This window comes from Haemaphysalis longicornis, unplaced genomic scaffold (assembly GCF_048455015.1).
Source record: "Haemaphysalis longicornis isolate Haplotype H1 unplaced genomic scaffold, Haemaphysalis longicornis Haplotype H1 scaffold_23, whole genome shotgun sequence".
Classification (NCBI taxonomy): Eukaryota; Metazoa; Arthropoda; class Arachnida; order Ixodida; family Ixodidae; genus Haemaphysalis; species Haemaphysalis longicornis.
The window spans coordinates 6305221-6377119 of NW_027526306.1; the positions used below are offsets into that span (position 1 = coordinate 6305221).

The 71899-nt window shown below is 45.4% G+C and overlaps 2 protein-coding genes across 2 annotated transcripts; both read right to left on the reverse strand.

Annotated features, from left to right (window-relative positions):
* Window positions 1-6495: 6495 nt before the first annotated feature.
* On the reverse strand, window positions 6496-31952 carry LOC144172552 (uncharacterized). The gene is made up of 5 exons (XM_077701227.1): window positions 31794-31952; window positions 25915-26260; window positions 19746-19966; window positions 13765-14287; window positions 6496-6813 (listed from the first exon to the last, which is right to left on the reverse strand). Exons 1-5 carry the CDS (start codon window positions 31846-31848, stop codon window positions 6549-6551), a joined length of 1410 nt encoding a protein of 469 aa, XP_077557353.1. The 5' UTR covers window positions 31849-31952; the 3' UTR covers window positions 6496-6548.
* A 20192-nt stretch (window positions 31953-52144) lies between these two features.
* On the reverse strand, window positions 52145-67650 carry LOC144172553 (uncharacterized). The gene is made up of 5 exons (XM_077701228.1): window positions 67479-67650; window positions 63388-63733; window positions 60552-60790; window positions 57101-57620; window positions 52145-53053 (listed from the first exon to the last, which is right to left on the reverse strand). The coding sequence occupies exons 1-5, from the start codon at window positions 67573-67575 to the stop codon at window positions 52813-52815; spliced, it is 1443 nt and encodes a 480-aa protein (XP_077557354.1). The 5' UTR covers window positions 67576-67650; the 3' UTR covers window positions 52145-52812.
* Between the last annotated feature and the right edge of the window lie 4249 nt (window positions 67651-71899).

Consider the following 71899-nt stretch of genomic DNA (forward strand, 5'->3'; position numbering starts at 1 on the left):
CTTTTCCATGTTGAGGTGGGCGAGAAGAACCGCACATGTCAGGCCTGGTCGGTACTCGGCCAAGTTCTGCAACGCCTCTGCCCAGGAGACAGAAGAACGTAGCGGGAGACGGGGCCTCGTGCACCAGATTCAAAGTGACCATCTACAGATCTGGAAGGATTGACGTGGATGACGATCGTACTCCCCCTGAACAAAGAGGTCATGCCCAAGCAAGAGGGCACCAACGTTCATGACTATAAGGCAAAATTATCGGCCGGCTTACAAAAAATCGCTATGATAATATAAATCTCAAAGGGAAAGTATCTATGCGGCTACAATGCTAAAAGAGAATATATTTCAATGTTTGGGTGAAAATATGCAGAAAATACCGCAGCTCAAACTGCTTCCTGTTGGATAATCAGCCAGGGCGAGCATACATGCGTGCGCGAAATTCCGCCTTTAGAACCTCAAATGAAACAAGAGCTTTACCTGCAGCAGCGACCTTTGGACTGGAAGCGGAGCCTCAAGATGCGAGCGCCGCAGTCTTCACCACAGACACCATAATGCAAAATCGTCATTGAATTCATTCTCTTGGAATTAACTGCTCGAGGCACGTTGCTTTTAAGAGAAACTGTGAAGTACATGTTTCAATGTCGTGTATGGCCCCGAAATGCCGTGATAACCGAATTGGCGCGGGAAGGGCAGAATGTGGCTGGTCGAGATAATTATGTGCGAATGAAATTTTTAAGGGAAACACAAAATGCTTGTTCATGTTCAAGAAGCGTCACTTTTATGTAGCAGAGATAATTGAGGCTTCTGTCTACATATACGTCAAGGTGGCCTATTCAGTGTATTTTAAAAATATCGTTTCATCAGCAAAGCCGTTTAGAGTCAGCTTTCTCCGTCCGTCGTACCAAAAAACCTCGAAGTCTCGAACAAAAATATGCTTATGGAGGTCCCTGCATGAGACCTTTCAGCTTTACGCCACGAAACCGGCAACCTAACTAGTGGGACACCCCAAAGGCCCCAGGGGCATGGTTTTAAAACCGGCGCGGTACAATACCATGAGCAGCCATTTGAAAAAAAAACGCTTTCCTGGTCGACCTCACACCTGGGTCCCTCGGTTTACGTAACGGGCGTCTATTCGATTGAGCAATCATCGCATTCCCGGACCAAACCATTTCATTTGGGCTCGGATTGCGGGCGTTGGTATTGGACTTGGCCGCGAGAACTAGCGCGCTCTGACGCGGCTCACTTTGGGAGACAGGTGTGAAAGCCTCCGGGCGGAAAGACCCGGGCCAGCCAGTCGCGCAGAACTTTCAGAGGCAAGTTCCAAAATAAATCTGAGCTGCAACAGCCGGGTCTTGGACGAGTAAAGAGGGGCGGCAACCTGTGCTCTTTCTCCAAAAACCTTGCACCACTAGCTCAAGCTGCGCCAATTTTTAAACAACAAAGTGGCTTAGTAAAATGTATTTTTTATGCCACATTTAAAAATACCAACAAAATGCCGAGCCAGCCTACGTGAGCACGTGCATCGTGGCGACCTCCAGGCAGTTCAAAAGACCAAGAAAATGCAAAGCGCTGGTGTGGGCGTGCCTCCCTACCACCGGCCAGCGTCCCGTGCGCACGTTTGTCAAGCCAAGCATACTTACTTAGCGGGCATTGTCCAAAATTGCGGCGGCCGCCCGGCAGTTAAAAAACTAAGGAAATGCCTAGCGCTCATTTAAGCCTGCCTCATGGCGACCGCTCAAGGTCCCGGGGGCATATTTGTCCAGCCAAGCATACCCACTTATGAAGATTGCCCAGGATTGCGGCGATCGCCCATCCGTTAAAAAACCCAAGATAGTGCAGGGCGCTCTTGTGGGCGCACTTCGCAGTGACCGCCCAGTGTCTCCGGCGTACGTTTGTCAAGCAGAGCATAACCACTTAGGGAGATTACCTAAGGTTGGCCGAAACAAACAGAACTCCAGCTTTCGCCGTAATCGTGATAACACTTGCTCGGAGCGAGAAAGACACGTCACACCGTGCGGCCATCCAAGGTGATGTCCAATGATTATCAATTTCAAAAAAGTGATAGAAGCTCACATTCACAGCAACAATAATGGAGTATAGGTGGTTGTGGCAGCGAAGGAGAAGCAAATCGGCCTCAGTCGTGGACTTGAACAGTCGTGATGGTCGTGAAGGTTGCGTACAGCTTCCCTACTTTCAAGTGTTGCACGTAGGTGAGCTACCTAAACATGAAATTGTTCGGGTGTCTCTTTGTCCAACGAGTCAGCGAGCCGGGCAAACAAGTCATTTATGTCGGCAAGCCTTCCCAGGCCACTAAATGTGGTAACATGGGTACCTTACACATATACTATTATCGTTTTTGCGCATGCTTATTATTGCTATAAAGTTTTACAGGAGTACTGACACCAAATTTTGACGCCTAAAAGTGACATAATTGGCTTCATTAGTTTGTACAGATGCCTCACACAAATTTTTACAGCGATCCGAGGCCGGAATCACATCTAAAACCGATTTTGATTGTCCCGGCCGCGAGCTTCCACAAATCGGCAGCACTAGCGAAATCGCTTTCGGCGTGACGAAACATCGGCCGGCGTATCTGGCCGGTTCAGGGTGATGTCATATAGTCGTTTTCGGAACCGGAAACGATATCCTGCGCTGCTGTTGTCGGTGGTATTTGTTTGGGCACGAGATGTACGGGTGTAGCTTTGTGAGCAATGCTTGTAAACTTTGCGCACTTTGCCTGTTCGACGTCTTTGATCTTCAGTTCGTGGCCGGCGCATGGTGTTCCCTTGCACTGGTGCCGAAAACCGTGTGGTGCCGGCACCGCGCAGTGCGTGATATCGACGCGCATCGCGGCGACGCGGCGGTGTGCATCGCCGAGCTCGCCCAAGTTGTGCTATGGCAAGCTCGCGGAATGCGAAGTACTGCTCGTGGAAGCCTGTCCGAGAAAATAGACGACGACGCCAAGATGCATTATTTTCCAGGCGATGACATTCCGCGCTAAACGTGGACTGAGTTCGTGCGCGGCGGAGGCCGCAAGAACTGTCGCCCAAGCCAGCATGTCGGCGTTGCTAGGGTCAGCTTGGGTGTTGGGAACTTCAGGCTTAGTATCGTGGCGAATATTTGATCGCCGGTATCTGTACAACCGCGAATGACCATCCCTTACTCAACTCTTCACCACACTATCATCACCTTTTTCACATACTAAGCTTTATTTTGGCGATAATTGCCGTTTCAGCGATCGGTGACCAAGACATCTGCTGTGGCCTGTTTTGATTCTTGCGCGCAGGTGGCGCCATGTTTCGGCCGCTCGCCGCACCGCGGTGCCGGCAGCATGGCCTCCGCGATCGGCTACCGGCGGCCACGCCGGCAGTGCTGCGTCGGAGCGCCGAACCTCCGCTTCCGGCCAGCGTAGGCTTACCATCGCGGCAAATGTCTGAACGCCTCTTTTAAATTTAGCGCTGATAACAACCCCTAGCCCAATTTTTCACCACACTAACATCTACTTTCTGGCATGTGGAACTTCTTTTTCGCGATCACATTGATTATAAGAGCGGCGACAAGCTGTTGCTATCAGGGTCTGCGCCGGTTCGAGCCGCAGTGATATTAAAAAACAGGACGACGTCGAAGACATCGCCGGCCTAATCACCTGGCCAAATAAAGTTGCTCTGTCCGTCGGGTGGCAGCGACTCATCCGAGTCTGACGATTCAGACGACATTTCGACTGCTCTGGCGAGTGCGGACTATGTGCAATCGTAGCAGACGATGCAGCGAACGTCCCTGACGTCACGGGTGAGACCGTGACGTCAGACTGGCCCGCTTGCAGGCTGGCCTTCATGGAGGAAAGAAAAGGTTAGGAGAGGCCCTGACGTCACATTTGTGAAGCCGAGTCCCGCCATGACTTGAGCCCACTGAGCCCACCACTCTATCCCATCATTCTTTGCTGTCTCCTGTTTGATTTCACTAACATGGCGTCGCCCTGCCCCCCCCCCCCGCTTTGAAGCGAAAACAGATTCGTCGCTAATTCCTCAGTGCGATGTCATGTTCGAAGCTGTCGATTTCGCCTTCAATTTGCCCATTCTAACCCTCACACGAAGTTTCAATCGAAAAACGCCCTTCGTTTTTGAGATAGAAGGACGATTTTTCAGCTCTTAAGCCTGGCAAAGAGCGTTTGTCGTCGTCATAGCAACAGGCTCGTGGGATGGCGAAAGCAGACGACGAGAGCATTGTTTGGGGTCGTACAGCACTGCGGTCTTTGCGCGCTACGTCTCAGCGGCGATAAATTTCACTTCACTTCACAACGGAGAAACACAAAGTGAGCAAAGAACGAACTGTGGCTCTCGCCAACGCTGAGCAAAGGGGATTTTCCCGGCAGGTCGCCGGCGGCGGCAGCAGCTCGCTCCGCCAATCTCGACGCGACGTAAGCGCCGCTGCGGCCGGGGTACGAGTTCAGGCCGCCTCCGACAGCGGAGTTTTCAAACTGGCCTAATCTAAAAACGTTTGTCGTAGCGACTGCGCTGGTTTGCAAGCGTAGTGAGGCAGCCACATACTAAGCGCCTTAAAAATTTGCCCGTTCTATTCGCCCGAATTTGGCCGCCGCAGTTGTAAACAAGTAAGCAACATTGTCTATGGGCTCAAGAGAAATCACGTGACTTCCTCCACACTTTTCGCAATGCATTGGGGTGCTAGAGGCCTCTCCTGAGTATTCTTTCCTCCATGCTGGCCTTCGAACGGCCAATTTCCCGCGCGGCGACCGAATTTGAAACTGGTTGCAATAAACGTGCTATACTTAATTCTGTGTTGGCGCCTGAGGGCTTTCTGTTCAATTTTCGTAATTACTGAGCCATTCTTTACAGCATAAAAACTGAAAGCGAGAAATTTAGTATCAGTACTCCTTTAAGGGAAGTTTCCACAGAATGGGTCATCTATTTTGCGAAACCCACAAAACCATCTCATTTTTTTAAACCCAATAATGATCCTGTTGTCCGTGCAGGGTGGCCATTGAGTTACACTGCTTACTTATTCTGAACCTTTAGCGTTTCTAGCTTGAGGTGCACAAGTAAAGATAATGCCCGCTCGGCTACTACACCTTGTGCGAATGGTGTTATGCGATTGCAGAAGTAGCAGACCGTGGTTGTACGCTTTCCTTCGCTGAAAGTTTTAAACTTTGTAACTACACAAAATTACAGCGGAGCTGTCTTGCGAATGGTTCTCACCAAAATTGAGTGCTTTTATCAGGTCGCGAGACAAAAAATGACACTCGCTCACTCCCTCCTTAGCTGTGCATGATGCTATTTTGCTCTGAGTTATTGTAGGTAACTGAAAAAGTCCTGCTTAAATTTATCGCTAAAGATGTCTGTTATTACGTTGAGATTACTTTTCACACTTAGTTGAGTGACAGTAAAATCGTAAACGTTAGGGAATTCCTTTCTGCTGCTGATTTACATGGCGGTCTAGAGAGTTAGCATGTTGGAGAAAACGCATGTTACTCTTGTTTTGAATAAAATGACCCAAAACACATTATGTGGCAACTAGCCTTTGAGACAATACTATTATTGGGCCGAGTTTTGTTTACGTGGCGTTATTAGTTCACATCGAAGTTGTAAACGTGCAGAATTCCCGTCTACTGTCAGTGTATGCATTGTCGTCTAGAGCGGGATAGTAGTTACAGTAAACGACTGTTATTCTTTATTTAAAGAAACAGTCCTCAAACAAGCTATATGAGAATAATACAGAAATAGTTTTGAGTCAGGTATATGCAGGTGTCTTTATTCGACAAATATAGTAAATTATCATACATTACCCAGTTTTGTTGACCAGCAAAACCGCCTGGCTGGTTTTCAATCTTCAGAGTAGTGATAGGCCTATGAATTTGTTTGGTTACTTTCTTGGCAGTACCTGAGATTGCTGCTTTTATTAGCAAGTGTTTAAGACAATATTAGGCGACGTGGCTAATAAAATTCCCAATTGATTGGATTTGTGGTGGACATTTATTATCTATAGCCGTGTTCCAATCTCCTCGGCAAATAAATAGACTGAGAAGATAATGACGCTTTCAAAGCATGAAAAAGGCATTTTGAATGCCTGGATGTCAGCTTCGCACTACGCTTCTTTACGAACGTCAGAAAAAATGCACAACGTTTCAGTCATTTTAACGATTTCTGATCAAGTCAGGATGGAGATATGACCGCTGGTCGCTCTGGAATCCTGGTGAAAACTACGCAAACTTGGCATAATTACTCAGCGAACCGATACTGCGCAGCAGAGAAAAACCAGCTGGCTGCAAAAGCATCCACGCTTTTCGAGCGCAATATTAGAGGACGCGCTTGTGTGTAAACTTTATCGCGCTTTTTTGTAGCCTAATTCATGCTCGTAAGCTTCCCAGAGTTTTGTGATTACTCTGGACAAACCCATTTAAAATGCTTTCACAAATACCTAAAAAAGCTGCCTGCAGCGCTAGACTTGAGTGGTGTTGTTTCGAAAACATTCACATCTGCCTCAGAGGACTTCAGCGTTTCGGCGCCGTACGAACTGCGTTCTTTATTTCTAGTCGCTTATCATTAGGGCAACATCCATCGTTGAGTTCCGTACCTATACGGTACAGGTGGATCTGCGATAAACAGGGCAATGTTGTCGACAACTTGCTGGACGTATTTTCTCGATGCATTCTTCAGCTGCTCAAGCTCATTATCTTCCAACGCGCGCTCCGGGGCTGCTCCAAAAAAATTCACAACAGATCCGACGGTTCCTAAAGGTTTCGCCGTTACGTTCACTGGGGCGGTGAAGTCGAGCTCGTAGTAGGTGATCTCAAGCCTGTTGTACCTCCTAAAAAGAAAAAAAACACGTTTTAGGTCGATGCAAGTTTTTAAAATGTCAGCAAAAATACAAGGTTTTAAGATTTGCAAAAACAGTCTGATGTTATAAGTCCGTACGGATTTCACTCGTTCACACGTTGTGGATACAAAGCAGCAGATATTTTCATCAGTTGCCTGACGAAGCCCGGTATGAAGTTACTGAGTAGGCACCATTTCACAAATACAGCGTGAGAAACAGGCGGCCTAAGAGCAAGCGAATGAGAACACACCACTTGCAGTAAAGTTTACACACGCTCTCCTCTACCTGCTTTGGCGCCTTCATGCAAGTTGTGACAACAGTCGTTTATTTCTGCAATTACATCCAATGGCCCGTGGAGAGCAAAATGCGCCTTACGATGTCTGTAGCAGCGACACAAATCCTGAAATGGCAGACGGCACAGGGAGGAAAATGTAAGCGAGTAGAAAAAAACTGCTCAAAAAATGTAACTCGGGATAAGAATCTAATTGAGAGCCTCCGTAATGTGCTTAACCCTTGCATCTTTGGCAAAAAAAAGTTCGCCTCCATAGATGTACTTCGTAAAGGTGGAGATAACGAATGGCCCGGGATCTTCGACTTTGAAAAACATCGACAACTGGCGTACACAGTTCGAAGCACAATGCGTTTGTTGTTGCTGAGCCTGTCCTTGCAGTCACAATTAGGGTAGCCACAAATTAAGGCTCACTAAAACCCTAACGGAATGTCTACATAGCAGTATTCTCCACTGGCATGGACGACACACGTCGGACGCTTACGGCCGTTCCACCAACTACCATTACGCTGTCTACAATACTCGTATTCACTCTCAAAGGGACTGAAAAACTACAACTACAGCTCTAATCAGAAGCTCACGGTCTATTATTCAATTCTCCTTTGATGGCGTCGTCAACATCACCTACCAAGGCTGTTGAAAGCTCCCTTAGTGGGATTATCCAGACACGATGACCATAGCCGTCAGAGGATGACGACAAATTGGCCAGTTTCCATTTACTGATAATAGTTTTGAATAAAATGGATGCATAAACAATACTTTCGGTGCAGCACTGGAGATGGGTTAGTTACTGAAGACTGGAGTGTTTCAAAAAAGGCAGTTCGTTGGAGTTAAGACATGGTTTCTTCCAGTTGCGTGTAAATAATAAAAAACCTCAAGACATCTCCACTAATGTAAAACATGTGGAGGGGCGAAGCATGCAGCGTGTAAGCGAATTCTTGGCGACCTGGTGTTTTTGCCGACAGAGATTAAATCGTTGGAGGTAGAGGTATATAGCTTTGCTGTTGAAGTCTCGCGTCTTTAAGCACGACGGATTCTAGCGCAAGGCGTAAACAATTGCCCCGGAGTTTTCTTAGTACGCGCTACAAAGCGTTTCAGAGCGAAGCGTAAGCTATTGTCTCGGTGCGTTTCAGTACGCGTTACAAAGCGTATTAGCGCCAGGCATAAACGAGTGTCCCGGCTTTTTTCTAGCGCGCGTTACTTTCTAGCGTGAAGCGTAAACCATTGTCCCAGGGTTTTATTACCTTGACTACATGAGGCGACGGTTTCTACGACTGCAGGAGACGCCAGCAGCCTAAGCCACTAAGGGGCTTCGCCCCTAAATGATTTTATTTTGTTCCCCTGCTGCGTGCAAACACCGCTAATGGTGTATCTATTTCTCCTACCCAAAACACTCTTCCCTGTCACCTCTCCCTACTATTAATACTACCTACCTCATGGTGTGGGCCTGTCAAAACACGCCGTGTCTCAACCCAAATTCCAACCTTCCACCCGAACAGTGGGAGGGCCTTCTAATCAGCTGCCCCCACGCCGGACAGATCTTTCTACTTCCCCGGGAAAGGATTTGAGCCAAGGCCCAAGGCTACCTGAACTAATTCGAACCCACCCCATCAAGTGCCGGCTCAACGACCACTGTTTCCTCTATTAAATATTGATGCTCTCTTTTATGGTGCCTGAAAATACGCCTGAAACTACATGATAACGCAGCCTCTCAAAAGACCAGTCTGCGGCATTCAGTAGGAGCCATATTTGGGTTCCTAGCTTCTAGAAAGTACTTAAGCGCATCAGAACTTTTCGCACCAATGTCTACTAAACTTGTCGAAGTGAGCGGTTCGGCAAAATACTCTTAGGCGGCGGGTACAGCACTAGTTACCGGAATCATTTTGGCCAGAGTTGTTCAATATATATCAGTTACGAAACTCCGGTTTAAAATTCAGGTGGCGATGGCCCCCGTCCTCTGTTGAAGCTGTGGTTAAGTGTTGTCGGCTCAGAATATTGGGGACAAAAAAATAGACTCTGCAAAACTACTACATCTTCACAACATTTTTATAGCATACAGCCTGCTATTTAAATTAAAAGCTGTAAATTAGGTTAAATTAGCTGATGATTTCGTGTTTGTTCATTTTTATGACCTAAAGCAGGACCCTCCATCCGTTGAGTACTACTTCAAAGAAGACAGGCTAGTCAACTTGCCTCGTGTTTGCCACTGTTTGCCCTAGCGGAGGGGGCTGAACCACGTACCGGCATTTCATCCATGGGGTGAATGGGGATTTTCGTAACTGGTATGTATTGCGTAAATGTGGTTTTGTCTGGTTTTCGTTACAGCGGTTTGGACCCAACACGACAATCTAGGAGTTTGTGCTCGCGCGTCTGGGAGTGTCGAAGCGCATTTTTGTGTGCTGGCATGCTTCGCAGTTTTGAACCGCTATATGCAGTAGAATACAGGCTCGCTGCAGCGCTGGCCTGTATGCTAATTAATTTTTTATATCGCTTTATCTTGGTTTCCACGTTCGTCAGGCGTCTTGTCAAAGATTTGCAGAGTTTCTTAAGTAAATAAATGAACCTAGCGACTTCTCGGCATACTACTACAAAAAGAACAAGACTGGCGGCAATTCGTAAAAAAATTAAGCAAATGCGCATACTTTTTCAGAATAAGTGGTTTAAAGAAGCGCGTTGTTTTATATTCGAGCAATGGTAAACTCATCTGCAAAGTGTTTTTTAGGAGTCACCGTTTAAATGAACAGCTTGTTTCTTGTTAAATATCTTGTTGGGATAAATGCGAACAGGTTAAAGGGAGACAGAAACTGCTAGACGCAGCTTTAAAAGGCAGAAACTCTGTCGAGAAACTTTGGAGTTACGGGGTTGTCTAAGACGTTATACTCATTTTATGACAGTGATCGTAAATATGTTGGGGTGCGCTGCAGAAAAATGGCGGCCGATATATTTAAACATCTCCATTGCAGGTAGTGTTCACCTACCTTTTTACCCTGCAATTTTCTACACCAATTCTCTTTCGTCTCCCGAAACTTGTCAGGTCACCAACTTACATCCACGTTCGCGCAGTTGGTACTCAAGGTAAAAATTATCGACAAGCCAATTTTTTTTTGTTATAGGTTGATGGTAGGGCTCACAAAACGTGCTCGTCTTAGATTGTTGAGTTCGACCATCACCTGAACGCACCCGTTGCTGAAAGATTGTACCGATGACGCAAAATTCACTTCCTAATTTGGCTGATCAATGCAGTTCTAATTTTGCATGCCAACAAAAGTGAACATGAAAGCGAAATTTAAAAGTGAGCGTAACTTAAAGGGACACTGAAGTGATATGTAAACATTGCGGGATTACTTGCGCAAATTGTAGTCCGGAGTCCCCAGACCATGTTTCGACCACCCTGGGCGCGTTTACGCGATTTTATTTAGTAGAAAAATTAATTCGAAAATTCTGTCCTCCTCTCTTTACGCTCGCCCATTTTCTGCGGCGTTTTCGTGTGACGTCGAGAGGAGCCGAGCTCGCAATTGGCTGCGCTAATGAACGGCTCCCCTGCCTTCAGACAGTCAGTCGGCCCAGCGTTTCGTCCGCCAGCCGCCGACGGGTGGTCGCAATTCGTTCGCTAACTTGAAACGAAGCCAGGACACGTTTGTGAATGGTAGAATCTGCCTTTCTTTACTTGGTTAGTTTGTACAGTGTATCTAGCTCCAAGTCAAGGTCGCTTTACACAAACGCTGCACAAGCGCACATGCGACGCTTCGCTGACTGGTACGCCAGTAGGAAAATATAAGGCCTCTTGAAGGCGGGAGAAGAGTCAGCGAAGTCAATATAGGTACTAAGGAAATAAAATCAACTGATATTTTTACCGTACAGCCTAAAACTAGGGTGCGGGAAGCACTTTTTTGCGCTGGGCGAACAAGCACAGCGGTCAGCAGCACGACTACGCATCTGCGAACGCTTTTCCGTCTACGAAATGCAATTGCTAGACGTGAGCTATTGTGGAAACTCGGGCGACGCCTACTGCACGAGCGCAATACAACAAATAGTCACCTAAGCTGCTTTAAATGCCAAAAGTAAATAAAAGTGTAAACTGGTTGTACAATATATACCCTATATTACCAATGCCAGCGGAGCCCGCTCCGTGGCCGAGTTGTTTGGGGCGCTAGATATGCCACCGCAAGTATTTTGCAAGTCAGCAGTTCGAATCCCCGCGGGTACGTGCTTTTTTTTTGTAACTCAACTTTTTTGTTTTCCGCCGATGTTTTCTATATTGAGTTCACCTTTTTGGGGGCCGCAACGTGCATGGCTACACGAACTAGTTCACAAAACGCACAGGCTGGCACTGGCGCGCTAGCGAGTTCTCGTTGGCGTGCTGTTGCCATAAGCACCGACTGCTTGCAGGCAGTGGGCACAGGCCAGAATGAACAGACCCTTGGCCTGGTGCGAACACGCTTTTTACGATACAGGCATGAGGGAGGCAAGCTCCAAATATGGGGGAAAAGCGCATGACATTTGGGCGCCTGCGGGTACGCGGAGGGCGTTCATGCACTGCGTAGGTTTCGGCTAGTGAATGCTACGATTCCAAGCCGTCCTAGGAGGCTTATCCTTATGCATTTTTACAGCTGACAACATTTCAGAAGCGCGGTACGATGATTACTGAGCTATTGAGAATGCCCATCCAACAACGCCAACGGTTGTGTTTTACAGAACCGAAACCGAAACTTGTTTGGTTGCTCACCTTGGGCATCGTCCAATCACGGTGCCCGCTCCTCCTAACGTCACAGCTTTAGTTGGTGCGGCCGCCGCAAACAGCGCATGGTAGTTTTTCTTCTTTCGCGCTTTGTAAAATAATTACCGATTTGTCAATCGTAAAAACCATGAAAAGTGTGCTAATTTGAGCCAGTCTACACAGTGCAAGCAAAAACGGGAGCTTGACAAATTCACTTCAGTGTCCCTTTAGACACAAGCTTATATAATAACAAAACCACGACGACGAAACACAAATTTAGGTACTCAAAAGATGTAGTATGTCAAAATAACCATTTGCCAATTTTATGGACATTTCTAAGAATTGTAGCTGATATTAAAGCAATACCTATGAAAAAGTGGCAAGTCTCAAGCCACTTTCTTGTTTAAGAGACTTGTTTGTTTCGCAGCAGTGGAATTAATTAATTGACTCGCAATATGGCTGTACGATTTCCGTGGTGCTTCCAAGTCCATGTTATCGTACATTTTGAATGGTAATTGCCATTGCCGAACGGCCAAGTGTGTTTTTAGTATTTTCCCTATTCCGCCACTGCTGAGGTCGGTTACCTAAAAATATAAATGTTTTAAATACTTATAACAATCATTGTGGTGAAAACAACTTCCCTTGGACAAAAGGGGGCTTTGTAGGAAGGTCTAGTTTAAAAAAAAAAGTTGCATGTTCTCTTTGAGATTCCCTCAGATACACATCGTGTGGGTATCGTGCCGGTGATCGTTTCGGTATGTTTCTCGTGGCAGCACCCTGCGTTATGCACAAGTTTAGTTTCCACGAGTAAATATGAACAGCTCGAAAAAGGCCAAGAAAGAAAAACTTCACCAAAATAAGGAAAGGTCTTTATCGTACGGAATAAAAAAATGTATTTGGGCTGCTCAAAAGTGGAAACTATTTTACTTGCGACGCGTTTACATGCCTTTGCATATTCTTATCTTCGCTTATTAAACTATATTGAAGGTCGGCCGTGCTTTCACTGGAAGGATAGTGCGCTTAGGCAGCAGTTCAGTGACAAATTGTTTATCGGCTGCTCCACCTAGTTATGGCCGAGCGAATGTAAAGTGGCGTCGGAGACGATCTCTGAGTCTTCTTTATTTACTGTTACCGCCTTTCTCTCCTGGGAAAAGACGGTAACCGAGAATTCCGCCTAAGCTATCGGCAATATAAGGAGGCGGAACTCCCAGTAAGACTTTTACGCTCCCGTGTAGCATGCAATACTTCTTGCCTTCTAATTAGGCAATTGTGAGCAAACTTCACTGCGAGAAATGCCAGTCTCCGGACCTCCATTTTATCCTTCCAGGATCATTTCCCTTCATCGAAGCTGGCAATGCTACGGCGCCCGTAATGTGTATTTTCGGAAAACGATAACCGTATAAACAAAACCATTTTATCAGAAAACAAATTAGCTTCATGCGCAGGGGCACATTCACATCTATTCGATGACATATCTTCCGGGATTTTTGGGGCAATAAGTAAAGATGTAATACTGGGTGTGGACATACTCTCATTAATTCTCAGATTACTTCAGTGGCGTATTGACAATCAAATGTGTTTTATTGATCTAAGACGATGTTATGCAAAACGTTATTTTACGCGACCTTGTTTAGTACGACAATTATGCCATAAATGTCATTTAGTAGCGAGGAGTGTTTCCGAAGCTCATAATCTTGCAGCCTAGTACGAGCTTAGGGTGCCGGATTTCTGGTTTCGGCGTTACGTTGGCAAACAAGTTGTGTGCAACAGAAAAGGCTGATCACTCTGTAAGCATCAGCGTATTGAAAAGAACATAGCTGATCGTATTAATGCTCATAGAACTGCTACCCGACAGATCCAAGGCTATTAATGAAGCCCACACGCAGCAGAGGTGCTAGCACTTTCTTCCATCTGTCCTCACGACATCAGTACTTACTCTGTGATCTCCAAGACCGCTTGAACAGCAGGTATGCGCAGCTCAAAAGTGAAGTCAGTAGTAACCGTGAACCATGAGCCGCTCGTTACTGTTCCCGTTCCCTGCACGAACAGGTCGTTAAATCTGAGATCAAAGTGAGCGCTCAGGCCACATTCGCCGAGCTGGACCACGTTGTTGCCTCTCGTGGCGACGTTCGACAAGCCTGTAACGTTGCCTCCAGACACCGACACGGAGCCGAAGGAGCAGTTGAAGGCTTCCAGGTTCCCAGGCAGCGGAGCAGGCTCGAAGCCCGTTGAAACGACGAGTGTGCTGAGGCATCCGTCGAATACCCATTGCTCGCGTTCTGCAGAACGGGGCGCCCGCGTCCTTCTCCATGAGGACGGCAACCATTCTTCACTGTCCTCCTGAGAACTTTCGGAGGCACCACCGTGGTCCCGGCTTGGGAAGTTCCGGCCACGTAGCACACCCAAGTAATCCGACGCGCCGTTGAGTGCTTTTTTCCAAGTACGAATGGGATCTGTGCCTAAACAAAAGAGCACAATGTGAGCGATATGAAAAAGCGGCCATAAAGCCGTAGGTCCTGTTATTATAGTATGTTACCTATGGCTACTTCGAGTGAAACACTGTTCCGCGTGCACGTAGCTAGAGTCGTCGTCAAAAATGGGTAGGCCGCGGTTACTGTGGCTGGGCAGGCGCGAGGCCAAGCAGGGGCGCTGCGGTTGTCGCTGCAGGCTGGTAAAGGCTGATAATGAAGCGAGGGGAACAATTGCTCTCGCTTTCATTGTGTGGTTGGTGCGACAAGTGCGGTGCCAGGTGTCTGCGCTGAAGCGAAGTGTCTGCTGTGAGAAACAGGCCGCGCGATGCAGTTATCGCACCAGCTATATGAAAGCAGGAGCGAAAGTTTTCCTCGCTCTCTTTAGCCGCGTATGAAGCCGGCCGCGGCAACCGGAACACCCCTGCTTCGCAGCCCGCCTGCTGCGGCCACGTTCACCGTGGCCTACGAAATTTTGGCAAAGGCTGAACAACAGTAATACTCTTTTAAACCTATAAACTAGAACTTTTATTGTTTTCCCGGTTTATACTTGAAAAATACGCAGAGTCTGCCGGTTTAGAAACAAGCAATGAAATATTCGTTAATTACAGTTGCCTCCCTTTTTTTGTTCAGTGAAAAAAAAATGCCAAATTTCAAACAGACGTATTGTATGGTTTGCAATTGAAAATCCTTTTTATGGTTGTATAGCTATTTGGCCCAATTAGCTATAGCCGTTTTTGTGACCGTCTTTAGCTTTTCTTACCAACATTTCTATGGGTGCCTTTAGCTTCTCCAATGGTTGTATCTGTGGTATAGTTACAGCAGTTCCTACAGCTGGGCTTAGGTTTTTTTATCGACATTCCTATGAGTGTATTTTGCTAGAAGATGTATTATGGCTGCATGTAGCTATTCTTATCGACATGTCAATAGGTGCTTTTAGCTTTGTTTACGTTGGTATTATTGATTTAGCCATAGCTGTTCTGCTGCCTGTCTTTAGTTCTTCGGATCCTCACGTCTATGGGTGGTTTAAGCTTCATTTATCAGTGGATTAGCTATAGCCGCTTCTACGGCATTTTTTCACTATTCGTATACCTATGGCTGTCTTTACCTTCTTCTAAATCCTATCAGCGGATCTCTATAGGAGTCTTTAGATATTATATGCATGGTGAATATGCTTTCAAGGCATTTCATTTCGTCGCCTTAAGACAGTTCATAGGCCCGCCACGGTGGCTCAGTGGCTAAAGCGTTGTGCTGCTGAGCACGAGGACGAGGGTTACATTCCGGGCTGCGGCGGCCGCTTTTTGATGGAGGCGAAGGGGAAAAGCGCCCGTGCGTACGAGATTTTGGCGGACGATAAAGATCCCCAGGTGGTCAAAATTAATACGGAGCCCTCCACTACGGCTGGCCTCATCGCCTGCGTTGCGTCGGGGCGTTAAACCCTACAATCAATCAATCGATAAGGACAGCTCATCGCCCGTAACCGTGTCATCTTATGGATATCTTAGCTCCTCATCTGGAGCGCCTTTGGTTACGTGCCTAGCTGCAGTCTGCGATAAATGTTTTGTTAATACTTTTCAAAGGAAAAAAGAGGACAAGGTGACGCATGGAAACAATCCGGTAAAGCTTCAAAGGCACCTGGCTGGCGCGCATTTGTGTGACACAAAGCGCAAAATACATTTGTGTGTGTCCTGTCTTTATGGTCAATTTTTTACAAAACTGTTCTCGAAATATGTGCTATATAGTATGTGATTCCCTTGTTTTTGTTGGATATTGCTTTAGGGTGGTTCACAACAGGCTTAAATAGAAGCCTTCATAAAAATAAAACACAGAGGATTATTAATCCATTTTTTATGCATGGAAACTCTCTACGCCACTTCGCTGACAGTCTACGTACAGTCTGTGGTTCAACATTGGTCGCTCTTCACCTCTCTGCTTGACCCTACATCATGACTAATCTATAATCGGGGTGGTATATATGCGGCTCCAATACCTCTGGCAAACATCGCAAGCTCCGTGTAGGAAAATTCTTTCCAGTCTGTTGAGAAGCGAAATGTGGTTTTCACAGCAGTGCCCGCCTTTTCCTCGTACCAGAGAGCGAAGTGCCACAGAAGATTTTTCCGAGCTTACGTGACTGACTCGGTATGCATTTGCAAACTTTGACAACCCACCGTGTCGATCGTTGCAACCTAAATTTGAATTTTGATCAGTAGCTACATTCAATTGCACTCTTAGATGCGACGCTCAGAGCATCTCTTGTCGGCGGCCCTGTCCTTCCTGCGTGCGTCCGTTGTTGTCCTCCTTCCTGCATGCGTCCGTTGTTGTCCGAAGCCTTTCCACTCTCCCCCTCTCCTCTCCGACAGCGAACACTCTCTTGCGAGGGGCATTGGATTGGATTCGATTGGCTTGGCTTGGCTTGGCTTGGCTTGACTTGGATTGGATTGGATTGGATTTGGATTTGATTGGATTAAAGTGGATTGTGTTGGATTGTGTTGCGTCATAGCCGCGGCACACGCACTGGCGCCGGCGCGTGCCCAGGTGAGAGCGAACACACTCTCTCAAATCTGCGGGTGTGCGGCCCAGCGCGCTCTCACTCCGCCGGTGGGCGGCGCTACGCGCAATGCTGCGCATTTGCAGTACTCTCTCTCTCCGCGGTCTCCTCTCATTCGAGCGCGCTGCGCATATAACCGGTGTGCCGCTCTCCGGTGGCCTTTCGGTCGAGGGTTGCTCTCCGTTGCGCTTGAACCCCCCTCAGCGTCGCATCACACCAGGGTTCCCGCGAGAGGAGGTGGGCGTAATTTTTTTAAATATGTTCGCCATAATCAGCGACCAATGATATCGAACAAATGCTTTTCTATATTTGGCTCATCAATATCATCATCCCATACATCTAGTTCAATCGTGAGTATAACGTTTGGTGTCATAGCTGGTTTTAAAACCTACAGAAAAATCTTTTATGGATGTGCGATTTGTAGCTTCAGGGATAAGCACATTTGTGTAACCTGCTAGACGCTCCAAGCCACATTTACCTCTGTAGCGAGCTACAAAGCTTTCATGGCTTGGGGTCTGTAGCTTCTGCGCCAAGGACTTTTCTAAAGCCGCATAAATGCTACCTAATGGTCACACGTTTAAAGGTAAACGCTCACATATTGCTGCATAGTCAGCTGCAGGAGCTTGTTTACCAGCATCTCTTTAGCTTCAGGGCATATACTTTTTGTACATCTGGCACAAGAGAACTGCATGGTTTCACGTCTAGTGATTTACAGCTAGAAAACAGTATATAGCTCGCCGGGAGAGCTTTTGTCGCGGTAAGTTTATAAAAGTGAGTAGCCCGCTAAGGTAGCCTGAAGAGCTCTGGCTCTATAACCTAAACACAGCAGAGTGTTCTATAGCTGTCTAAAGAGATCTGTACGGTTAACAGCCTTTACCATGTTACACATAAAAAATTTGGTAGTTTGTCATAGCCTATTTAGCACCGTTTTATGGGTGGCCACAGGGACCCATAGGCGGCGATACCTAACCATAAATTGTTTCATAGGTGTCAAAGACATTTTTTAGAGGGATGACAACTCTCCCCACAGCCGAAGGACCCAACCAAGGGAAGCGTGGTCATCGGGGCTGTCACACAAAGCGTGAAAAAAATGCCCCGGCAGTGTTGGGAGGCCAGGGTACTGAGTACGGCCGAAGGCTGGTTTTCTCCTGTAGGCGATTGCGAAAAAAATTTCTCACTGCAGGACGGTAGGAAAAGCTTACAGTCAAACACACCTACGAAGGCATAGGGAAAGTAGTTGGTCATGTCTTTGCGTTAAAAAGGATAAATTGTTTTATGTTTGATGAATGATGAAAAGTCGAGGAAAACCTTGTCCCACGGTGGGACACCAACCAACGACTATCCTAATGAGAATCGAATTTCGTACATTAGGCTATGTGAGAAGCTGTGCTCCCCAGCTTTTTCTTGTGACTTTGTGTGAATAGTGCCGCCATTATGCGGACGTTTCCAGGTATTCACTCCCCAGAAAAAAAAGGGCTCCATTGTAGTATACACACAAAACTTTCTTACACCCTTTTTGGCCGAAAAGGGTGTAAGAATCTTGTCCCATGGCGGACACCTTTAGAAGGTGTTTTGGGGAAAAAAGGGTGTACGGATGAAAAAGGGCTGTTCGTGTAAACACCCTAAAAAGGGTGTAAGGTAGCTCCACACCCTAAAATAAGGGTGTGGCCAGGGCAGCAGCTACGCCTGGCAATGTGAATCGGCGGAGCGCGCAGCATTCGATTCAAAGAGTCAATACGCACAAGTTCCACATGGGACACAAATAAATTGAGCAAGAAAACCAACGGGATGCAAGCGGTACAGGGAGTGCATACCTACGTATTAATACATGTGCTCTTCTTTTATATCCAGCAGAGGAAAGCCCCCCGATCGTGTCGGTGGGCTTGTAGCAAGAAAACATATTTTAGCGATTATTGTGGAGCTATAGATTTTACTAAGAGAATATACAAATCAACAGGCGGATCGCCAAACGTTTTAACCACGAGGTAGTTTTTATGTTCCATACCTTTTGGAATTTCATTAAATACCAAACAAATCTTTCCCGCCACCTGAACACCATTCAAAAAGGGTGTTCATTAGTTCAACACCCTTTTTCCGAGAAACATATAAAGCTACAAATTAGGGTGTTTGCTACTAAGAAAAAGAGCGTAGAGAAAAAGGGTGTGAATAAAGGGGTGTAAGAAAAGATCGCCAACTAAGAAAGAATGTGAAGCGACCTCCAACATTGGAGGCATTTTGTACGTGTTTACACGGGTGGACTAAGCATTTTCTACAAGCGGGGGTATTTTGTACCTCACGATGTTTAAAGCATTATGAATGGGCATATTGTATTACCAGGGAAGCTGTTAAGCTTCATCTGGTGTCGGTGGCGTTAGCAAAAATTGACGTGCAAGACAAAAATGTACGTTACCAACATTTTGTAATTATCAGTGCAACCTGAGGTTTTCACATTCTTGAAAATTTTGTGAAAACAGCCGTAAACTTTGCCACTCATGTTGCATTATTTGACCCAGATTACGGCTGGTGACCGCGCTGGGATGAGCGAAATTGAAATTGAACAAAAGTACCCGAAGATGGGTGAGAAAGGTCCTGCTAAATATTGTCAGTAAATATGTCTGTATATAAGCGCAATACTGAGGGCTCGAAGAATAAATACATAATGAATAGCTAGTCACGTGTTCTTTATCACCGAAAGCAACACCAAGCAGCAATGGGCGAAATTTTTAAATTACAATGAAAAAAAAACGTGTTTTTGCATCCTGTTTCTTAAGTTTGCATCATATTGGCTTCCTTCAATAATATCAAACTACATGTTGTCTCTGACAGACGAATTGTTTTTAAAACATGCGCCAGCCTGTTAAATGGTTAGTTGTATTAACGTCACCGTTATATTTTTCGCACCCGCTTCATTCTGAGCAGCGTAGACCTTGACGGCTCCTAGTGTTTTCTCTGCCAGCTTGCGCAGCTCACGGGCCAAAATCTCGCCGATCTTCTCTTGAATGGAAGGTTTAATCAGGTCAGTAATAAAACCATAGCTCCCGATGTTGGTTCCGCCCAGTCGTAGACGGATGTTCGACATGTGCACTCCGTGCACTTGAAGTTGAACACGATTTGGGAAGAGTCTGAAACAGTAAAATTAGTTCATTTATTCATTCACAAAACGTCACCAGGGTGAAACCCAAATGCCATATTCCCCGATGCTTTTAATCAATGTCGAATAACTTGAGAACCAACTGAAAGACTACTACACGCCGCGCTGTGTTTACCATTGGTTGCCTTGTATTTTTGTTCCAAATATCGTGTATTTTCTGAGGTTTCTAGAATGAATTTTTTTGTTTACATCCATCTGCTATATTTTGCATAATATTTTTCGCAATGCTGAAATCACCGTTTAGTAAAAGTTTTTTACACTTTTTTTATACGACTGGTTTGCGAATTTGTGCCGGCTTTTTGTTATGGTGATCGTTTCCCCGATTTTTTGTTCCTGTATTTACTGATGTACTTGCTTTGTGCCACTATTCTCAAAAAGGCCGAATGGCCAATGAGGCTGTGGGAAATTAAATGAATATTTATTTTGGTATTTATTTATTTATTTATTTATTTATTTATTTATTTATTTATTTATTTATTTATTTATTTAAAAATAAATAAATAAATGGACTTTTTTAACGAAGCTTCTATGGCTACTATCCGGTATTGAACGGGGTCCGCGCGCGCATGCGGCTATAAAGAACCTAGGAAAGCCACCATAGAAAGATCAAGCCTATAGCCAAAGCAGAGCAATATCTCCGCTCCGGCCCGAACTTAACCTTTTCCAAAAATTGAAAGGGAAAGGAACAACAACAAGAACAAGTGCCCATCGCGAAAGTAAACGCATATTGCCGCTGGCGTAGGAGCTATGTGTATCCTTAGAAGCCGAGTTTATAAATCTCATACCTTGGATTTGCCTTCGGAGTGTATTATTTATCTCTAGAGTCAAATGAACAATGTGTGCGTGCATTTGTCTGCCGTAGAATGAACGCAGTCAACGCTCAAGAGAAGTAAAATTTCCTTGTAGCTTTCTCCGAAACTCTGTTTCTTGTATATATCGCGTGCTTTTGAGCTTCGCTGATGATCCAGTTTCGTCAGGCCGGAATCGCGAGTCATTTTTCGGTGTTAAATACAACATGCAAGCAGTAATTCTATCCTGTGTGAATGCATTATGCAAGCCGACTAGCGTGAATAAAAATCCGCGTTAGCCTATGTTATTAGTAATGAGAAAGTACATAATAATAGTGCAACAATGAAAAAAATCTTGCATGAAAAGAGAAAAAATAAATCTTATTTCGTGATAGCGCTAACAAACCTAAGCCTTAGCAAACTCTATAGCAGGTTTCTCATTAATGATAAATAAAATTATCTCTCCTGCGACGAGTGTTTTTTTATTACGCATGTCTGTTCCCACTGGGAGTTAATCATCTTTGGTTGGCATTTGTCTCTGCCGTAGTTAGGTGCCTGCCCGTTTGTGTGTTTGGGCCTCCGTAAAAATATCCATCATTTGCGGATCGTTTAGGTCAAAGATATTTAGCATGAATAGGTTGAGATGTTTTTTTTAATCCATTTATTACACCATATGTTATACTACGGATAACATCTTAGTACGTGGTACAGGGTTCCGCGCAAACAGCGAGCAATGCTTAGTAGGTATACGAAACAAAGATGTGTTTGGAAACATATAGCCACATACTTCTTTCTGTCCGAGGACAGGGTTGGAGGAATTTGCAGTCTAGTACATATTTGTAACTTCTTCATTACATCGTCTTGCTGGATGCAGCATTATTATGAGAAATATTGAGACCAGTGTTTAATTAATTTCCTGCGTTAGCATAGGTATAACCAACGTCTCGATTCCAAGCATTGCTCATGTCTTCGAATGTGTCTCAACTACAGTAAACTCTCGACAAACAGAACTTCAAGGGACAAAAAAAAACATATTCCATTTAACAGAAGTCCCGTTTACTGATAGAGTGATGTGCAATAGTGCAAATTTATGTGCCTACACACTCTTAGTACGATTTCATGGAACTTTGAGCACTAGAATGTGATGTAGCTGATAGCTTTTTAGAAAGTAAGAAACCTACAAGAGGTTTAGGCACCCAGCGTACACATTGGCAACAATTACTGACTGCACTAAATATGCTTCCAGTTTTTTTTTTCTTTTAGTCCGCGCAAGTGCAACTTCAGGGTCGTTTTTTCATGATACTTAAGCTTTAGATTACATTTCAGATCCTCACTCCTTCGAAAACATATTCTTAGATACTGCACAGCAGACTGTGTTCCTTGAAGTTTGGTATGTTTTACGGTAGCTATCCCTTCAGGTTCATATGATGGCTTCTCCTTTTCGTCCACCTCTTCATTCCAGACGCTTCCTTTGGGGCCCGAATCGCGAGGTTCCGAAGGCATCCCGTAGCTTCTCCTTCCTGTGCGGGATACTCGTTAAGCTGTTTTTGAGATCCCGGTCTTCGTCGCGAACGCCGTCTTGGTGTTAGAGCTGCTTTGGAAGTCAAGAATGACGTGCATTTTATTTGTAACGTAAGCGCATGGTGGGCACGCTTCTCTGCCGCCATTGAAACAACTGAGGCTACAGGCCTCAATTTTGAGAGTGATGACGGGGCACAGAATTTAGAAGACGGCAACGTGGGAATGGAGCCCGAATAGCTCCATGATGGCACGAACGAAGTGGCAGGAGCTAAGCACTGTAATCTCGAAGACATGATTAGAGACCGAGCGAGGAGAACAAGAACTGCGATGTTGCATTCGTCGCCTTAACGCGGCTGTCTACTAACGAGACGAGGTTTGCGAAGTCTACGAGGAGAAAAAGAAAACGAAATGGCCGGAATTGGAAAACGCTGATGCTCATGGCAATAGGTATGACAATTAGTTCCAACTTCGATTCTGTTGACATGGAGAGGTGTTTGCCAAAAGTTTGTTTACGCTTTCTGAACACAAAACCAACCAACTTGCAGGCTAATGCTCCATTTCAGCGGCAATTCAGTTTGAGCGACTTCTGTTTATCGGGATTCTACTGTATGTGTGAATAAACGCTAAACCTCGGTAAACGCACACTTTCACTCGCATGCTTGATACCCCAGCTTTTAAAGGGATTTACACAACAGTCTTATTGGTGATGTACATGCCTACACTTGAATAACATGAAGTTCTATTGGGGAAAGATCGTACGTATTGAATTTATAGTGTTATTTGTAATTTTTGAAGATAAGAGGCCTTTTTAAACTGTAATTTACTTGCGACCGAGCCGGCGACGCAATCCAAGAGTGCGAACGAGATGGCTCTTAAGAGATGTACATCCCAATGTCCACCAAGTATGTTGCGTGGAGGCAGCAGAAATGTAACAAACCAGGGTTCAAGAGATGCGACGAGTTTAGAAGCCCGCCATGAGAGAGGCTGCGTGAGCCACGCCCCCTATACAGCTTACCCTTTGTAAGGGGTTGGGTCCACAGTACTGCGCTCCACTGCTGTTTTTGTCACCCTCTCGTGACAACACCTTCTTTGAGTTGAGGACCGCATAACAAAACAACCAGGCTGACACAGCTTTCCGCACGATTCTAATCGCTTTGTTTCATCACCATGAAAGCGAACTGCCGATTACCACCTCCTCCGCCAAATGCTTCGACAGGTGCTTTTAGACATTAACACATGCCACTCTGTTTTTTTTTTCTGCACACTGCGACGTGCTAGTTCGGAAGTTTAGGTCCCCGAAGTCCCGAAGAAGTAAATATGATAAGCTTTGTTTAGTGGTTCTCGCAAAATTTAAACATGGAGTCGGGGACATACGATGCGTTTCAAAACACCAACACGGTGTCCCACTTGTTCCCCGTCCTATATTTTGACCTATTTTTTTCAGAGTGTTTAAGCAGAACCCCCTAACGTAAATTTAGACCTTTAGAACTATTGGCTATGTACAGTCAGTAAAACGCTTGTCTATAACAGCGATTTCGACTTCAACGAGCTACATTCGAAAACTGCAAAAACATAATCGTTCCAAACATGTCGGAGGCAAAAGCTAAGGGCTAAGACTTCAGAATTCCGCAGTAGTTTTATTCAAATCCCGCTCCGGCGGGGCAGGATAGGGCTGAGAGTACGAACGCTGTGTTATAGACAAGCCTTTTACCGGCTGTACACTACTTTCTGAGTATCTGTCAGCAATCTGCTTCGAAACATTGCAACCTGAGATTACGCTTTTGGCAAAACTGCTGCGATGCAAGCGCATAACCTTCACATGTGTTTCTCTAATCTGGTACTCGCATGTTAAAGAAGAAACAAAATGCACTGAGGGAAGTTAAGTACTTGTGCAAGAAGAGAAAATTAAAATCGGGAAAATGTGTTATTACTGTAGACCTAACACTGGTGCCGTATGAGAGGGCAAACTTCACAGCCTTATGTGCGCCAGAAAATAGCGCCTGTTTCGAGTAATTCTCCGAATTTGATATAAAATGGCACTAGTCTGTAGGAGGATCAAAAAGCTGTTGACTTTTAATATAAACTGCACTGAGCTTCTAATTACAAAAAAGTTGAACAAAATCATGACATTTAAAGTGTATCTCGTGTGTATATTTCCAAATGTTAGTGATACGTAGACTATATTCGAAAACAGATTTCCAAGGACAGGATTGGCCAAACATATTCTATCAGAGGCCACCTTCACTGAGTACTCGAAGGAAACGGAGTTACTGGCGCCACGAAGCAATGAACGACAGTGTAACAGGACCTTGAAGAGATCATTGTACCTTTTCTGCATATTAGCGGACTTTAATAAGCTGAAATGTCACTGTAACATGGCATGCCTGCAATCATTATCCTGACACAGAAAGTTATGGTTTGTCTGGCAGTCATAAGCGTTTGTTGTTCGCGTGATACAAACAAATCCCAAGCTCGTTGTGTTAATAGAGATGAATTAGACTGAATACGTTTTACGCCTATGCAAAGCACCGAAAGAGTAACCAGTGGCAAGTTTCATACGTTGAATTCACTGCCATAAAATATAAATCATAATTTTAGCATCGAACGCCCATACCTCGGTATACGTGTCAGCGAAAAAAAGCACTTTTAAATAATACTTCCTTTATCAAAAAAGGTGTGATTGTCACCACTACCAAGAAAAAAACTTTCCAAGAATTGTGACCGTAACTAACAAGAACATGACTGAATTTTGCGAAGCACCCCGCTTCATACGTAGTGTAGAAATCAAAATTGTTAACGCATAGAATTGCCATCTAACCGCGGTGCGATGAAAGCGCTGTTTGTGGAATTCTCAGAACGGCCGCTGGTAGACTTTTGTGGAAATGCCGGGATGTTACTTTCAACGTCCTTCGCATTCTTTGAGGCGCATAAGTAACGCAATTGTGCGTCCTGCTAACGGTGTGGTAGAATTTGTTTAATACGGGTTTCTGTGGCATGGCTTTACAGCGAGTAAAATTCATTCGTACGTTGTCACAACTATTCAGGCGAACAAGTTTTGGAAATAAATGTTAAAATACTGAAACGTGATACGCTTGGGCCATCACTGTGAGATCCTAAAGTAAATAGTAATTTATCTGAAAATACCGTACACTGGCAATATCGAACTACCACCCCTTCAACAGCCGTCAACATCACCTTCTGTTCTCCACCATCGCCATTATTCGCCTTGTTGGCATTGGTTACAGGCCGAGCCACGAGCACAGAATAAATCATGCGCCTAGTGCTGCAAGACGCCTTGTGCATTTCTTTGTTCTCTGGCGTGCGCAGTAAAACTTTTTTTAACGGTTTGGCTTGCCTATGAAATACAGTGAGCTTAAAAGGAGGTGGTTATCACTTTCCACTAGAAGCATTCCTATTTGGGGTAATTTTCAAAGCAGAATGTTGGCACTCAAAGTTAACTGTAGGGCAAATGCTCGCTCTGAATGTCTATGAAAAAACGACAAGCTGGTGTAGTGAGTAAAATAATAAACACATTCGTCGCATGGTCTTTTGAACCATTAGAGTTCCATTCATTAAAGAATTAAAGCAAAGGCAACAGCGAGACACTTACTCTTCAGCAGTGAAGGATGCTTGGAAGGTAGGCACCCGAGCACCCACGCGCATTGCCTTTCTCAGTAACACCGACCTCAGGCGACCCACGAAATTTGCTTCCAGAGGTCCTCCTTTGATATGGAAGGTTATTCGACTGCCAGACATGCCAGCGCGAAGCACACTTTGCCCGGTCCTTCGCATGGTCTGAAGTCCAGTCAGTCTGCCTCCAGTTAAGGTTACGCTTGTTCCAAACAGGCCTTCAAGCCTCCGGTTCATTTCAGGCAGTGGAATTTGTGAGAATTGTTCTGACAGAAGCACTTTTTCAAGACCTCTGTCAAAGATTGAGCCTACATTGGAGCAAAATTCTGAAAAGAAAAAAATCAATAATAGCGGGTGAGATATTTTTCGAGGCCGCTAGACCATGCCTTCTAAAAGGTGGAGTGAAGTACAAATCTTTCTAGTAAAGAATTATAGAACTCCTAGTGCAGAAACCGAAGACATTGCCCAAGTTATTTATTGAAATAATGCGGTACAAAAGCATGCTTTTAAACAAATAACTACAACAGTGCAAGCCAATGCGTAATTCCCTGAACGTCTTGTATGAGCTCACAAAGCTCTCCAACAAGAAGAAAATTGATGTTTATAAGGAGAAAAACGGGAGAAAGCACTTGAAAGAACAAGAGTATAAATTTATTTTCCGATATTTTTTTAGTCCTTCTGAAACCGGAAATCGATTTAGTAACGTTACAATGCAAAAAGTGTAAATGCAAAGTTCTGAATTATGTTAAAGGCGCACTGACGCCAATTTTCAGCGTTAATATTATTGCACAGTTCGCTTCCTTCACTCAACAGAATACCCTGGCTGAAATATGAGCGGCCTGCGACACGAAGAACATAGTTCGATTGGATCTCATTTACCGCGCCAACGGAGCAGCGCGCGGAGCGGCACTTAGCAAATGAACATCAGCGTGACATCACCCTGTGAAGCCAAAAGAAGTGACGCGACCGCGCTCGTCAAAACCTTGTGACGGCACTTCACGCGCGCGGCCCCACGAGCGGCGAGCGGGAGCAGCACCCTCTCAAGCAGGCGCCGGTGATGTCCGCACAAACCGGTGAGGTCAGGCCGGGATTCTGTCATATGCGCCGTTCGATATGAAAGCGCGGGAACTTGAAACAAATGATTTTCAGGCCGTTGAATGTAATGAACTATCGGGCGCTGAAGTATTTGAGGTGCTGTTTCAGGTTCACCACACCATTAAGCATCGATAAAAACAATAAAAGTGTAACATAAAATTTTCGTGTCAGTGCTCCTTTAATGGCGTTCCATGATAAGAAGTTCTGAAATGTTAAACTTAATTTGGCAAATTTGCCCGTATCTCAGAGCAACCAAAATTACTGCATGTCTGTCTAGTTTATAGATTTGGAAATAATAAAAGTTCAATAGCTAATTCACACAGAATTCTCTCGAATGGTGAAACTTTAGGATCCTAGCGCCGATACAAACAACATATATTCTGCTGCAGAAATAGTTGCGAAACACTTTTGGCGGCACCGCTCCCCAAATAATAGGTGTGTTTGCTTAATGTTACCACAAACTAAATGTTTGGGGGTTCTAGCTAGATAAAGAGGGAGTAAATATGGGTTGACAGCAATTTTAAATACAGCCCTAACCAGGCCAATGTGATTCTAAGAAATAACAGCGCCTTACAACCACTTGCCTCACTTTATGTCATACATAACTTCACGCCCGATAAGGATTCCCTGAAACAATTGACCGCCCAAATAAAAGTCAGATAATCTTAGTTTAAATGCTCATGTCTCTATGCTCAAAAAAATTTCAGCCCATGGAGATGATTCTCAAATTTACGAAGAGATGAACAGCTGAGAATACTCAAAGTAGAGAAGGAAAGGTTGGGCGCAGAAAGTATTGACGGCAGCCGAATAATTTATGCAGAATGTATCTAAGGTTCCTCGGAAATGAAAACAAATATTATGGTATTTATGTCAGAAAAGTTCCAAAACAACAACGTCAGCCGTAGTTTTGTAGTTAATGCCAGACCACCATTTCGTAACTTTGGATTGATAGTCCTTGAATATTGTAAGGTGGGAGATTACTTACCATGAGCTGAGAGGCTTTATGCGCTTCTCCTTGACTGTGTTTTTTCAATGGGTGAAAGAATAGGATTTTAAATTGTGCGCGTGAGCGTGCAAGGCTCGGCAATGCATTCTGTATCTTTTTCGTTGTAAGTTAGCGCCGCGCAGAGCATTTTTAACAAAGAAATGAACCGAAACGTGGGCATTCTAGGCTTATAAAACAAATTTCTTATTTTACCTTAAGCCATGACATTAGAAATGGGCTTTATTCTGCGGTTTGTGCACATTAGAAACAATTGTTCGTAAAACGCAGCCACGAAGCCTGGAGGTTTAAAAAAATAGACAAAAACGGGCAAAGGTGTCGGGGATAAATCCTCGAGCACGTTTTGAAGGTGGACCCTACAGTAAAAACGTACGGAGGCACCGACATTAAAAAGAGACCCGGAAGTCTGATACGAGAAAAAGAGAAAACCTGTTACCAGCTTCACGACCACGTTAGTAGGCTCGAAATCGCCCACGTAATTTTGCCTACATTCCTAAATTCTCTTTTGGGTCTACACCGACGATAACGTTGATTGCCGAAGTTTACGGTGTGGTGCCATTAACTTTGTAAGTGTAAAAATAGCTATCTAAGTGTAGTTTGCAAACTACTGGCCGCGAGTGATAACGGTAGAACACGTTGAAACAAAGGGTACCTGACACTAGGTTGCAGCCGCCTATACGCTTATGCGGGCTGGTTTTTGGATTTGCGTATCTACAGTGAAAAAAGTGTGATAAATATTGTTCTTATTATATGGTATTGCTCGTGTTTTGAGTGCGCTATCTAAAGACCGTCATTTGGAAACAAATCTATGCAAAGAAAGTTCAAAAAAGGGCTAATTATGCTTCAAACCTTTAGAAATGTTTTAAATTATAGTTGCTCGCTGAAAATATTACGAAATAAAGAAATTTTGCTGGATTTAAAACCTAAACTGGGTTCCTTCTTCCGATGTAAACAACAGATTCACGAGACGCCGGCAAGGTGCCTTTATTTATCTGCCGGCTTGTATTCTGCCGCTGATTACGTAGCATTGTCTATGCAGCAAGGAGTAGAAAGTTCTACAAATGATACGGTAAATAGGTTTTCGCTATTTCACCGCTGCACACCTTTATAACACATTCTTGTTTTGAAAAAAGTTACAGTACAGAAAGCATTGCGAAACTTCCACCGCTGAACTGATAAGAACACCGGGTGGAAAAATAACCAGCGATGAGGTACCGCCACTAAAAATCTCAGGGAATTCTCGCAGGGGATTTCCCGCCTGGAGAACCGGAATTGACTCCCCAGGGACCCGTCCCCTGTTGGCAAGCGCACTAGGGTCTCCGGGATGGCAGTTCCTAAGGTAACACCCTTTGCCGTGGGGGGTAAGTAAAAAGAGCAGACAGGTGGAGACTCTCTTGTTGTGCCGAAGCCCGCACAATCGCTATGATATTTCGCTCTCACGCAGAGCGAATTCAGGTGAGCGCAGCAACACCAAAATAGCGGGTGGCTGCCGCGATACTTGCAGGGAAAGAGACGTACAGAAACCCGTCTGGCAGAGCAAAAATTTGTGATTAAAATGATTAGTTTACGTATTTCTGATTAAATCGGACAAAAATCATTTTAGTGCTCTCGGCACCACAGACATGGTCACCATCGGCATGTAACCCCAGCTCTGCAGTTTTTATAAATACCTCGCAATAAGCATGTGCTGGGGATGTAAGAGACCAAACCCTTCCTGTGTCAGTCATGGCAGTAGCATCGCTAGCCAGGTGCGAAGCGCGATACAAACTCGAAACCTATAGCACCTTATTGTGTCGCGTTTGCAGTGGCTTTTCAAATTATTTTTCGCTAAATTAGAATTAGCACCTACTTAAAAATGTCTGTTCTGACTACTCCTTCCTTCCTGTGTCAGTCGTGGCAGTAGCATCACGCCTGAACTGAAGCATGATTATACTGTTTCCTTGGCATTTTGATAACTTCAAGGGCAGAAATCGGGCATCCCAAAGTCACTTACAATTACGGCTGACCATGAGGTTGTGTTTCTGAGGAGTTGCCGTTGAAGGAAGAGGCTAATGGCCGGCCTTGAGGGATACTTTACCAACCCATCGTAACACCACTTAAATTTCTCGAATGAACCTCTTAACACCTACATCTGTGCTGGGTCAATTATTTGGCCACTAGGCCATAACGACCATTTGTCACAGGGCTGATTCACCAAACGCAACATGTGATATTCCTTTTTTACAATTTTCGTCAACGTAAAAGGAGGCCAGCCTTCGACTACTTTCGGCATACCATACAACTTTAAATCAAGCCCAAACATAAACAACTTTGTGAAAAAGCTTTCGTGTTCCAATTCGTTAAATTTATCGTGTACCATTGTTTGAGCATCAAAAGCTTTCCAATTGTTTGCTTTGCGTTAGCGAGAACGTTTCAACTTGCAGTAAAGCTGCTACGGAACTTCAACCAGTGCGACCACAGCCTTGGATAAGTTTTCCATAGTTTAGGATTATATTATTCGCTCGTACAAATTTCTGTCCTAGCTGATGTGAACCGAGAATAAACAAGCATTAGGTGCGTTGCATACTTGCTTTAGTTAAACATACATAAGTACCCGCCGCGGTGCTCAGTGGCTCAGGCGTTGTTCTGCACAGCCCAAAGACCCGGTTTAGAATCCAACTGCGTCGGACGCTTTTTTGACGGAGGCGAAAACTTAAAATGACCATGCGTTCAATATTTCCGTACACGTTAAAGTTAGCTACGTTGTTAAAACTAAGCCAGAGCCCTCCACTACGGCGCGCCTTATCACCTATGTAGCGTCGTAACGGTAAACCTCATAAACAATCACTCACTCAATCAATCAAGACTTGCTAAGCAATAACTAAAAGTGAGTACTTCTTGCGTGAGCGGGAAAGGTTTGTGTCGTACACCAAGGGGAGCCATTCCTTTGTAAATATGTACTACTTCTGCGCCTATATCATATACTATGTTGTTTCGGTTTCACCACAACTTTATATACGCTTTTGGTTTGTTACTTGAATACGTTGTTTTCTGTCTGTTGCTGTGTATATATCCAAACAAACGGGAAATTGTAACAAGCTCTCGCCTCCGAACGACATAGTTTCTGTTTCTGCAGTCAAGTTGTACGTACCCTCGTTTTGAATAATTTGAATGTTGTTAAAAATTTAGTATTTCAAAATATCAACAATGCTAGCCAGGTGCGAAGCTCGATACAAACTCGAAACCTATGGCATCCTATTGTATTGTGCCAGGTTTGCAGTGGCTTTTTAAATTATTTTTTTGCTGAATTCGAATTGGCACCTACTTGAAAATGTCTGTTCTGACTTCTCGTAAGGTGGAGTCTTTTGAGCTTAGTCTTTTCTAATAGTGTTCAGAACCCTTAGCTGTGGCGACGCTTCACGAGTATTTATTTTGAGCTTTAGAAGATAATTATTCAAATTGTTAAAGCCTACCAAATTGCAGCCAACATCTAGTTTTATAGTCGTCTAAGCGTAAATTGTTTTGTTTTATGTCGCATTCGAGATGTGAATAGGTTCTAGCAGTCATTGTCGATAGAAACAATGATAGTTTTGGGTTCTATGTTGTAGCACAAGGCTAAAGTGCGTTTCTCCTTTCCTTCACCCTAAATAATTATATGCATGCTATTACGCCTTATTTTAAACAATCGTGCGCCTAATTTTTGTTTATTGATGCAATGATTTGAACAAGTGAAATGACGGTAGCAATTTTCAAATCAAACTTGAATATTGTGGTGAACTTACCCGCTGTTGAGACACGCAGAACGACGCCGAACACAAAGTAAATCTTGTACGTCATGATGAACCATACGAAATGTGCCACAACTAGTATTTAAAGAACGTTCGGTGGTCTTTCCCGAGAGCTCCGCCAGCGACGGCCGTATATATATGATCTAGGGAACCGCCGTGCACAAGAGGAATACACCGTTATCACGGGGTGAAACTGACGCTCCTTGATAGTGTGTAAACTCTCGTCGAGGGCCCACTCCACCCTCCAGAGCCTCTGCTGACCGCATCATATAACATGAAAGCGCCGTGTGTAGCAGTCACTGTTGCTCTTGGGCGGTGTAATCTCCGCAGAGGAAGTGGCGAAAAGGACGCGTGCTTTTCGCGGTTTTGAAGGCCGGAGTCGACTTCGAAACTACAACTGGGCACAAAGAAAGCTGCGCTATTTAACGGGGTGAAGGTGTTGCTACCGCGAGGTCATGGTGGGCTCTCCACTGATTGTTAGTTATTCACGTATTATCAAGGTTATAGATCTATATTTACTATTTACACACCTCCTAAGTACCTATGACACTTGTCAGTTAAAGACGGAGTACGTATGGCGCAGACGGATGTAGTGTTGTGGTTTAGTTGTTCACATCTTTGTTGGCGTAACTAAGAACTGAACCCGGAATCACCCGTAGTTTCCTGGGACGGATTGCGAGGATGAGTATGTTGTATGTGTGCAGTAGCAGATCGAACAGTAGATGTAGCCAAGCTTGCAAAATCTAGGTCTAATTTTACTGTCATCTGACAGCGCGGGCTGCCTTAGAACAGGCTACTTGTAACACGCTGCTCTTCGTGTCCTTTGTCAGCGTACTCTGTCCCAGAATTGGTGGCCGACAGACGGGGTCCACCTAATATTGCAACTGAGGTTGCCTACTACGTCCCGAAGTACAAAAATGTTGGCCTGACGCAAGCTCCGTAGTGCTGGTCAACGTCGGATGATCTTTCCACTGGCTGCGGAAAAGCTGTATAAAAATGAGTTTCCACTTGGAAGCACTGGCTACACACCAGCGAGAGGGGAGAAACAGACGAGGAAGAACGTACCTGGGCGTTGCCTAACAATAGATGCCGGACCTCCTCTTCCTTGGTGGCTCACAAGCCATTGCACCTCATCGCAGTCTTTAAAGGCGGTAAACATGATGCTGTAATCGACTGTTCTTCCCGTGCAGACCACGTGAAATAGCAGCTTCGACGGCGGTGACCTTTCCCATAAAGGCGACGGCAACGTTAAGTGTTTGATAGGCGAAAGTGAGGCACGGCAAATATGCGATGATTCAATTACTGGCCGTGACAGCGGCAGTGTTGCCAGTTTGCACTTCATTCCCCTCTAAGCTGGGGGAACGTGCAGCTGTTCCATAGTCTTCCGAAAGCGTGGGTGTTGCCTAGCAACTGATGGCCGCCTGTATGTTATGCTAGCATGGCCTTATTTTGCTTAGCGTTGCTTTGCGACTGAGAAAAGGTTTACCTGGTTTAGAATTATTCCCAAGGCGTTCATCGCTCAGGGGCGTCAGAAACTGGACAAGTGTTTTTTTTCTTTTTCGTCCCTTTCACGTCTGGCAGTGTCGTGCAAAGAACTTTATAACCGAACATAACCTGATGTTCTAAGCTTTAGTGGATGTACGGTATATTGAGAAGCGATTCTTCGGCTTGTACTTTTTTGTTGTATAAGGATATTACAAACCTAAATTTTGTTTTTAGCATACTTCATTAGGCCTAAATAATGCTTTTGTGGAAAATTTTTGAACAAATCATGGTTGGCCCTTTTCAAAGATATATACGTATTGGACTGTATTCAAGAAATTCTGAGACCTAAATGCTTTAATTATGGTCTTATTTGTCACTGACCCGGCATCTAGGAATAGAAGAATGCACTGCAATAAGCAAACCCTATATTAGGCCCGCCCGGTATATGAGGAAATCGTCGCTCTCCGCGTTGCAGTTCATCTTACAGGTGGCTAAGAACGGCGACCGGGAAGTTCCTCAATGCGGGGCCCAGTCGAAATGTTCGAAAGGTGTTTGATACGACAAAAGAAATGATGACTACATACATTTTTTTGCTTACGTTAAGCAGTGTACAAGGTCAGGAGGGGGAAACGTCAAATTCTACATTGGCCGCCTACGAGCTGGCTTTGGTGCGCAATTTCGTCGAAAAGCGACAGCTTTCCGCCTCCTTTTCCCACTTCAAATAGGCACTGAAGTACTTTGTAAACATTGTGGGATTACTCGAGCAAATTGTTGCCTGGAGTCTCTAGGCCACGTTGTTGCCACTTTCGCTGTGTTCACGCAACATTATGCATTCGAAAAATCAATATGGAAATTCTTTCCTCCTGTCTTAATCAACCTTGCCGGTTTTCTATAACGTCTCAACTGACGACAAAACAAGATAAATTGTCTTAACTGCGCTACTACACGCCTTGCCGACCCTCCGACAGTATCCGTCGCGCCAGCCTTCAGTCGCGCGGCCGGCGGCGGGTCGTCGATGTTCGTTCGCTAACTTAAATCTACGCCACGACACGTTCGCGCCAGCAAGAATTTTCCTTCAGTTGGTCAGTTTGTAGACTGTATCATGCTCTAAGTCAGAGTTGCTCCACACAAGTGCAGATACGACGCTTCGCTGACTGGTACGCTAGTAGAAAATTGTAATGTCAAATAAAGGCGGAAGCAGTCAGCGAAGTTGCTATAGGTACTAGGGAATTCAAATGAACCGAACTTTTTATGATACCGCGTAGAACCAAGGATAGGGAAGCACTTTTTCCACTGCATGAATTAGCACAGCGGTCAGCAGCGCGACCACCAATCTGCAAGCTATTTTCCTCCTCATGAATGCCGTGGCTACAGACTTTTTATTATTTATTTACAAAATATTGCAGGCCTTTTTGAGGCCCAAGCAGGAGTGGGGTACAGATACAATATTCTATACACATTAACATTGCAAGCAAAAAGTAAAGAATAACTAATAAAAGCAGCGCAAGGGAAAAAAGCAAGGGTATAGTAAAGCCGAGGTTCGGCATACAAGGCATGCATGAAAAACATGAAGAACTGGAAAAAAAGACCATTTATAACGCCATACAACAAGCAACTGAAATGGGGAGAACACAAGACAGCTGAAATTTTACATGTTAGCGAAATTTTAAATTGATCGGGGTACATCCTTTGAAAGAAATATGTGGCCGGGGAGGGCATTCCAATCTATTATGGGTCTTGGAAAGAAGGAATGTTTAAACTTCTCTGTACGTGCAAAAATGGGAGTTAACTTACAGGCATGGTTATGTCGTGTGGGTCTAGTGGTTGAAGGCTGAAGGTAGGTAGAGGAGTCGAACTTTAAGTCCTGATGCCAGAGATGAAAAAGAAATTTTAGCCTACCAAGCTTTCTCCGAGATTCTAAGGAGCTAATTCCATTTGCGTTCATTAGTTCGGTAGGAAAATCAGACCTTTTATAACGACTATACGTAAAACAAACTGCAAGTCTGTTAATCTGCTCAAGTTTGTTAATATCTTTCTTATAGAAGGGGTCCCAAACAATACATGCATGTTCTAGTCTAGACCTCATTAACGAGTTGTAAGCCAACAGTTTAGCATGCGGGGGCGAGTATTTGAGCCTGTGTCTGACGAGACCAAGTTTGCGACGAGCAGATGCGGAGACAGCATCGATATGTTTTGACCATGTTAGGTGACTAGTGAGAGTTACGCCCAGGTACTTAAAGCTTTCAGTTTGAGCAATTACAACGTCATTAATGCGGTATTGGAATTCAGCGGGCCATTTTTTGTTGGTAACGCGCATGAACACTGTTTTCTCGAGATTAAGTTTAATGTGCCTCTTATCGCACCAGTCAGAAATAGCCCTTATACTACCATTTAAGACAACCTGGTCATTGTTCTTTTCAATTTCCTTGTAAACTAAGCAATCGTCGGCAAATAATCTAATAGTAACGCTCTCATCAATATAGGCTGTTAGATCATTAATGTAAATTAAAAAAAGCAACGGGCCTAGGACGCTTTCTTGCGGGACGCCAGAATTAACGGGAAGGAAGTCAGAGTAGTGGCCATCTACGTCGACGAACTGGCGGCGTGTGTTTAAGTAGGATGATATCCATTTAACTGGGTTGGAAGGGAAGTGTAATCGGTTAAGTTTCAATATCAGACCAGAAGGAGAAACCCGATCAAATGCTTTGCTGAAGTCCATAAATATTATATCCGTTTGACCAGATTTATCGAGAGTGGACGCGAGTGTATGAACGGTAGAAATGAGTTGGGTAGGGGTCGAGAAGCCTTTACAAAAGCGGTGTTGAAACGGAGTTAAAAGATTATTGTCTTCTAGAAATGTAATCATAAAATTTGCAATACAGTGCTCCAACAGCTTGCAGGATGACGAGATGTTTGTGAAAATTTTGGGGACGGTTACTGCACGAGCATTATTCAAGAAACAGTCATCTAAGCTGCTTGGAATGCTAAAACTAAATAAAACTGTAAACTGCCAATTTATTACATAACAGTATATTTTTGCTCCTGGCAGTGCTAGGTTATGGCCTAGTGTTCTTAGTGTTCCCGATAGTGCATGTTGTTTTTTACTGCGAAGCAGCCCGCCTCTTCTTGCCGAGGAAATTTTTGTGTCCGTGTACTAGAAAATGCCGGGCAAAAGGGAAGAAATTTCAGGCACCGCCACAAATCGAGCCCAAGCTACGCCCATTCCAGTAGACGAGGAGATAGACGGTAAACTCAACGAGCACAGCGGCGAGTCTACCACCTGCGCTCATTCAATGAATGCCCTTGTGTGAAGTGCAAACCGCATAATGTGCGATAAGTGCGTTCACATGATTTGGATAAGCGACAAACGGAACAGCGCCTGGGCAGCGGGAGGGCGCGCTTCGGCTGCGACGCATGAAACAAGAGTGAGGGGGAGGCATGGAGAGAGGTGACGCCATATCCGTGGGGGCCGCCCTCTTCATCACTCTTCCTCAGGCGGTGTTCTGCGCTTTCTTTCAGGCGTCACTGCTGCAGTTGGTTACATGGTAATGCGGACGCCGCCCCACTAAACTCAGGTAACGCCTGCCAGAGTCTTTGATCTCACTCTTTCCAGACCCAAGCGTGTGATTTAGAGTGACGTCGCATGGATAAGCATTGTTGGTGTCGTTTATAGCTGTGCAGTCCAACTACCTGCACAGCGTAGATTGGAGCCAAATTACTGTACGTCGCTTTATTTGATTTGGGGCGCCGTTTTTTATACTCAATTCACCCATTCATCCGCGGACGAGTTCTAAAACTCGTCGACTGACTCCGACGTGCTGGCGAGTTCTCGTTGGCGTGGTGTTGCCGTAAGCACCGACCGCTTGCGGGCACAATCCCGAATAAGCCGACCATTGGCCTGGTGCGAAAACGCCTCTTAAGATGCAAGCACGAGTCACGCAAGCCCCAAAGGTAAATGAAAAGCGCATCGCATTTGAGCGTCTGCCGTAACGCGGAGGGAACTCATCCACTGAGTACGCCTCGGCTAGTGATAGCATGCATTCCATGTTATGCTGGTAGGCTTATCTGATGCATTTTACAGCCGACGACAAGGCAGAAGCGTGGTATGCAGATTACAGAGATAATAGAGAGTTTTAGCTGACCGTTTTTGACGGTCCGCTCCGTTAGCGGCGTCCCGCTCAGCGCAACCGGAGCCAATGCCGTTTGCCGCCGAGCGCACCACGCATCGCAGTGGCGGTCGCGCTTGCTATCGAAGCGGAGCGGAGCGTGAAAAACGGTCAGCTAAACTCCTTATTAGAGAGTTTTAGCTGATCGTTTCTGACGGCCCGCTCCGCTCCGATAGCTAGCGGGAGCGCAATTGCGCATGCGTGGTGCGCAAGGCCTCTAGCGGTGATACCGGAGCGGGGCCCCACTCCGCTAACCGGGGCCCCTTAGCGGACCGCTGCGGCAGCGTACGTTACCTTGCGGAATATCAACATGGCTGCCCCGCGTTGCCAGCGCTCTCCCGCGAACTCTGTTTCTTTAGTTGAAACGCGAGCGACGAAATCGCGAAAGCTCTTCCGAATAGGCAAAGGTACCACACTCCTCAACGAGCTTTAGTACGGAAGCGAAAAACACCGATCGAAGCGCGGGGCTGCTTCTATGCAGCGCCGAAAAAAAGAGCCTTGTCTTGGGTATTCCAAAGTTTATTGGCTTCTTTAAAATAATTTAGAACCATTATACCGTGTAAGGTAATGCATTGCAAATAAAAGGTGAAATAGGGCACTAAATAGTTTACATTACTTGAGCGACTAAATTCCAATTCGCATGTTTAAATTTGCGATGACATTTTGGTTTGCACGCGCACAGGGCACGACCAGTGACGCGAATCCCGTCGAGGGAGATACGGTTATAGCTTAGCTAAAAGCCTTTCTGCCGCTGACGCTCTGGTTGTGCTATGCGGGCCTCCGGTGGCATAGCGGAGCGTCAAAAACGGTTAGCTAAAACTCTCTATTGTCACCTAACGAAAGACGACGCAGCTGTCTTGGAAGGAAACCAAGTTTATTAGAGCGAATTTGTGTTGCCATAACAACTAAAAAAAATACAGAGGCGGCGAAGCAGCCGTCAACAAAGTTACCTGGACAGGCCAGTGTCGGCGAATCGGGTGCCGCAGCGTCTGCTCCGTGAGAAATTATTTCACGGCATGATCGTTTCTAGAAGCGTCCAATTGCATCGAGAACACTGGAGATAACAGGAGATTATTCTAGTCCAGTAACGACGGGGCAAAACACTCTGCCTATAAAATGAGATAACCTGTGCGACATAAAATTAAACAATGCAACGCACGCTTCGCTTGACACACACATAACACAACCAGGAGCGCCGGGCGGTAAAACAAAATACACACATAAACTAACGCAAGGTTCGTGGCACTACGCCCTTTCTAAGAGTGCATCGACCTGATGGTAAAATAAAAAAAGTCCGAACAAACACACATTTGGTCATCTTCTGTAGTAAGGCTTGAGCCGAATTCAGTGGATGACTTCAGGTCACTTGCGTCGTCGTGATGCGCCGGAATCACCGTCGGGGGTCACCTCGTAGGTAAGTTGGCCAACACGTTATAGCATCCGGTAGGGCCCGAAATACCGTCTCAGAGGCTTCTCACTAAGTGCACGTCGTCGAATTAGGGTACAAACCACACAAGGTGAGCCGGGTGATACTCCGCATCTTTACGTCGGAGGTTGTAGCGTCTGGCATCTGCCACCTGCTAGTCCGTTGTACGTACGCGAGCAAGCTGGCGGGCCTCCTCTGCCCGCTGTAGTTATCCTCGGACGTCCGCGCTGGAATCGTCGTCGGCTACGTATAGCAGCATGGCGTCGAGCATCGTCGTTGGCTGTCGACCGTAGAAGTGCTCGAATGGAGGACAAGGAGGACGATAAACACCTTTATTGTGAGAGAATGTTGCGCGGACTCATTAGGAGGTGCATTCCTCTGTCCAGGACCCTATATGCCTTGCCAGCCGCTACAGCCCATTCCACTAGCCGAAGCTGGTCGGACAGGCATGAGCTGGACAGGGCGCGCCTCCAGAGCTCGGGAGAGTTGTCATCCGCGTAGTTTCGTGTACAGTTGTATTGTACGGGAACGTAACTTAAGGAAGTATTTCGTCCCATGTTTTATGCTCAACGTCGACGTACCCAGACAGCATATCGACAATTTTGATCCCACACTTCGAAAGGAGGCACAGGAAATGAAGGGCCCATTTCTCGAAAGCCAAACTCTAGACCTGCTCAATATTGTATCCTTTACCCGGGAATATGGATACAGAACAGAATGAGTACAGAAGACAGCAAAGAGTTAAATTTTTGCAGAAACTTCTCGAAAGACCTACAATGAGCCAAGCAATATTCTACGCAGATATTAGTTCCAGCAGAGGCAGCACGGCATCGTAGTGCTGAACCGGGATATTCATCCGGCAGTAGATAGTATTCTCAAAAGTAGCGCGAACATCAACACAGCGGGCATTAAACTCCACGCCATCGTCAGAGCCATTAGATACCACGACCCCTTCTCACCACATAGTCCCCATAAACTCCACGCCACCGCCAGAGCCATTAGATACCACGACACCTTTTCACCACATAGTCCCCATGCGAAATAACTCCCATGATAATTTTCAAATATTCTCAAGAAGCATGAAGGCAAATTATAATAAGCGACAAGAATAAAGACACAGCAGATTTATTCAATAGTCACTGTCATCATCACTAAGTGATTATTTGGACACCTGGCCACGCGGAGATGTTTGGCATCGTTCGGGCAGACAGGCTCGCCCGTGAATTAAGAATCCGGGGACCGAACATCCGAACTGCAGATCTCCGATCGTCGTAACATCAAGAAAAATATGCTAAGAGACCCAAACTGAACAGAACGGAATTACCTACGTCTCACCCTAAGCTAGACAGGCAGAAATTAGTATTACTAAGACAAGCGGAGACACTTACTACATGTGCACCAGCTACACGACAGCTTTTCTCTAAGGGAAGTGCAGAAGAACCGCCTGCGTGCAAACACTGTGGTGGATATTCCAATCAGGATCACGTCCTATGGAAATGTCCTTACAATACTCCAAGCATTCTTGACTTCCGCACAACAACGCAGCTGCCATAGCCCATTGACCCCACCTGGCTGACTCTCGCTTGCACTTTTGAGGAACAGTAAACTTCAGTGCGGTACATCAAAAACGCAGTACAGCAGAGTTCAGCATTCAGTGAAGACTACCTGTAGTCGGATAGTTTGAACGATGTCTGATTTTAATAAAGATTTCTCTTTCTCCCTTCCCCCCCCCCCCCTCTCTCTCTCTCTCTCTCTCTCTCTCTCTCTCTCTCTCTCTCTCTCTCTCTCTCTCTCGGATATTGTCTTGTTTTGGCGTTCGGTTAGTCCATTTGTCTGAGGGTGATACGCCATCGCCCTTCGTGATCCGTGTTCCTGTTACATAGGTCACCTTGCATGAGATCCGCAGTGAATTCCGTTTCGCCATATGTCATTAGGAATTCAGGGGCTCCATGTAACAGCAGCACTTGATTTAGAAGAATTTCAGGACTTCTCTTGCAGTCCCTTTCGGAAGAGCAGCGATCTCTGCGTAGCGCGTCGTGCGGTCTCTCGCTAAGGACAATCCACTTGTTCTCGGATCGTGACGTAGAGAACGGGACCAGAAGGGCCATTCCAATCTGATAAAAGGACCTTGATGGGGCGGCGATCGCGGCTCTGCTCTCTCGCGGCTCCTACCTGGCAGCTGTCTCAATGTCCAGCGGTTTCCGTTGGGGTTGGTGTGTTACACAGACAGTGGGATGCCTACAACGCGGGGACGGAAACGGACAACTGCATGTTTGTCCACTTGGAAAAAGCTCGAGTCCCTCCAAGCTTTAACTTTTTATGGACAGACGCGTTTTGTTCGCTCGGAGGAATAACCCCGAGAATAGAAGGAACGCCTGCCGGAACGGAATCGCGAGTGGGCGCAAAAAGAGCAGAAAGCCGCTGCGCCGCCGTTTCCGCCACAAGTTCCAGCTCCATGAGTAGCAAGGAAGCTCTCCCGCATGAACGGCAACGTCGACGTGAGCCAATATTTCTTGTTGAGCTTGAAGGGCTTTCAGAGCTACAGTTTTGGCATTGGCTTTCACTTCTAATCACGCGCACATAACTGGTTGCCGGTTTATCAAGCACGATTTTAGAGTAGATGGACGGGGGGGGGGGGGGGGGGGGTGGAGGAGGGAGGGAGTACACGCGCAGATGTAGGTTTCCCGCCCGCCCTACCTGATGATGGGTCCTATTCGTTTCACCTACACCACGTGAACCAGTTCAGGCGGCGCAGCACTTCGCCGTTCGTTCCAGTGGTGCAGCTCGCGGTACCTGAACCGCGCCGTTCGATTCACCGGTGGGGCCGACGGGTGCAGAACGACTTAAAAGCTTTGCCTGCACTCCCTGCCGGGGAGGTGCAGAAGCAGACAAAAAAAGTGCAGGGCTGGTTCCGCCGAACCTAGCAATGGAAACTGAGCGCAACCGGCTTTGAAGGCTGCTGTATAAGGGTTAATGAACTGGTGATGGGTGGGGCAGCATAGTTCGAAAGAAATTTCTAGAGCAGATCAATAGAAGATCGAATCAAGCTTTGACGCTCACTTTCTGAGCATTCAACGCGGTTCATTCCTCATAATTCCTTGTTTTTAAACACGTAATTTTTATTTGCTCTTCCATGCTGTTGTACGGTTGGCATATTTTACCGCACTGTGCTACAAAACGTGGCTCTGCAAATGTGCCTACGAATGCAAATCGTTACAAATTTACGTTGTGTTTGGAATATGTTTTTCACTTGGCCCGACACAGATTCCATCTTGTTGATTAGAGTACAACTAACTGTATGACGACGACTCTATTCGATCTACGCTTGTAACAATGACACGACGAGCGCTGTGGTTGTAGTATATTGCGTGTTAATGACCATCGGTCTATACAGAAAGCGCACGGAAATAAGCACCTCCTAAACATTGTGTTCCGTATTGCTTTGCGTGAAACTGCAATAAAGTACGCCTCCGAGCTAGAGGCTTCTAAGGAATCGGCTGAATGTATGGTTTGAACATGTTTACAATTTTTCTCTTGTTTTAGTCTAACCCAGCTAAGCGAATATTTATTTGCTGTTTTTCTTCACTTTCTATTCTGTACACATTCTAGTCGTGATTACACCATGTCATGGCAGCTGCAGTCATATAAACTTGCTAAAAGAACAACAGCATTCTAGCGGTGTTTATTTTATGTAAATATGGCTGATTGAGGATATAAACACTAAAAATATTTCTTACAACTACAGCTGGTTCAAAATCTTAACAAACAAAGGTGTGTTGTTGGTTTTATGAACTTTTTAGTCTAAAATCACCACAGTAATGCCGAAAAAACCTAACGGGAATTCCCGTTGTACGACAAGAAAAAATTCTTGTGAGAACAGAAGTCCTGTTGTTACGACAAAGCCATCTGTTTTTACAACACACAGTTCTGTCGTAACGACACAGTCAATTTTCTCGATGACAAACATTCCTGTAGTTACACCACAACTGCCATTTACGCTGCTCGCCACAATGGGCAACAGCATTCATACCATGCGCAACCACTCATGGAACATCACAACAATACAAGAATTCGGCATCATTCAGCATCAAAATCGGGACTGGAATACGACACACAACCGAACACCAGGATCACGACACGTTAAGAGTACGAAAAGACGACAGTACGACACGCGAAAAACGTCATACTACAGAAAATTTTCTTTTCGTCGTTTTCGCCTGGGTGAACATAGGATTGTACTCCTGGTCCGAAGAACGGATTCAGGAAACCCATGATAGGAGCTGTTACAAGTGCCTCAAAGATGCCTTTGTTTGGCAGCGGACATAATTTACGCTGGTCTGTGCATAAGGAAGCATTTTTGCATGCAGCAAACTGCTACAAGCACTTACTAATTTGAAGCTAGATAGTACAGGGCAGGCATCTCTGCGCACTAGAAACTTAACTGGCTATTTCGAAATTGCGCGATAACTTAACGGCTTCGTGTTTTCTTGCTTAGAACAAAGTTTGTCAATAAAAGTTTTGAGAAACTTCCGCCACCCAGCTGATAAGAGCACCGGGGCCGAGCTGATAAGACACCGTTGGTTCTTCTCCGCCGTTGAAGTTCCACGCAGGGAGAGCAGACGGGGAATCCTCGAGTGCTCTGGCGACTGGCGAGCCGAGCTCTGGAGCATCTCCGGGGGGAAGCACCCTTCCCAGTAGCCAAGAAGGCCCGGCCGGGGAATTCCCTTGTTGTGCCGAAGACCACCCAATCTGAACTATGTGTCGCTTACAAACATTGCGTTGTCGTTGCAGTCTGCGACGCGAATATTGCAGATAGCCGCGCTGGTTTCACTAAAAGCGGTTACACATAAGAACCTCGATATACTAAGTAGAGCAGCTTCCTGGGCCACTTGGTACATATTGAAACCGATAAAGAATTTGGAAAGAGAGAAAGAAATTGGAGAAAAACTGCCCGTCGGGTGGGATTCGAACCCACGACCTCCAGAATACGCGGCTGGTGCGATAACCGCTATGCTACCAGCTTGGACGGCGTCGTATAGGGGAGAGTGAGCCGTGACGTGTGGAGGTTGAACGGCGGCTATCGGCGTCAGAGCGGCTGAAATTGTTGAAACTGGCGGCAGAAAACAGCGACCCGTGTGACGTGTCTGTCACTAGTTTCGAAGACCCGCGTGGAGAGCAAAAAGTTTCGGATTCCGGCATTGTCATTAATTCTGGACACAGGGCGGCCGCAGTAACCGGTTACATGACCTGGAAGTCGGCAAGCGAAACAGATGGGGTGTTTTGACACCTTCCTACTTTCCACGCAAAGTTAACTCAAACCTATGCCTTAACGACTAAAACATTCCGTCGCGTTAAAATAAATACCATAAATACCAAATACCTGCTGTCATTTTCCTTGGCATAAAAATCCGTCCAGTCGTATGTTCAACGCCAACAAAACGTGCCGCTTTTGAATAATATTATTAGTGAACATTATCTTCTTTCGACCTCAGTGTTGGCTGTGTTTCCCGTACTTTAGTTTTTAATATTGGTCGTTCAAGAACACTACATTACGGGATGTGAAAAGCTAATAAGCAGGCACTGGCAATGCCGTTCATATTTGCATTAAACACTAACCTTTCTTACACCCTTCTTGGTTGAGACGGGTGTAAAAGTCTTGTCTCATGGCGCACACCTTTAAAAGGTGTTTTGGTTAAAAAAGAGAGCATGCATGAAAAAATGTGTTGGTTTGAACACCCTCAAAAAACGCTGAAGGTTGCTTACCTAAGGTGCAAAATAAGGGTGTGGGCAGCGCAGCTACGCGTACATTTGTGGGTCCCACTTGAACAACAAATGGCAAGAGCAACAAATCCAATGAGATGCACGAGTACAGCTAGTGCATACTTATAAATGCATCTGCTCTGCTTGCTGTTATAGCCAGTAGAGGAATGCTCCCTGATAGAGTCGGTGGGCTTGTCGCAAAAAAAACGACATTTTAGCGCTAAATTTGCAGGTATGCATTTCAATGTGAGCATAAACAATTCAGTATGCATATTTGCAAATACGCTTTCATCGCTAGGTATTTATTATATTTTATAAGTTGTCGAATTTTATAAATTAACAAACAGGTATTCCCCACCATTTCAATACCCTTCAAGAAGGGTGGTCATACTTCAACACTCTTTTCCTTAAAAGAGTGGGAAGCTACAAATTAGTGTATTGGAAACTAAGTAAAAGGGTGTAAAGAACAAGATTGCCAGAAAGAGGCTGTAAGAGAAAACCGCTGAGAAAACAGGTGTAAGAGACTTCCAAATTCAGGGTATTTTATACCCGTTCACACGGGTGGACTCAACATTTTCTACAAGGGGGGATGTTTTGTACCTCGCTATGTGTAAAATAACATGAATTGGCATAATTTATTACCAGTGAATCTGTTGAAGCTGGAGTTAGTTTCGGCAGCGTTGGAAAAAAAATACCGATTAAAAAACAGCACCGCATGTAAAGGGTGCACCAAGCAAGATAAGAAACTTCGATTTGAAACGGGTTTTCGAGCCTGTTTTAGAGTAAGCACAAGGGGCGCTTGCGCATGCGCACCGGCTGTTGATATACCATTTCGAAGGTGATAGTATTTTTTGGGTTCTAAAACGCGAACAAATTGCCGGATCTTGCACTGGTGGTGCAAGGCTGGAGAAACAGCAGAGCTGGGGGTCTACCTAGCTTGTTTCCCCTTGGATCCTCTGTCAGTGGAAGGACCAACAGGAGCGGCCTTATAAAATCCGGCTAAACTTGGCCTCACGCCTGAGCACTAAGCCTACCCTAGCAAGAACATCGCAAAACCTAACAAAACTTAACAAATCCGAGCAAAACGTAGCAAAACTTAACAAAACCGTAAGAAGCTTGGTCAACCCCAGCTCCGCTGTTTTTTTTTTTTGGAAATTAACACTCATTTCACACACCTTGAAACACCCAACAAAATCCAAAGCGTGTTGCAGTCGGTCACTACGCTTTTCAACACGCAAATATAGCCGCTCTGATTTTAAAAGCTTTAATCGACGTTTCACGTGCCAAATCACGTGAAACACCACGTAACTTGGGCACGTGAAACTTGCGCCGCGAGCCCAAGAAACCAGCGATCATTAGAAACGAGCGATCATTGCAGACCAACAATTTTTTTGTGGTTTTGAACAATTCTTGCGAAGTGAAGAGGAGGGTTCGAGTGGATAATTTGTACTTCACAGTGAAATTATACATGCATAAACGGGGTTAATAAATCAAAAGCTGAACACCTTTTTTCACACTCTTTGAACCTCCTACGAACAACCCAGTGTGTTGAAGCTGGTTAACATTTTTTTCCACACAAAAAGGGTGTAGAGCTACGACAAGCATGTCGAGATCCAATAAAAAGGGTGTGATGGTCTCGCAACACCCCTTTCCAACTTATGCTACATCCTTTCGGCAAAAGTGATTTAAACACGTGTAGTGTGTATGTTATACTGGATGCTTTTTTATGTGACTTGTGCAGTGTTAGCCTCGTATGCTAGGGGAAACCGTTACAGGTGTACGCTTATTGCTTACATAGTGCTTTTCTACCCTGCATTAGTTCTTCGGCCTCAGTCATACTGCAGGGTTTCGGGTTCACGACAACTTTATATTCGCCTGTTTTATAAAACATGCGAATATAAAGTCGCTACGCCTGCTTAGTAACAGAAAACATATGCTATGTTTTCCGTTTCCAAGAAGGTGTGTCAATGCATGGCGTCCAATAAATGCCACTCACCCTAAAATGCAAGTTTGGGTTTCTGCGGCGAGCACATACATATGCTGTTTTGAGTATTCCTAGCCTTGCTTGAAATTTCTTGTTTTGAAGTTTTAACAATTTTATTCTTACTTGCAACTTCACGAGGGGGCAAATTTGTTTTGTTTTCATCATTTGGCGGTGACCTTTCACGTTGTCTTTCTTTGCTTCGTTGTAAATGGCAATTACTTGTATATGAACTTATTTTCTGAATCCGCCTAATGTTAAATGGTTTCAGCTTTTATTCCTTGAATGCTGTTCACAACACCTTAAGGTGATGGTAGTTCAGGGGAACTGATTTTGTGCTTTCATGGGATCAAATCCACACTTCTAGGGAGTACCAAAATGAAGCGAAAAATCTATAATTTATCTTGTTCACTATATATTGACATATTACTTATATTGCTTGATGAACAGTTTGCAGCAAGGGTAAATATAGCGCAGAAATATTCCGCGGTCCATGCGAATTCTGCCTTGGAACGGTACGCCTGGAAAAGTGGACCATGACAATTATTATCCCTCCTATAGTCTGAGCGCCAAAGAGCGGTCAAACGCTTCTCTGTGTTCACGCAGATTTAGCCAACGAAGACTTCTGAAATAATCAAACAGAGGTGATGATGGATATAGTGTGCATGCTGCTCGTTGAACGTCGTTGCCTTATAAAGCACGATAGGTGGGTGTGTGGGTGTTGGGGTGTTGGGTGGCTGCTCAGAGTTAGAATGGTAAATGAATAATAGATGTCTGTTTCCTTCCTGTTGTGGTTCGCGGAAATAAAGTAGCCAAGTTTTCCCGCCGAGGACCCACCTACACTACTCATGACTCACTAACACCATGCACTTGCAAGCGCAACCCAGTGATGGGCACACTTTTCATCATGGCGGCGATCAAAGCAGCCATTCACCAACTCAACTGCAATACAGCCCCAGGCAAGAATCGCATACCAAGCAACGCCCGCTACTTTAAAACGTTGCCCTTGAAAAGAGTCTCGAATATTTCAACTCTAATTGGCAGACATGAACTTTTGCGCTCTATGGAAGGACGCCGACATCAATGTCGTACCCATGCTCAACAAACTGCTCCCCACAAATACCCTCAGGCGCACCTCACTGAAATCTGCCTTCGGTAAGCTGTTTGATCACATGGTACACAATGCACTCTTGCTTCACCTTTAAGTGAGCGAATATTTTCCCTACATAATGTACGGCTTTCACTTCCAGCTATCGGCGCATGAAATTTTTTTCGGCTCAAATAGGGAATTTTGGTTAACCTAAAAAAAAGCACAAATCAATACTTGGCTGTTGGATGGTATCAAAGGTTCGTTTGAAAACACCACACACCAGACCATCTTGGAACGTCTCGCGTTTACCAACTGCGGCAAACACGGATAATCCTATATCTCCTTCATTCGTAATAACCGCATGGTAACGAAAGGAATCAGGCATCTCCTGTCTCACGCATTCCCAATTGCACCGAAAGAAATTTATATTCCTAAATGGGGATTCTATGTACCTATGAGTGACCCGGACGCGCTCCTCGCAGCAATCCCGAATGTACGACAGGCGAGAAGCCTATGACATCATCCTGTTGATCCCCAGCGGCTGCTCAAAGCACAAGATGATCCCCAGGAAGTCATGCACGTCACCCAGAATTATCTCAAAGCTTGATGGCTAGAATGCCCTCTTTCTAAGTCCGTCCTTCTGAAGTTGTGTATCGATTGTAGGGTTTTTCACGTCGACGCAACGCAGGCGATGAGGCGTGACGTAGTGGAGGACTCCGGATTGATTTTGACCACCTGAGGATCTCTAACGTGCTCCGAAATCTCGTGCACACGGGCGTTTTTGCTTTTTGCCTCGATCAAAAAAGTGGCCGGGAATCGAACACGCGACCTTCTGAAGTTGTGTAGCCACACTCGCAAAAAGCGAACAGGCCCAATCCCTGATAGCGAAGTAAAAGCAAACATCCAACTTGTACCCAACGTCTTCAATATTGACATGCTTCCACTCACCGTTCCCCAAACTTGCAGCTACTCTATACCCTCTCTCCATTGAAACGCAACATCACAGAACTCACGCAATTATTACGACGCGTCTCCCACAACCATGACGTTCTCAAGGAGGGGCACACTCCGAAAAATTCAAGCAATGTGCATCAGTCGCTTAAACTGTGCCACAATATACCTGGCTTTCAATTTCACCTAAAAACGACAACTCAATATAATTATCCGCCAAGCCTACACACTCGCCCTAGGATTACCTCTCTCCATTTCCACGTGCAGGTTACTCCACCTGGGGGTACACAAAGCATGGGAACAATCCGCCTTTTTCACTGCGGCGTGGCGCCCTCTTGAGGTAGCGACGGAAAGCAGATCGGAGGTCAAGTTTAGCGCGGTGCGTCGTGGTTCTTGACTTCGGCGTGAGCGCGTTGTTTTTCGACGCCGAAAGAGAAGGTAGCTTTCCGTCTCACCTAGTCGCTTTTTTTTAATCTTATACTTCCCCTGACGACTGCAACTGCATCAGCATGCAATCGCCAGGGGAACAATTCATTCCGGGAGGCTTTCTTGCCATTACCAACGGCTGGACGGACTTGGCCCGTTTGGCTACCCATAATACCCTAGTAACACGGGCGCAGTCAACCACGGTTAAGCGAACCGCGGTTTGGCAAAACCGCAGTTTGCTGCGTTACACGGCAGGCGAAACTGCGGTTACCCCGCTAACTATGGTTAACTCAAACTGAGCTTAGCCACCTCAGTTCAGTTACGCTAACCGCAGTGCCCGCAGCCGCAGTGCTCAAAATCGCGCAAGTCAGTTCGGACGCAAGTGGCAGCGCATCAGCGGAGGCAAAAAAAAAATCACCTGGCGTTTGGAGGAGACGAAGGTTCTCAAATAGCGGGTGCCCCAACGCTGGCGTTCTTCGCGTTGCTCTCGCAAGCAGCGCGACTGCCCGTCAGCAGCGGCTTGTTTCCCGATCCACCCGATCAACTACGACAGAAGCCGTGCTAAATTTGCAAATTCCGCACGTCGACCGCCACAAAAATGGATCATGAAGCAATCATGAAGACTTTCAGCACTCGGAAACGATCGGCGCGCACGTCTGCCGTGCCTGTGAACACGCCGGCACGCCTGCCCGCTCGGAACTGAAAGCGGCTCGAACCGGCCCAGAAGACGGCAGCAACAGCTTATCGCCGCTCTTCGAAATCAATCTGATCGCGGAAAAGAACTTCCACATACGAGAAAGTTGATGTCAGTGCGGTGAAAAATTGTGCTATGGATTGTAATTCGCAGTTGCTGAGATAGCGGCGGTCAAATATCCACCGCGATGCTAAGCCTAAAGTTCCCAACACCGAGCACCTGAGCAAACCAAGCCGGTTGCGAGCAGTTGGGGAAGCCCCTCTCCTCGCCGCGAGCGAGTGTGACGCGTTTGGGTCTGAAGCGACTGCTTTAACGATATTTCGTTTTGTCTACACTGTTTCTCTTTTGTTTTTTCTCGTCAAGTTAAAAGTGTGGTAATTTATTTTTGTTACGCTCACAACCAAGTGTCACCACAATCGGAATTTTGTGTGTAACAGACAAAACCGCAGTTTGTGTTAACCGCGGTGAAAGTTTCGTAACCACGCCGTTAAACTTAACTGTGGTTACTTCCGCTTCCCATTTTCAGACTGTCGTCTCACAGCCCTAATCCAGGCTTCTCGGCGTTGCCTGTCGCGCGTAGCTGGTGAGAAGCGAAAAAAAAAAACGCTTCTTCTAGTCACCCTTGGCCCGAGAGGTGCACTTGTACGCAGCACATGAAAGCGGCATTGCATGCAAACGACACAAAAGTGGCTAGATATTTGCAGTTCACTTTGCCGACGATGCATGGGCCTCAGCCGAGTATCGGTGGACGCTGCAGACGGATGTTGCAGTGGCCCTCCAAACAGTTTCTCGCGTTCACCGCTAGGGCTTCGGGCATGCGCAGTGGCGTCTTGAAAAAGACGGATTGTACAAAACACACCGCCACTCTCACGTGGGCCGCATCAAGTTAACACCCGCTTCGGCAAACACCCTCAAACGCCTCGTATACAGTAAAACATCGCTCGCAAGTGCTGCGTTTTCCCAGGTGCTACGTTGTTTTTGTCTAGTCCCGCCGCATCTCACATAGAGTCCCATGTATACAACTCCCAACTGTTACGTCGTGGCTCAGAGTACGTTCCTGGATCATTCTTCCCAATCTGACACTGCGAAGCCAGCCGGGCAACATTCGCGGACCGCCATTTTGACGTTTAACGGGCCTGGTACAGGCTTTGCTACGGTACACTGTAGCTACGGAACTCACTGCATGAAGCCGCACGCGGGTGCGTTTCGTTACAAGAAGATGGCCCTGTGTTACTCTATGCTGTCACCATCATCACTGCGCTTACAACGGAAGTTCACATTGAATAGCCAGAAGTGCTTGTTTGCAATAAGGCACCACCGCAAGAATAGCGCGCGCTCTCGTCGTCATCGTGCCCTTCAAGCTTTGAGAACACCGTTAAACTTGGCACGACAAACTTTGTCGTGCCTCGTAGCGTCGTGAAAATGGGAGGCGCTTTCCCTTCAGGAAAAGCTCGACTAAGTAAACGCAGTAGATAAGCAGCCAGCGCCGAAGAGAGTCCACATCGCTAGGGACCTTGCATTGCCACGCGTGGTGCTTTGCAGCGATCGCAAAAAATGGCAAATCCACATTCCCGAGTTTATTAAGGTTCGAAAGCCAAATTTGCAGAAATACATGGTTGCAAGCCAAATCTAGACAGTTTTCGTTCATTTTGAAAGGTTTCCTCACTGCTCCGTTCTTCTGGTTGCTAAGTTTTGTTTACCCGGTCCGGCGAAAAACGTATGAACGGGGTTCCACTGTACTCAGATCCACCAAATAAGGCCAGCCTAAACACGCCCCTGCCCATACCCGCCAACACATCCACGTAGCCACCATCCCACGAAAGATCTACCTTGTTTACAATGAAACACTTCGCAAAGCACGGATCCCCGAATCCCCAAGAAGTACGCAACCAACCCCCGACACGATACAAGGACATCGCCCGGTATCCTCCGCCCACAGGGGCGCCCACCTAGTCAAGGTTATCGACCACCATGGCAAGCAACTCTTGGCCATCATTACATACGCCTCCTTTTGGGATTTTTCTTTCAAAAGCCAAGTTGCCGCTTCTCCATTTTTAAAGTTGCGAGCTGTCAAAGTCAGTTTGGCCGCACTCACCGTAGGAATGTTCTCCATTCGAAGATATTCGGTAGTTTCAGTGCGCAGCACTCACGCGCCCGCTACTGTGGTTGACAGCGTCGCGGGCCTCGTGAGTCGTAAACGAACAAACGAACAAACTAAGGCAACACCGATGACAGAAAGAAAACAGAAGAAGAAATTTAGGCGAAAGTGTAAGGGTGAGGGCGGTATGCCGAGGCTGTGCCAGACACGTGTGTGAGAACAGTGTCTCGGCGTACAGTGGCGCCCAAGAAAGGATGCAAAAAACCAGCCTTCCATAAAAGCTAGCGTGTTGTTCTTTCAAGTTTACAGAAAGCGCAGAAGCCCGGCACGCGCTGCGTGTTGCACGTACATCCGTCTTTCTTCGTCCATCTTGTCGTTTCACGGCTCGTCTGACCCACGTGACATTTGCGCGGGAGGTTCAAACACGACTGCGAACAAAATTCTGGGCATTTATTGCCGACCGTTTATTAGCAGGCATGTGTTGGGATAACAAATTCCGATTTCTCCCTTATTGTAACATTAAACTCTGGAATGCGGCCAATTTGATAATATGCGAATGTTAATCTCCAGGGAACATAAAAAACGAACATAAACATTGCATATATAGTCCTGATTTTGCTGCTCGATTACCCGGCTCTGCTCGAGGGCGAAGTTGAAAACGTTCCTGTCGAGTTTCGGAAACTGTAACAATAAATCAATAGAAGAGGGTGCATATTATATTTTACACAGCTACCATATCTGCAGTTCCACAATAACGATGACACAAGGTTATTCAGGCTTCAGTTCTTGGTTTCAATATAAATTGCGGTAGCGACAGTTGCTAGGATGGCAATAGCGATAGCGGTAATCATTAGGTGAACATATGACTTCATTGATGAATCGCGGCAAGAAATGTAGCGATTGAGGAAGCGTGTTCCCTTTGAGTTCGCTGTTTTGTTAAGGGGAACGAAAAACTGGTGGATCACCGATAAAACGGGCAATTTTGTCAAGCAATTCTTGGACGTATTTCTGCGATGATGCCTTCAGCTGTTCCAATTCCTCCGCCCTGAGCGTTCCGTCGGGTCGGCCGGCGAATACATTCACAAATGAGTCAACCTGCGTGAGTGGCGATGCCGTTACAGTTACTTGACTCGGAAAGTTCAGTGTATAGGTGTCAATCTCCAGCCTGCTGTCCCGCCTGCAAGAGGAAACACCGGTCATTTTTTTGGGGGGAAAAACATTGGACACAGTAAAATTTTAACACAAGCGCTAAAGTTTATGAGATTGTGCATGTTGTAGCTGCTAATAGTCACAAGGGGCAAATTGTAATGTACGGGAGTAGCTAACTTAGTATCACTAAGTAAGTTTTATAGTGCGAAAGGATTACTTCGCGCTTGAAAATTTAGCGGAGGGGTATTAACGATAGTGAAAGAAACTCCACGAAGGTTGTTATTCTAGCGAAGATTGTATCTGCTGACTCGAGACGCCGTCAGTGATGGTGTGGGTGTTGTTCACCAAGACGTCCTACTCACGGCCCCTCCACTTCCTCGTGCCTTTCGGCAGGCGACCGGATCGCGCCATACTCCGTGCCAATCACCGGCGACCCCTCCATCCCGAGAAGGCAGAACGAGGTTGGCTCGTTTCGCGCGCACCGCTTTTGACAGAAGGACGGAACCAATAAAAAGGGCAAGAAAGTTTCATAAAGTAAGCAAACGGCAGCTAGCAGCTTATGTCATGAAGTGGGACTCGCAGGGTTGAGCGAGGAAATAAGATATCATGCGTAAAAAATTGGCCGCGTATCTGCTCCTTTCGTTGCAAATGTCAACAAAAGACGATAGTCTTTATTGACTTTTGCCAAGTAAATCCCTCTCTTCGCTTTCCGCCTCACCTCTCATTTTGTTCCTCTTGCGTCGCGTTTCTCCCAATGTAAAGACGCCAAAGGTTTGCTTATTTCATTTTAAATTTACCACGTTCCACTGCTCCAGGCCGGGTGTCTCGATGCCAACACTGCCGTACGGCGAAGACGCGCGTGAATCGAGGCGCCCTACTTCAATGTTTATAGAACCGCGTTTCCCTACTCCACGTGCGTTGCAAGAAGAATATGGAACCTATCTAGTGGAACCTTTCGTAACTGTTGCCGGTTGATTTCTTTAAAATGGCGTCAGAAGCTATAGTGGTGCGGGCGACAGCAGGCGACGGCGGAGTGAATTGTTTTTCAGCAGTTGCTGAAGTATTTAATTTCGCGAAAATCACGCATGTGTGATTTTTTGTAAAGGAACACTGCAAATATCACTTCTGTATTAATTTGTTGTCTGATATTTGCGTAATGTCTTGTTCTTCTTGAACAATGTTGACAAGTATGAACATTACACCAGGCTTAGATGGGTAGATTTAGCTGCGACTATTGCGCAAGCATTGTTTGCGCAAGCATTGTTTTGTGCAAGCATTGTTGTGCAAGCAAATCGCGCAAGCATTGTTTTACTTTGGCCGGGTGGCTGAATAGAGTCACAGACAGACAGACGGACAGACAGAGAGACAGACAGACAGACAGACAGACAGACAGACAGACAGACAGACAGACAGACAGACAGACAGACAGACAGACAGACAGACAGACAGACAGACAGACAGACCAAAATATCTGGGTTTAAGTAGCCCAAGAAAGACTACCGTCTTTAAAATGGCCTAGTTACAAAAAACACCACTGGATATTTGAAATATTTGACGTTAGGCCGCCGCAGCATGCCTCTCGACGGAGACCGCACATTGCGCCACACGAACGAACGCATAGGCCATGGAGGAAGTTTCTTTCCTTCAAGGCATAGTCAAACACCTGCCAGAGCACTCGTCTCCGCCACGCCACCCGCAGAAAAAGGGTTCGGCTGTGGTTGGTGAAAGGCTCGGGATTTGGATTAACACGAATTTCACAATGGATTGGTTTATGGTTTTCAAGGTTGGACAACCTTCGTGTGCACCCTAGTTTCCGGTAGAGGAGGAGTTGATTTTTCGGCACTTAATTGTTTCATTCAGTTGTTGTCTCTATGAATATCAATGTATTTTAACCACCAAACTTTTAACATGTAAATGCCCAGCTTTTTGCGGTACTTTACGCCTTAAGAAAACAACATGACTGCCTCGTTGCCTCTCTCTTGATAAGTCGTGGTTGATAATTTAATCAAAACTTAAAGACAAAGTTTAGAAATAAAGCAGTACAAGTTGTCCCGTTTTAATTATGTAGTTATAAAAATGGAGGTAACGGTCTCCTCTTGTCGTTGCGGGTAAGGAAGCAGAAGGCTTACACGAAACTTAACGAAGCTCATAAAAGTGGTGACGTGAAGGCAATGGAACGGGCCAATATAGGGCTTGAAGTGCAGAATCGTAAACTGTTGCACATGCGGCCAAAATAAACTCTGCTTACCATCGTTTTCTGCATCTCTCCAAAGATTCCTGCAGCCAGCAGTTCTAAAAATTGCAAGGTATTTCTCCTTGACATCGTGAGATGCTGTATGCAACCTTGAGTATGGTTTTATTCCGTACGCTGAATGCTCGTCCATTCCAACCTCAATAATTCGAATTTTTCGATACTTGGAACTGTACACTTTGGCCCCACCTGGCTTCTGTAGATGCGTATGTATAACAAGGCCATTATTATGAACGGTAGCAATTTACACCACGGACAAATCCAACTACTAGCCCCGCACCACCGGCTTGGTGCCGTACAAACGGCCTGAGGAACGCACCCACTGGCTACACACGAGGCATCACCACCTTCGGAATGAAGAAAAAAAATGGGGAAATAAAGTACAACCGGGTAAAAATAAACTGAACCCACAGGGTGCAGGTTATGGAGGACGTGTTCTTTCCAAATATGTCAACAATGTCAGTCTTCACATCATTCAAAAAAAAAAAAAAACGGGTCCGTTTCATTTCAAACCCAGTCAGGTATGAACATACGTCTGGTTATTTCAGACAGCTTCGATTTCTTTCAATTCGTAACCTGTATAAATTGCGACTCTCTGAAAATGTGTTCTCGCAAGTAAAAAGCGACCGCGATTTATTCTTCTCAACGTATGCCGATACTGAATATCATTATAATTTAAGAAGCAATAGTTTTGAAACACCAACAAGGAGAACTAAATATGACGAACAAATCTTAGCGTGGCAGATTCCAAATTTTCTCAACTAGCGGTCGAATGTAATCGATGTTATAGATAAATCGCCATCAATGCGGGTACTTAGAAAACGTAAATATTATGTTTCTGCACTGCATATGACACTTCCCAGTTACATCATCTACAGTATCTATGTCTGTCATGTTTTTCACGTTGTGTGTCTACGAGTATATGGATCCTTTATTTGTGCTGTTTCGGTTGTCAGTAGTTTTGAGGGCCTTTTCGCGCTGTCTTTCGTCTTTTTTTTCTTGTTTTCTTTGGTTTCTTCAAGTCATGTATCAGAGATACCACGGTGACTTTTTTCTGTTGTTTCTTACCATGGCTCTCCTTCTTCGCATTGGATGATGACCCTTTATAGTGTTATATAAGCTGTTTTTGATTTTGAACTGCAATGATGTTGCTGTGTGTCGTGAGCTGCGGCCTAAATAAATAAATAAAATATCAATACATAAGTAAATAAATAAATAAATAAAAATAAACAAACAAATCGACGCAGTGTATTGCGTTGCACTGACAGACAAGGATGTCATCTCTCAGGAGGATACGCAGAGCCTGCCGCTGGCAGTGACAATAAGGGGGGAAATGACGGAGCACCGGTACGGCCGTTCACGCGGTAGTGACAGCTGGATGGAAGGCCGCACGTGGCTTAATGGTGTTTGAAGAAGGGGAAGAGGACAACCTCCGCTACCTTTCTTCGTTGTACCAAAAAGTACTGGTTGTCGTCTTCAAGGGCAAAAAGGACACTGGAATGAGCGACTTTCTCAAGACTCAAATTGGCGGCCTGCCTAGTTCGTTCCTACCGCTGCGTACTGATGGTATTCTTCATTTTCACTAGTATGAACTTTCATTACCTCAAATTTATATGGCTTTCTAATGCGGTTAGAGTTATTTAGCCTTTCCTGGATTAGAAAACACCGCGATTCACAAAGCCAGAAAAAATTTGCTCTCCGCAAATTGTCCCTAAATTATTTTGTGAGAAGTTGGTGCCCTGTTGATGTTGGCTCCTGAGCCTCCTACGAGGGTGTCAAGAAACAGCACAAAACACAACAAAGAGTTAAAAAATAGATACCTACTCTCTGACATCCAGTAGCATTTGCACTGCGGGTATGAAGACGTTGAAAACTACATCGCTGCTGCGAATGTAGCCGTCCACAGAAGCCACTGCTGATATGGTAATATCCCGAAATCCGAGATCGAAGTGGGCGCTAAGGCCGCAATCTCCGACTCTGACCACACTCTCGCCGCTCCGATACACCGTCGAAAGGCCGGTTATGTTTCCGCCAGCCACAGACACGCGGCCGAAGTGCAAGTTGAACTCCTCCAAGTCATTAGGTAGTTGCGCGGGCTCGAGTCCCAGTGAGAAGACGAGCTTGCTAAGGCAGCCATCAAAGAACCACCGCTCGCGCTCTAGACCCAAGCTGCGTGGCTCCCGCCGTCTTGCTGTAGGTCCCGTCCGCTCAGCATGGCTGTCGTTGCGGTCACTGTCGTCCGAACTGCCTCCGTCGCTACCACGAGGATTCTGTCCTCTCAACAGGGCAAGGTAGCTCGAAGCGCTGTCAAGGGCCTTTTGCCAGGTTCGGCTTAGCAGAGAGCCTGTAGAATACACCAGCAAAATTACCACATCACGAAAACTACAATGCCTTTACGTTGTTGTAATATCTCATCTGAAAGAGAATAAAAGCGACTGATTGGTGTGTGGTTTTTTCAATATCTGAGCGAGTTAACAAGGTGTATAAAAGGAAACGAACACTAGACCACTCTACAAAGCGCTGAAAGAACGGACGGGAAACGTCCCCAGACAATTCGTGAAAGCCGGTTTCTCGCTTTAGATTGAAAGGTTAGAGTGAAATTTACGGCTCCTTTTCACAGGCTGAAATCTACAAAATTTCCATTCCGTGATGCTGACCGCTGAAATTATTTCTGAAATATTACACCCAAATGCGCCTTTTTATAGTGTTTTCTCTAACAGTAGATTTACAAACATTTATTATTTATAATCCAAAAAATACTGTTTATGATTTATGTGATCCCTTCGTCCCTCTTGTGCCTAATGGGAGGCATGTACCCTTATAGTCGCAGGAGCCCCTGCCAAATTTTGCGTTCGCCTGAATTTCAGATTGTGTTTTTGCTGGTGCGGGAACTATTAGTTCATTTTCGACCTAAAAGAGCTCGCTGAAAACATCTCCACATGTGCCCAGTACCTAATTATGTGATCGGTGGCGGTATACTTCTGAAGGGCTCGTAATTATTCACAAGGATCTCATTACGCAACTGTTAACTATATGTTCCGAACGAGCAGTAGCGTAACGCGCTCAGCGAAAAGAAGTGCTCACGTTTGTAACGTCGCGCTATATGTGAATGCTATAAAGCGCAGACCTTCATAATCCAGGCAGCGCGAAGAAGTGTTAACGTTTCTACCCTAATGCTGTACGTCACTGCAACAGCCCAGACATTCATAGCAAAACAGCCCAGACATTCTTGATTGCGCCTGTAACTGAGGTTTTTCATAAAAATGGCGGATGTCAACAAATGCCGATACGCCCTTCGTAAAGAACTCTTGTACGGGTGGAGATTCTGTTACGTATTTTGAAGAACTTTAAAAATAGCAACGTAAAGCCATTAGTAAACGAAAAAAGTCGGGGATAAATATTCACGAAGGCAGTACTGACCATTGATGATATTTAAGAGGGGCTTTTTTTTTAAAGCGCGGAATACTTGCAACATACCGGTGTAATCCAATTAAAACTTATAATTGTGATTGCATGGGGATCAAACTCCTAACTTAGCTAAGCACAGCGTTTGTGAAAGCTTGGAAGTATCATGCAGCATTTGAGAACACAGCAACGTGGGCAAAAAAAGTTTCAAAAAACCTGGCAAGATGAAGGCTCATGTTGGTTTTCTTGAAGGTTGCTATAAGATCGCTAATTGTTTCAATTTGTTTATGCAGTCATAAACTTACCCTTAACCAATTAAATCAGTAAAGTAAGATTTGTATATCCTTGGGGAAATGATGAAATATTGTTTGGCCGCGAGGCCGGTGTCGCTACTCCACATGCACGAACGAAAATATTCAGCCCATGTCTAGGCCGGTTGCTAGCGGTCTTGAACCGAGATTTCATTCCTCTCAGCGAGGCATGGCGATGTTCAAAATATCTGCGTGGGAGTTTTCGGACAGTCGCATCACGCGGCGGTTAACGCCTCTTACATTACAGAAGCACCATCTTACCGACAGGGAGAACGTTCGAAGGGTCACACACTGACACATGCAGTGTTACTACTGTTCTCTGCAAGGGATATTTTATCGCACAGATCTCTGCGTTTGTATGCGGGCCTGCTTTCGGCCGCGTAAAACTTGAGATTGGCTTGTCAGCCACGGCCATAATTACCATTAAGATAAATGGGTCTTTGGAGTGGAAGAAACAAGATAACCCTTCACGGCCCAACAAATTCGTTTACTAAGTGGCACCTGCTTCTGTTTCGGTTTCACAGACCTGGGTAGTCACTGCAAACGTTTCCGATATTTTATTGGTTTCAGTAGTTCACTCATTTCGCCACCAGGGGTTCGAGAAATCGCACATTAAGAACAACGCCCTAGCCGGCGCGATTACACTAGCCGACTTCTAGATGGAAACTAGTATTTCTTCTTGATATTTTCGCAGTTTAAGGATAACAAGCGCAAGACACGAATTGTAGGACTTGAAAAAACACGATCGGGTAAAAATTAAATCTGTTTCCTTCGTGTGTGTTCCCTAATCACGCTTGAAAAATGCGCCCAAAGATTTGTGTGGGCTGGGCTTTCGTCGTAACGAAAACTTAGCTGCGCGGTACAGGGTGGCCGGATCGTCCACTGCAGCGCTAGCCGTCAATAAATTTTTCTTGCTTTCTTGGTGTCTCATTTATTCGCGGTTTTGTTATGGCTCGTTGGTTATGCTTTCTTGAGCCCTAAGCTTGAACTTGTTCCGTAATCACCTATGATAATATTATTATTTATAATTTTTAATTACTTTCATAAAAACTTCATTGTTATTTCTAATCAAAAAATCTTATTACTAATATAAATGCCCCTGAAAACAATATAACGCTTATAACTAATACGTGCAAAGCCGCTTTTCGGCGCCTGATGCCGTTTTTAAGGTATTCTTACTACCTGCAGATCATACGAATAGACGCCCAGCCCACACATATGTGTGGGTTTGTTTTCTGTGTGAAATACTCTGAGCTTTCCATTTTCACTTGTCGAAGCATCATTAGGAAGGGGTAAATACACAAAATGTAATTACATGTGGTTATTTTTTTCTAAAAACGTTTTGTTGAAGAGGAAAGGGGTATGAGCAATTGTTTTGCGGCTGCATGAATTTAAAAACGTTGCACACCGTCATGCAGGTCAGTGGATTTTGGGGCCACGCAGGTGTGAAGAGAAAGTCCAATATATATCTAATATAACACCGGATATGCTTACCACTCATTTACTTGGTTGATTAACCCGCTCCCTCCCTCCCGCCATTCCCCTTACCAGCATCTCACCTTCTTCGAGCACACCTTCTTCTTCGCTGTTTGTTGCGAACACTGTCACTTCTCCAAGCGTTTTCACCGCCATCTTCCGTAGTTCCCGAGCCAATACCTGGCCTACTTTTCTTTCGACGAATGGTTTTACTAGCCCCGCGATGAAATCGTAGCTGGTCTGGTTGGCACTGTTGAGCAGCAGACGAATCCTTGACATACGTACGTTGTGCACATGCACCCGTAGGTGACTCGGTGATGTCCTGAAATAATTGGGAAAGTGGACTTATTTTAACACTACACACGCAACGCGAATAATGTTGATGTCACATCGGCAAACTGCGGGGGGGGGGGGGGGGGGTTGTTGGGACGCTATCGCAGTGAGGGCGCAGTTTTTGCAGTCTACAGAGCTTTTGTGCGGAACATCTCAAGAGGCATACATGAGGTCGTACTATGCTGCAAATGTGCACATGTTCTAATTGGGACGAAGTTGCAAAACTCTGATTGGAATTTCCTCTGTCAATGACCCCCAGGCTGCGAGAAAAATTGCGGTAAGACAATGGTCATGTACAATTGGTCGGGTTGGCAGGTACCATGTTAGCTAGACAGAGCTAAAAACAGCCCCTAAAGCAACAAAACCTAAGACGTAAATATTTCAACAGTTGGCTGGAACATTTCTTTGGATAGCAGCCAAAATAACTCTATGCACAACTGTGCTCCAGAGCACGTAAATATAGGCATTTATAACAATACCGCAGCAGCCACGACGGCAGGTTGGAGAAGGTGGTGCTAAGATTACTCAACCCTCCCCTGGAGACCTCGCGATGGTTTGGTAGTCGCCATTTGGTAGTCGGCATATTTGTTGCCCGTCAGATGCAATCGTCCGCATGTGCGTTCTAAATTGGTGCCTTAAACGTACTAAGTACGCACAAAAGATGCACTACAGAGCCACCAAAACTTCCTCCTCTGATGGAATGGAGATGAGAATCCGTGAGCATCACATTACAGCGAAGTATTCTTTCGAATTATCCCGTCGCCTTGTTTGTGTTGCTCAGTCATGTGCAGCTGGTATTTGTGTTGCTGGGTTGCTCTCTCGAAACGCAGAATATAACAAACTGCCTATGTTTTGATTTTTTTTCTTTTTTCTGCTGTCTGTTGCTAAAAAAGGCAGGTGTTGCTAATCGCCTCACTTAGGCATATATTCACCCAGAATGTGAAATGGTTCAGGTTTAACACTGCACACCTAGTAATCACGAGTTAAAGCACATAGTATCCACGTAGTGTTTCGTGAGACTTTGAATTTTCTTCAAATTTGGCAGCTTGCCGTCTAGCTGTATCAACTAGATAACCAGGTTAATCCTTTCGATATTGCTAAAGCGACTGCGCACGTGGCGCGCCATCGATGCCGAGGCCGAGCGACGAGGCGTTGGAGAAGTGGCCGTAAAGCCCACGCCTGGTCATGTCGATTTAATTGTGGAGTAGCGCTCGCACAACGTCTAGCCTGCGGTGAGCGATCAAGCACAGGCAAAAAAAAGAATCACCCTGTCCTAATCACCTGGTACCACAGCGGCAACGCTCCGGGCTATAAATCGATAAAAAAATGCGCAGCTTGCGCGCTTATGCCTGATGATCATTTGGGACAAGATTAATGACCTTCAAAGCTGCAGCGTAGTAGAACTTTCGCTCTGATACACATTAAGATTGCGACTAGCAACTTGGCAGCCAACGCCAAGTTCTTTTTACATCTAGCTAAGGATATCAGTGGAGGACGCGCGAAGTAAACGCTTAATAGGTAGTTTTAGCATAAGGGCTAGCATACGCTACCGTTACGGCGACGGGTAACCGTGATCGGAGTGCGCATGGGTGCGCGGTGATGGCGGTAGGCCACCTCTCACCGGAACAAATCCACGGGCTCGACCAGGCGTGAGCGCTCTAGGCCCGGCGCGAATGCGCACCTGCCCAGTAGGGTCCTGGCACCCGGCGCCGTAGCGCTAGCATACACTAGCCGCTATGCTAAAACGCTCTAATGTTAGGCCTAACGCAGGGCCATTTGCTACCACCGTTTTGCACTGTTACGTTTTTTGCGTCTGTAATGAAATTTCTTTTCGTGCACAAGACGCGATCCGGAATTTAGAAAGAATGCGTACCCCCGTCCGAACTTATATGACGCCTCTCAAAAATAGGGTTTGATAAAGCAAGCGCATGCCCTTGTGGGGAGCCAATGGTCACGTCATACCGGAGCAAACCCGCATCCGTATGACGCGTCTCAAAAAGGAGGTCAAAGAAGACTGCGCATCTCCGAGTTTACATCTACTGAAAATGTTGCTCGAGTTTTGGTTATGAGGATCACGGTTACAGTTCATGTTTTTCGCCAAGTGAATCATCTATTGCTTGAGCGATACTCACTCATTAAAATATGCTGTAACTAAAATTGGTCCCTGTTAGAAAGCCCAGCGAGAAGTGACAACTGTCCTTTAATTTATAATGGAGTAAATGTCAGGTAAATATTGGGGTTGCCACAGCACGCTCTCTAATTCTATGAAAAGTCTGTTCAGTTTGAGTTTTTGAGGAGAGGCAGACTGCCTTCCTAAAGAAGAGCCTTGAACTAGTTTTTAACCTTTGGGTTAAAAAACAGTGACTTGACTTCTAACCTTCCAAAGGGTAGCGATTTATACAGAGCAGCAACCGATGCGTCATACGTGACACATTGTAAACCCGCTATAAATATTTTGCTGTTTCTCGAGTCACTTTCTTATGTTATAAACGTGCCATTGTTATTTGAAGTGTCCCTTCAACAACAAAATGAAAATCACCATGCTCACTAGAGACACGCCCACTTTTAATGGAGGGCTGCACTTACTCTTCGACGGTAAAAGATGCCCGAAAATTGGCTGCCCGCGCGGTGAGGTGGAAGGTACTCTGTAGCACATCTGACCTTACGCCGCCGGTGTAACGAACGTCGAGAGGCCCGCCTTCAATGTGGTAGTTTAGCCGGCTGCCGGCACTGCCGATGTTCAGCACAGCTTGCCCGCTGCGTCGTATATTGTGAAGGCCGGTCAGTTTCCCTTCGGAAAATCCGATGTTGATACCATACAAGTTTTCTGCTCTGTAGATCATATCAGGCAGTGAGACTTCTTCAAATTCATCCGAGAGAGCTACTTTTTTTAGACCTCTGTCGAGCAGAGAATGGTGGGGCGTACACGACTCTGAAAGAAGAAAAGCGAACATGATTAACCAGGCACTGTAATTCTGCGTATTTGTTTTGCATCATTGAACGAAGAACACGATGAAATGCCGAAAATTATCATGCTTCAATTTAGAAACCTAAAGAAAACAAAAATTAGCCAGAGATCACCGTTCAAACTTTAATGCGCAGCATATCAACTGTTAGTTTTAAGACCATTCAAACTTTAATGCGCAGCATATCAACTGTTAGTTTTAGGACCATTCAAAACCTAATGCGTAGCATATAAAGTGCTATCTTAAAGACCATTCCGCACTAAATGCGTTGCATATAAAGTGTTAGTTTAGTTTGAAGAGTACTTACTGCTCTAGTTATTTGATGACGTATTGAAAGTAAAATTAGCGAAAAAGACGCAGCAGAAGAAAAGGCACACAGACAACACCACTCCATCGGCTAACAACGGCTTCATTTAGAAGAACATTACCCTTATATATTTCTCCCGTAAACACGCACACTTTAAACAAATTTACTAAAGAAACTTACAGAGATGCCAACTGATGTTCTTTGTCTGTTAAAACTAAGCAAACGTATCTATGAACAACGTACGCGGTGTATGAGGTAGAGGTACATAATTGTGCTCCTTCTTCGTGGTCGATGCATGTATTGTGTTATCTAGAACCATGCCATTTTTGCGATTTTCAAGTAAGCGTGTTGACGCACTGTAAGCCCGGTTTCACGCAGGCGCCGTGTGTCCAGAGATCTTATCATAATTTTATGTCGGTAAATTGGTTATGGAAAAAGGCATGAGTTTTTTGACAGGACGCCATCAGTCCCACAGTCCAGCTAAAAAAGCTTTCGTTTAAACAGATTTCGACGAGCCCAGGCTTACATCCTGATTTTTCACGACCGATAGCACTACGACCGATAGCACTACCGAGTTCACACCGATTGAGAAAATTCTTGCACCTTTTACATGAAACCTAAACTGCTTCCCGTGCGCGAATCAAAAGTTGCTCCATGCTGCCTCGGGAGTTCATTAAGGCACCCACCAGTTCGCCTAGTATAGAGCTCTCCGACGCACAGTGGGGTGAAATTTACCATACCCACTGCCCACGTAGTGCAGCTCGTCTGGTAGTTACATTTGCCCGTGTCAGTTTTCCGCTTGGCGCGAAAACTGGGGGAGGACAACCCGGAAAGTCGGCTGTGAACAGTAATTCTTCTTGCTGCTGACTCAGTTTTTGTTTTGTAGAATGGTGCTCCCCCGGTAGGACGAGAAATCTGTGGTGCGCAGGGGTAAACTGTCAGAATTGCGTTTTACCCATTTACGATGAAAACTGAATGACAGCACGGCAAGGGAGAGGTGTGGCAGTAAAAATCATCCTCGGAACGTAAAAGTGCGAAACAAGGTGACAAGACACCTGCCGCGATCGACGGTTTCTCGCTCCTCCTTTTTGCAGCAAAAAAAAAACTCCACTGCAGCGATTTATATGTAGCTGCCACGGCCGCAGATTTTGTGCGTGATTATCACTGATGTGTATTACTCAAAAACGGTGTTCCATGTGTTGTTTGAAGCAACGAATTTTGGCTTACATTTATGGTATATTATAGCTAGTGCGGTAGGTAAGGCTGTCGAGAGCACCGAAAATTAATGTTTATAGAGAAAGGTCTTCGTAGGCTATTCAAATGAGTCAATTGAGAAAAAAGAAAAACCTATATACACAAAATAAAAGATTTGACCGCGGCAGCTGCAATGGTGCGGATAAGTACGCTAAGAAGCAAAAATTACAATAATAGTATTTACTAGTTATCTTACTGTACCATCAAGCATTTGCGTAATATGATGCTCTCAGCATGCGTCCGGATTATTTATCAAAATAGGCTCATAAAAAAAGCAGCGGGAATAAAACCCTTTAGCTTCAAGTTAATTGCCAAGTGGAGCAGCATTCCGCACATCTATTCTTTGTCCAAGCTCTCAGTGATGTTTCTTTTTCTAGATACTTATTCTGGTGTGTTTGCGCTGTTCTTACTAGAATACATGATTTATATTTATTAACTACCAGACTTCTACGTCCACTAATCCTTATTATATTGTTTCGCTTGCGCAAAATTATGGCATTCCCAAGTAATTTAATGACCGCACACTGGTTTTGGTAAGTAAGACAAAGGCGCATCAAGTTTGCGTTACTTATTTTAGTGCGTCGTGAGCGTGAGCTTTTCACAGCTGCCACTCATTCACTAGTAACGACGGAATGATTTCTTACTTTACGTTTCGAGAACAAATGAAAATGCATCCCCCAGAAAATTGGCGATTGCTTTTTTGTTCATATTTGCCGCGATACTATTGAATATTACATTGTTGGCTATTCAACCAGGTCTTGAATAAGGATCTTAAGATGTGATTAAGACCAAAAAAGTTGGCCCCGTATCTTCTCCTTTCGTTGCAAATGTCGCCAAAAGACGATAGTCTTTGCCGACATTTGCCAAGTAAATGCCTCCCTTCGCTCTCCCGCTCACCTCTCATGCTGGGCCTCTTCCGTCGCGCCCCTCTCAATGTAAACTAGCTAAAGTTTTGCTCAAGTCGATTTACATTTACCGCGTTACACTCCTCTAGGCCGGTTGCCCCGATGCCAGCGCTGCCGGACGGCGGAGAAGCGCGTGAATTGAGGCGCCCTACTTCAATGCTTATAGTACCGCGTTTCCCTAGTCCACGTGCGTTCCAGGCAGAACGTGGAGCCTATCAAGCGGAACCTTGCGTAACTGTTGCCGCTTGGCGGCAGGCGGTGACAGCGGAGTGAATTTTGTTTTCTGTAGTTGATAAATATTTAATTTCGCAAAAATCAAGCATGCATGATTTTTTATAAAGGAACACTGCAAATATCTCTTCTGTATTGTATTGTTATGTTATATTTGCGTAATGTCTTGTTCTTCAACAATGTTGACAAGTATGAATATTACACCGGACTTAGACGGGCAGATTTAGCTGTGACTATATAAGACTATTGCGCAGGCCTTGTTTTGCTTTGGCCGGGTGGCTGAATCGGGTCACAGACAGACAGACAAACAGACATACAGACAGACCAAAATTTGTGGGTTTAGGTAGCCCAAGAAGGACTATCGTCTTTAAAAAAGATAGTGCTATTATGTTATTATGTTATCGGTAAACTTTAGGTGTTCATACGCAAGCAAAAGCTCCTTCGCTAGTTTCTGCGGCTCATGCTGTTTTTCATGGCCGTGACAGTTTGGGGATTGCGCATAATATGTCTTCTAGCCACTCGAAAGAAATATGAATGTTTAGGTGAAATTCCTTGAGTGATGAGTAATAAGAAAACGAACGCACAAACCTTTCTCGGGTAGCTTTTGGTACAGCCGCATTTTCTAGGGGCAATACCTCCAAGTGGCAATACCTCCGGTTGAAAGGAGGTGTAATGAACCACGCCTGAGAACAACGCCGTTTACATGCAATATGCTACTATAAAAGTTGCGTACACTGCGCTGGCCATGTACAAACAAAAAATGTAAAGTGAAGAGATTTCTTATTTTGTTGACGCCAGAACTCGACACCGCTACTGGAAAACAGAGGTCCTGCATGAACGATACATTTCAAATACCAACTAAAGCGTATATTTTGAGCATCCGGCACGTTTCTCAGTGTATAAAGAGATAACTTCTGGCCAGTTCAAGAAAACTTCGCAAGTGCGTCACTTGAGAGCTCTAAACTGAGATGTATCAGTCCCGTTTGTTCTCAATGTTTTAAGAGGCGTACTCACGGCTCGTGACAAGTGGCAAAAGAAGCGCGATCAGGCATGTACAGCGAAGCATGGCGCTCCGTCGGTCTGTGCAGGGTTTTTCAGGAATATTCCTCATTGCCCGATGTACGTACTGACGCTGGAGCCGTTTTCGTATGGTGCTTGGCAAGCTGGCCGTGGCTTGAAGCTTAGTGGGGGCTGAACGCGTTTATCATGAAGACGGAAGGGCGCCGTTGATAACGCGTCAAACATCGCGTAATCGAGTCGGGCGAGCCTTTCCAGGGCAGATTAACTTACCAGGGGTGTTTGTTTCTGGAAGCGTTTCGCACCAGACGGAAATCCTTCTCAAGTCCGTTAGAAAGTTGTTTTAAGGGGGGATGGATAGTGGACGTAGCTGTTCAACTACATCTCCGGCTAACTTCGTTACTTTTCTAGCAATCCACTCGACAACGTGGCGCGTGTGCTTAATGAGTGTCTACTAACCACGTGAAAAAATTTATTCGGCTTAAGGGACATTTTCAGAAATGTTTTACAGGCACAGGACTAAAACATTTTCTACTTGTGTTAAATGCTTTAGGACTTATTGGGAACCAGAATAATAGCGGTGGTCATAGCCGTTGATTTTTTTTAAATATATATACATAGCATAAACATAAATTGTATTTATTTTTGAGAGAAAGAAGTGTGAATAAAAAGATATTTCGGCGATAAAATGGTTATTCTTGTTCAGAATGTGTATATAGCATTCATAACAAACTCACAAATAATGGATTTGAAACACAAATAGTTGAAGAGATAATAATCGTTTTCTCCGTGGAAATGGCGTTTTGAGAAATCCCACATCAAAGTTGTCGTTTCATTTATTTAAAATTGTCGCGTCTTGCGCGGATTCCGAGAAAAGCGAGACAATGCTACTACCAAAGCAGACTGCAGGCTTTAAAGACCGCTCTAATATGTCGAAAAACAAACTCACTACATGCTCGCAAACAGAATCATAGGCAACCGACTTTGCGCGAACAAGCATTTCGAAATGCATGCGCAATGCTATTTCAACTAACGCAGCGCCACTGCGGCATACGATGAAGTACAGAAAAATTCAAGTTACTATTAGTTATTTTTCTAGGTAATAGAGATAATAAATTTATCACTCGTTTTTAAAGAAAAAAATTTATCATCTAGAAACCACTATGCGTCACACGAAACCTGCAGTGACCACGCGGGGGCACAAGGGGTTGCGTTTGGCGCCATTTTTAAATGACTTCTGGTGCGCATCTGAGGACACCACTTTGTGGGGATGTTCTCGAAGGGTGTTAAAATATTTTGGCACTATGTTAAAAAAAATCTCATTTTTAGTCGGTTTTGCCCCTCAGCTCTCCTGACGCAACTGCTAGGATGCTTTAAAATAATTGAATTGGGCATATTTGATGCGGGTAGCCTTTATTTAGCTCCCATTAAACGGAGTGCAGTTGTTTTGATATTCTGCCATTTTTTGTTCAAATAATAGTGCCAATTTCCCGCGCCTGTGTTTTGTGGGTAAAGAGTTGAAGTGCTGAGTATGAACCCGCGGATTTTACTCTAAACCACGGCGGCGCATTTACTCGTGCCCACTAAAAATTTCCATAAAGCATACTTCTGGCTTGATTTTTCGTTACACATGCAGACGGTGTTAACTTATTCTTGGCCACCGTTCACATCCACCTGATTGCCAGCGTGTTACTGATGCACGTAATCTATGTGTACGCGTTAAACAAGGAGGTACAACTTGATCGCCGAAATGCCACGGAATCAGCAACGCTGCAATGATGTTAGCTGGTCTGCTCAAGCCTGAACAAAATCAGGAAAGCTGTCTCTCACGCGCAAGTTTAGTATGGCGAAGCTGTTGTAGGTGAGCATTGCCAAACACATAGTTAAATTTCAGTATCATTCTTTATTTTCATGGTTGCGCTGCCAGTAATCGTCGTCAAATGCACCGAAGAGGTGGTCGTCTTCTTCGGGACGAGTGGTGGATGCAAATTCATCCTCAGCATCGTAGACTTAGACCAGCTTTTCGTCATTGATTCAAGGCAGCGGTGGCGGGATCGGCAAGTCGTCTCGGGAAGGATTGGCATGCTCGTACCCATGTCTCCAATTTTCATAATGGCTTTAGGAGAATGCGGCGGTCACGGGGAGTTTCACCGAGTGTGTCTTTTCATCTTTAGCGTTAGCGCTGGAGTTTTTTTTGCATGTTCTGTAGCGCTTGACGACAGCACTGGAGTTTCTTTTCTTTTGTTACTGAGCCACTGCGGAAGCCGGGGATTCGGCGGTCGCCGCGAGGCACACTCTCACTAGCACTCTGCATTTTCTTGGTATTTTTTTCGTGCAATGGCGAACTTACGCACAGTAACAGCACCTCTGCTAAAAGAACAGTTGGCATCCAGACGGCTTTGGGTGGTCAAGGACCATTGGTGACTCTCGGCTTTGTAGAATAAAAAAATCTGTTTTGCGGCAATGTTTTTGCTCTTTCAGCTGTTAGAATAATGTCGACAATACAAAAATGACTTTAAAAACGTAGCGACGATTGTAGATGTTTTTAAATATTGTTAACTCATAGATATTTCTATTGTTCTGTTGAAGTACTGTACAGCTTGGGGGTGATTCACTTTTTACCGCATTTCCGGTTCGCACCAAAGATTCGCGGAGTCGGGTTATAGATAGCATCCCTGAGGTGGCGAGTGGAAAAGCTGTTGTGTTTTCGTAGTGCTTGTGCTTCTTTTGTGGACTACACAAAGAAATGACAAAATGGTGTATTAGAAATGTAACAATGGTGCCGAGCTCTACCATTCACCTCTTGTAGCTCACCAGTAAGAAACGTTTACGCTTTGGGGCCTGAACCCTCAAAACAAAGCTGCGAGGTATTGTATGCCAGTAGCATTTTTCCTCATCTAAACAAGGTGCGAAGCATGTAGCACTTACCGAGATTTTTTCCTCCCCTTTCCTTGTATTCATATATATTTATACTAAGAATGGTAAATTGTTATCGAGAGGGCTGGAGATGCCTTGCTATTTTGAGATCACAAAGGTCTCCATTTTCAAAACAAATTATTTCTATGCTTGGTATTCCCTCTTTCATCACACACTGAGATGCGCGCGTGGGTCTTGCGAGAAATATATGAACCATTCCGCTCCTGGGAAGGTTGATGACCTACGAAGCTGAGCTTTGACAAACTGTGAACCGAGGTACCAATCCTTAACGGAAGTCATGCTGCGGGTAATGGTTCAAGGGTGTCATTGTCCCAAACCCCTTCGCCCGCTCGCGCAAACAACGAGGCGCGACAACATTTATATTTGCAGCATGCCCGGCACGGCGCGTGTGCCAAAGTTGCTGGAGTGACAGAGACATCACAGGGTGGCACGAGTACGTTAGAAACAAAATACTTTCACTGCGTGCACAAGACAGAAAGATTACATGGGGAAAGACAACGCTTGACTAAAAAACAAGAAGAAAAACCTTTACGCGGATATCGGATTCGTGCGCGCAGGCACTAAGCTGTCTGACGCCGAACTATGGCCGCACGTTTGCGTTTGGCGGCTAACGCACGGCATTAACTAGACATGCAAGATCCTCTCCAAAAAACCGGATACACAATAGGGAGAAAACAGGGGCACACTCTCTGGGAAATTTTACATCTTAACCCTAGCCAGCAACAACAAAAACACATAGCACGTAAGAAAGCTGTAAGCGACACGAGAAACCCTACGAGGAAGCATACATCTTAACCCTAGGCGTGGCTCTGTGTATCCCCGAGTTCAATGAAGGAAAGTCTCTCGACTTCGCCGAGCAGCTGTTTACGTTTTTCGGGGCTCCGGAGTGCGGATTCTGGTCGGCATTGTGATCCACGACGACGAGGCGAACTCGAACCGGTAGACGGGGCGCTGGTCGTTCCGCCGTGGGCCTACAGATGGACTTCGCTAAAGCCGCGTCACCCCCGGACCCATCCCAGCGTCTTGCACGTTGAAAAATCTCCTGTCGGCTGCCCCACGAACTTCGCCCAATATCCTGACTGTCCCGCACATTTGAACCTCCGCCGTCCCCATTGGATCTCCTTTTCACTGGGACAGTGTGCGGGACTGCTTTCCCAATTGGGACGTCTCCTTCCCGGAATCGCGGGGGCAGCCCGAGCTGGACCATACCGTTTTCCCCTGGCGCACTGATGTCGCTTCCCGAGAAATCGAGACAACCGCAAGCGAGCACTGCCTCCCGCCTACACAGGCTGGGCCTCTCAAACAGTGACAACTGTCGCAATTGCGCGGTGGCAGAAACCCTCCAGCCCCTTCTACTAAAATGTCGTCAATACTCCGGCCCTCGCTCGAAACTGCTCAATACATTCGCCTCATTAGGCCTGAACCACACGACGACCACCGATCTTCTGTTTCCCAAGCACAGCCCTCGGTACAAGGGGTGC

Excerpts from the sequence above, each read along its gene's own strand:
- LOC144172552 (XM_077701227.1), bottom strand. The coding sequence starts at position 31,848 with ATGACGTACAAGATTTACTTTGTGTTCGGCGTCGTTCTGCGTGTCTCA. Across the intron at positions 26,261-31,793 it reads TCTGCGTGTCTCAACAGCGG|AATTTTGCTCCAATGTAGGC; the intron begins GTAAGTTCACCA and ends TTTTCTTTTCAG. Across the intron at positions 14,288-19,745 it reads CGCTGCTCAGAATGAAGCGG|GCACAGATCCCATTCGTACT; the intron begins GTGCGAAAAATA and ends TCTTTTGTTTAG.
- LOC144172553 (XM_077701228.1), bottom strand. The coding sequence starts at position 67,575 with ATGAGGAATATTCCTGAAAAACCCTGCACAGACCGACGGAGCGCCATG. Across the intron at positions 63,734-67,478 it reads TTTGCCACTTGTCACGAGCC|AGTCGTGTACGCCCCACCAT; the intron begins GTGAGTACGCCT and ends TTCTTCTTTCAG. Across the intron at positions 57,621-60,551 it reads AGAAGGTGTGCTCGAAGAAG|GCTCTCTGCTAAGCCGAACC; the intron begins GTGAGATGCTGG and ends TGTATTCTACAG.